Source organism: Hemiscyllium ocellatum, chromosome 12 (assembly GCF_020745735.1).
Source record: "Hemiscyllium ocellatum isolate sHemOce1 chromosome 12, sHemOce1.pat.X.cur, whole genome shotgun sequence".
Classification (NCBI taxonomy): Eukaryota; Metazoa; Chordata; class Chondrichthyes; order Orectolobiformes; family Hemiscylliidae; genus Hemiscyllium; species Hemiscyllium ocellatum.
This window is the reverse complement of record NC_083412.1, coordinates 48238578-48310666: the sequence shown is the minus strand read 5'-3', so window position 1 is coordinate 48310666 and position 72089 is coordinate 48238578. Positions and strand designations below refer to the sequence as shown.

The 72089-nt window shown below is 38.1% G+C and overlaps 1 protein-coding gene across 1 annotated transcript; it reads right to left on the bottom strand.

The window, feature by feature from the left end:
- Positions 1 to 26211: 26211 nt before the first annotated feature.
- On the bottom strand, positions 26212 to 48361 carry LOC132820739 (zinc finger and BTB domain-containing protein 20-like). The gene is made up of 3 exons (XM_060833007.1): positions 48225 to 48361; positions 34820 to 36439; positions 26212 to 26570 (listed from the first exon to the last, which is right to left on the bottom strand). Exons 2-3 carry the CDS (start codon positions 36417 to 36419, stop codon positions 26212 to 26214), a joined length of 1959 nt encoding a protein of 652 aa, XP_060688990.1. The 5' UTR covers positions 36420 to 36439; positions 48225 to 48361.
- Positions 48362 to 72089: the final 23728 nt, after the last annotated feature.

Genomic DNA, 72089 nt, shown 5'->3' with positions numbered 1-72089 from the left:
TTTAACATTTTGACAAATTTACAAAAATAAGCAGAATTTTCAAGCACAAACATTAATATAAAAATAGATCTTAAATATATAATCATCAAAATTCAACTAATCCACAATCATCCAGAGTGTATAGTTGAGTCGCTTACATCCTTCAAATAAGAGAAAATGTTCTCTAATGCACTCATAACAGTATGATTAAAAGGAAGCTATTTCCAAACAATAAGAACAAACAAAAAAAAATTAAACATGTTTGAATGGAGATCTTCCCCCTTGTTCTCAGGGGGCCTTACTACCTTTCCAACGTTCCACCATATCCTCTCCCAAACAGTGCCCCACCCTCGACCCGGGCGCTCCTTAATAGGATTTAGATATAATACCGAGCTAGAGTTAACAGTGAGCGCCGCACCCCCACCCCACCCCACCCATACCTGAGTATATCTAATAGCATCAATACCACGTACAAACACACATAACTATAAAATTACAACTCCAACAGATTACAGTTAAGTATAATAACATAGCAAGGAAGACAACCCCGCTCCCAGAGGCAAAAGTAAAGTAGAATAAAGTAACCATTTCTCCCCACGGAGTGTGGGAGAGGCAAGCCAACATAAATTGTCTCTTACGATTTATTTAACCGAGTCTAAAAGTTTCTTGGCCTCTTCCGATGATCTAAAATTATACTCGGATCCTTCGTGGGTAAAGCATAACGTCGCTGGGTAGCGTAAGGTGTATTGAATATCTAAGTCCCTTAAACATTTCTTCACCTCATCAAACGCCTTCCTTCTTCGTGCCAAAGCCGGGGAGAAGTCCTGAAATAACATAATCTTGGATCCTTCATGAATCATAGCTTTAGGATCCTTTCCAAGCTTTCTGGAGGCATCCAGGAGTATCTGCCTCTCCCTATAACTCTGCAGCCGGAACAGGACCGGGCGTGGGCGCTGGTTTGGGCCAGATCCGCGTACTGCGACCCGGTAGGCCCACTCCACCCTTACCCGGTCAGTTTCAGCCCCCAGGTTTAAAATCTGCGGCAGCCATCGCTCCAGAAATGCTACTAACTGTTCTTTCCCTTCATGCTCTTGAAGGCCCAGCAGCCGAATATTCTTTCTCCGATTTCTGTTGTCAATATCATCGATGTAAATTTCAAAGGCCCTGACTCTCTGCTCCAGAGCTCTCACCTGTTCTGCAGCTGTTTGAGCTGCAGCCTCGGAGGTCGTGGCCTTTAGTTCCACCCCCTCCACTCGGCCCTGCAGCTCTTCCATGGTTTGATTCTGTTTCTGCAGCTTTTCTTCGAATGCATTCCATCTCTGTCTGGATTCTGCGATGAAATTGACGAGTGTCGATTCCAGTCTAGCAATCATCTCTATGAGGCCTGTTTTTACATCAGCTGCAGCCAGAGGAGAGGAGGGTGGGGGAGGGGTCTTTGTTTTCTGAGAGCTGCGGGGTCCCTTTGATTTACTCATTATCCACTCAGTATTAGACTATTTAAATATAATATTCAGCAGCTAATTAAGATTAAAGAAATTTTTTGGGTGGTTTGGCAAGTGTGGTGGGGACAGGAAACCCACTTTACCCAGGTTTTGGGAAGGGCTCTGTAGACTCAGACTTGCTGAGTCGCCGCCATCTTGGATCTCCATCTTCTTGCTTTTAGTATATGGATAGAATATCTTGGGATTCTCTTTAACCCTCCCTGCCACGGTCATTTCATGGCCCCTTCTTGCTCTCCTAATTCCCTGCTTGAGCTCTTTCCTGCTTTTATATTTATCATGGGCCCTGTCCGATTTTAGTTTCCTAAACCTTACATATGCTTCTTTTTTGATTTTGACTAAATTCACAACGTCCCTCATTATCCAAGGATCCCTTCCCTTGCTAAACTTGTCCTTCCTCCTTACTGGAGCATGTCGGTCCTGAACTCTCATTCAGCAGGTCTTTAAATAACTTCTGCATGTCAAATGTGAGATTGCTGGATAACAGCACTACCTAATTAACAATTCTTAGCTCCTGCCTGATACTGACATAATTTACGTTCCCCTAGTTTAGTACTTTGCCACAAGGTCCTGACTTATCCTTATACATAGCTATCTCAAAACTTTAAGGTATTGTGATCAGTTTCCAAAGTGCTGTCCCAGTGAAAGGTCAATCACTTGACCAGGCTCATTAGCCAGTACAAGGTCACGTGTGGCCCTTCCTCTAGTTGGACCATCCACATACTGTTTCAAGAAACCTTGGATGCACTTAACAAGTTTTGTCCCATCTAAGCCTCTTGCTCTCAGGGAGTCCCAGGGAAGTTAAAGTTACTCACTATGACAACTGTTTATATTGCATCCTCCCATAATCTTTGTTCCTTCATGTCTTGGTGGCTGTTTGTGGGGGGGGGGGGGGTGGAACCTTTGGTATAATCCCATTAGAGTGATTGCACCCATCATATTGCCTCAGTGGATGACCCCTCCAGTAACATTCTTCCTGATTAGTAATACAACTCTTCCACCTGTTATACCTTCCTCTCTATCCATCAAAAACAACTAAATCCTGGAATGTTGAGCATCCAGCCTTGTCCCTCTCTCAACCAAGACTCTAATGACCATAACATCTTAGGGCCATGTACTGATCTAGAGTCTAAGCTCTCCTGCCTGACCTAAAATACTCCTTGCATTGAAATACCATTATGTTCACTTAACTGCCTCTGCCCTGTCTTTTCTTTCTGATTTATTGGTACTAACAGCTACCTTCCCCTCAATCCCTTCACTTGCTGACCTGCTGCTCTAGTTCAAAACCTCCCGTAGCACTAGTGAACTTCCTTGAGGATATTGGTTCCCCTCCAGTTTAGGTGCAACCCAACCCGCTTATACAGGTCATCTCTGCACCAGAAGAGGTCCCAATGATCCATGAACCTGAAACCATGGCCTTGCACTAGCTCCTTAGCCACATATTCATCTGTCCTACCTTTCCATTCCTCGCATCACTAGCACATATTACTAGTAGTAACCCAGAGATTACTATCCTCGAAGTCACGTTTTTCAGACGGTTTCCTAACTCCCTGTCATTGCTCTGCAGGGCCTCATCCCTCTTTCTATCTGTCATTGGTACCAATATACACAACGACCTCTGGCTACTCACGCGCCCCCTTAAGAATATCACGTAACCGCTCAGAGATGTCCTTGACCCAGACACCAGGGAGGCAACACACCATCCTGGAGACTCACTCGTGGCCACAGAAACGCCTGTCTGTGCCTCTAACTGGTGGATCTTTTCTCACCCTGCTGTACTGCAGATCCAGTTGTGGTGCTACAGGCCTGGCTACTGCTGTTATACTCCCCTGAGAGGCTATCCCCTCCCCAACAGTAAACGAAAATTGCACCAGTCAGAGAAGGGAACATAGGCATTGCCTGCCACCCATCTATTGACTGAACCTGTGGTGTGACCACCTCTCTGTAACTAGCGTCTATCTCACACTCTGGTCTTCAGTGTGTCCAACTGCTGTGCCAACCAAACAACGTGGTCTGTGAATAGCTGCAGTTCCTCACATTTCCTGCAGACATAGTCATCAGGGATACTAGATTGCTCTCTGATCTTCCAAATCTGACAGGATGGCTGCCCTAACAGCCATCCCTGCTCCTTTTACACCAATGGTGATAGAAGAATCTTGCCCTGCGCACCTTACTCATTGAAGTCCAGTATTTACCTAAGCCTGCCCTTACACCAACCAGCAGCACTAACTGGTTACTTAAATTACAATTTAATCCTTACAGACAGACCAAATACTCTCCAGGCTACAATAAACTTCCAAACAACCTTTCTTATTGCTCTCTCCTCTTTTGGTTTGGTTAGAGGAGGGGTTGATTGAGCATAAGGAACAAAATATTTGCAGGAAAAACATTTACAGAGTTTCTTCTAGGCTATTATTTTATTGTTCCCTGCTTATCATGCACAATAGGATGGTCCTCTCACCACTTATTAGCAAGATTTTCATGTCATTGTTAAAAACCTGCAGTAAAAAAAATCAGACCTTTTTTTGATATTAAGAATCTTCTTTTAATCAAAATCGCTGTATTTTCATAACTGACTTGCCATTGCCCTGTGTTGTTCAACTGCTGGGAAAAGTCAGCTGTTTGATTTCATTGCCTAAAAAAAAACTGGACAATTTTGCCTTAAAAACATTCAATGATCCTGCCTCAACTCCTTGAAGCAGATAGCTCCAAAATCACACAACCCCCTGCATAAAAACACTTGCCCTCAGCTGTATCCTAATAGGAGCAGTCCAAATTTTAAAACAGTGTTCTCACTCCTGAATATGCCCGCAAGGGGAATTTCCACTTCTTGGGCTTTGCAGTTTTCTGTGCAAAAACTTTATTTTAATTGCTCTAATATGCAGAGTTGTGTTTTAAGCCCTTCAATTAAACTTTGCCCTTACTCTTAACTCTTTGGCGGATACTGTGGCATCAACTAGAACTTAGAACATTACAACGCCCTTGATGTTGCGCCAACTTGTGAAACCAATCTGAAGCCCATCTAAACTACACTATTCCATTTTTATCAAGATGTTTATCCAATGACAATCGAAATTCCCATAAAGTTGGCGAGTCTATTACTATTGCAGGCAGGGCATTCCACGCCCCTCCTACTCTGAGTAAAGAAATTACCTCTGACTTCTGGTATCTTTCACCCCTCCCAATTTAGAACTATGTCCCCACGTGCTAGTCATCACCATCCAAAGAAAAAGGCTCTCACTATCCACCCTATCTAACCCTCTGATTATCTTATACGTTTCAAATAAGTAACCTTTCAACCTTCTCCTCTCTAAAGAAAGCAGCCTCTAAACCCTTTCAAAAGCTTCCACATCCTTCCTATAATGCAGTGACCAGAACTGTTTGCAATACAGCAAGTGCGGCCACACCAGAGTTTTATGCAGCTACAGTATGACCTCATGGCTCTGAAACTCAATCCCTCTACCAGTAAAAGCTAATGCACCGTATGCCTTCTTAACAACCCTATTAACCTGAGTGGCAACTTTCAGGGATCTATGTACATGGACACAGATCTCTTTGCTCATCTACAATGCCTAGAATCTTACCATTAGCCCAGTACTCTGTACTCCTGTTGCTCCTTCCAAAGTGAATCACCTCACACTTTTCCACATTAAACTCCATTTGCCACCTCTCAGCCCAGCTCTGTAGCTTATCCAACCTGTAACATCCTTCCGCACTATCCACAACTCCACTGACTTTAATGTCATCCGCAAATTTACTAACCCATCCTTCTACACGTTCATCTAGGTCATTTATAAAAATGACAAATAGCAGTGCCCAAAAATGATCCTTATGGTACACCATCAATAACTGAATTCCAGAATGAACATTTCCCATCAACCACCAGCCTCAGTCTTTTTTCAGCTAGCCAATTTCTGATCCAAACTATTAAATCATTCTCAATTCCATGTCTCTGTATTTTCTGCAATTCCCTATCTTGGCGAACCTTATCAAATGCCTTACTGAAATCCATATACACCACATCAATCACTTTACCCTCATCCACCTGTTTGGGCATCATATCAAAGAACTCAATAAGGTTTGTAAGACGATGCACCCTTCACAAAACCGTGTTGACTATCTCTAATCAACTTATTCCTTGCTGGGTGATTATAAATCCTATCTCTTATAACCTTTCCCAACACTTTACCCACAACCAAAGTAAGGCTCATTGGTCTACAATTATCAGGGTTGTCTCTACTCCCCTTCTTGAACAAGGGGACATTTATTATCCTCCAGCCTTCTGGTACTATTCCTGTAGACAATGATGATATAAAGATCAAAGCCAAAGTCTCTGCAATCTCCTCCCTGGCTTCCCAGGAAATCCTAGGACAAATCATATCTGTCCCAGGGGGTTTATCTATTTTCACAATTTCCAGAATTGCTAACACCTCCTCCTTGTGAACCTCAATCCCATCTAGTCTTGTAGCCTGTATCTCAGTATTCTCTTTAACAACACTGTCTTTTTCTAGCGTGAATATTGATGAAAAATATTCATTTAGCACATTTCCTATCTCCTCAGACTCCATACTCAACTTTCCACTACTGTCCTTGATTGGCCCTAATCTTACTCTAGTCATTTTTTTATTCTTGACATACCTATGGAAGGCTTTAGGATTTTCATTGATCCTATCTGCCAATGACTGCTCATGTGTACTCCTGACTTTTCTTGGCTCTCTCTTAAGGTCTTTCCTGGCTAACGTGGAACTCTTAAGCACCTTGAGCCTTCACATCTCACCCTTACATAAGCCTTCTTCTTTCTCATGACAAGAGATTCAACTTCTTCAGTAAATACACTGCAAGAAAATAATATTTGACTTCCACTAGGTGAAATGAGCTTGCTTGCTGATTTGGAGTTAGTTTAATATATGAAGTGAAATGTTCAGTTGATTAGGACCTTACTTGCATTTTACACAAATTGGCATTAACTGGTCAAGTATCATCACTTGTGCTATAAAATTGTCTGAGAGTAGTGTCCATTGGAGCCTTGAAATTTTATCCAGCCAATAACTTTCACAGCTTTTAAAACTATTTATTGTGCTGTGCCACAACCTTCAAGGTTTTCTAAAACAGTTTATTGTATTGTGTACATCATTTTCATCAGTTGAGCTGCACTCCGCCCACAGGTACTTTAAGTAGATGAGCTGAGCAATAACTGATTTAGAAGCTGCTTAGCTGTACATTTGATTCACATGGGAATTAAAAAAAAACATTTGTTTAAATAAACATTAATGATTTTGGCCTTTTTTGATATTTGTAATGTAAGTATAATTTCCAAAGGAAAACACATTTTAATTTGAAGCTTAAATGGTGGCATCAGATTTTAAAACTTGAATACAAACACAGGAGCAAACGTATTGGTTGCAATGTCATAGGTCAATAAACTTGTTTCCAAAGAACAAAAATGACAATGTCAGTAAATTAGGCTGTACAAATTCTCTTTTCGAGATTCTATCTCACTGGATCTGGGCCAGTGTATTTGGCTATTAACAGAGTCATTCACTGGTTACTAAACTATTTCATATGATTATTGACAAATCTTATTGTACTTGTAATGATTTATTTAAAGGATCGGGAATTTTTGAAGTCCCAAGAGAGAGAATAAAATGGTCAAGGTTTTTGGCAGCAGGCTAAAAGATGCACATGCAGAAAGGTAAAGTAATTAGCATGCTTTATTTGCTCCTTGCAGACAAAATATGATGAGATTAAAAACTTCAGTATCTAAAAAATAAATTTTTTTATGATTAGTCAGCGTCTATTATCCAGCAATTATGAGCCAAACAACACAACTCTGGCATTTTCTTTCTCCTGTGACTAGTGGGCAGGATACCAATATTAATTTTACTTTGCTTGGTTTTTGACCATTTGCTCTAATAAGGAAGCTCCTAGATGTTGACACTTTTCAAAGGCTGTAGAAAGAAAAAGTCTGGCAGTATGACATATGGGCAACTCATACAGTTGTAATGAAAATTCCAGAAATGTTTCTTGATTTTTGACTCTTTAGCTTTGGAGAGGATTCAGAATAATTAATATATTAAGAAGTTCCATTAAAGAAAATTCAACTGATTAAATAAGAAACTCATGTAACAGTTTCTACTTTGCAAGGATGCTTAAAACTAGAGGGATTAATTCGGCAATCTGCAGTCCAATTAGTCTAAATCAGTGACTGGAAAACTACCATTTCTTCAACAGCTTGAGAAAATGGAAGACTTTCTGGTAAATTGGGATATACAATTTGTTGTAAAGACTTAATTCACACAATCCTTTCAAAAAGGTACAAAAACTTATTATTGGGGGAAAATACAATTGAACTGACATATCAAGTGGCCAATCTGCAATTATGGAAGAACAGTGAAAGAGTTAATATTAACGTCTTCAGCTCCTGTCTAGTTGGAATATAATTCAGTCTGAAGAAAATCAAAAAGCTGGAGAATTTTATTTCAAATTTAGAGCTTGTCAATTCAATCGATGACAGCATATGAAGGGGTACAGCTTGTTGAGCAGTGTCACATTCCCTACCTTTGCGCCAGATGCATCATGTTTAAGACCTACTCCAGATTGAGCATCAACTTGTAAATCCTTCTCACAAATGAGAGATTTCCTGCTCAGCCATATGATGAAAACTTGGAGTCTGTATCAGTACTCCTAAGTTTGAAGGTGCATATAAAAGTGTATGTTACCACAGCAACCTAGACTCCTTGGAGGGTGTAGATGTACAGGGAATACAGCTGAATCAATCTGATGTCACCATTTTGAACTCCCTTTTAGCTGGGGTGGATTCAGAATCTGCCTTCTTGCCCTAGCTGCATTCGGTCAGGGAACTCATGACAAAAATAAAACTAGATTGGTATTAGGGTTGAGTTTGCAGTATGTGTTACCTTTGACACAGTGACAGGGATTATCTGGAATTTGACCGGAAACCACTGAAAGCGGTGTTCCATTCTTTTGTATAAATATAACAATCTGACATTTGTCTCACTAGGTAGCACATTAGCTCAGATGCCAGAAACTGGGAAAAAGCACACAATAACAAAAACACTTGTTTTCTTGTATACAATAGACATAACAGGTAGAGAATATAATTCCCCACAGTGCCACATTAAGTGGGGGGAAGGGGGGGGGGGGGAAAGAGGGGGAATATGGTGAGATTGGAAAATTTCAGCTTTCATCATTGATAAAACAAAAAGTACAATTTGCCACCCAAGATGTTAAAAGAAAAATTAGACACTAATTGCTAAGCTGTAAGGAGCCTATTTGCATGGATTTACATTGAATGGGTACCTAATCTTGCCTCATTTATATGCAGTTTGCTACTCTCTCAACTACAAGTAGGAAACTACAAGTTATCAATTCAAGTTATGAAAGTCTGAGCAGGACCTTGGTGGCTCTAGCTTAACCCTTGCTCCTTCAGATGACCCTCTTGACCAGAATTCTTCAAAATCTCAGAGCACGCTCCATGAGTCATGATCACCTCCATCCTTGATCTGTGGAGGTTGGCGCTTTCTCATAACAGCCTCATCAAATCGTCCAACTTATTTAGAACATAGTTATCCATTCGTTGATCACACACACTAACAGGTTCAAGAACGACTTCTTCCCTGCTGTTAATAGACTGCTGAATGGACCTCTCTAATTCCAATCTAATGTTGATCTTGCTTTTATGCACCTCCTATGCAGTCATAACTTTGCATGCCTCGCTTTGTCTAAGCACCCTATGATCTTTATGTCCTTATTTGTTATGATTTACCTGTATTGTTTGCAAAAGAAAACTTTTCGCTGTACATAGGTATATGTGACAACAATACATCAAATCAAATTAGCTGTCAGCAGTGATCAGTCAAAGATGTGGACATATTCATGTATTGCATAGTGCTTCACCAACGTCGTACATGTATTTCATGTCAACAGCTTACATGGCCCACACGCTGGACGTACTTCAACCCAATGGCCATCGATCAAAATCTAAGTAGTTAGGAGTGATTATTGCCAATCAGTGGCATCGGCACAGTAAGTTGGGCATTGTCCAACAACAGTTCATGGGTTTCGACATGGTCAGTCAGGCACTTGGTCTGATCACAGTTGGGATGTTGGGATATAGGATAGAGTACTTCTTATTTCTCATATCAAAACAGTTCAGAGAGTTGGCCACCGCCGGTTCTATAAGTTCAGTACAACCGGTCTGGGAATCAGCGAGAAGTCAGTTGGAAAGCTGCACTTTTGGTCTGAACAAGAGTCACTGGACCCAAAATGTTAACTCTGCTTCTTTTCCACAGATGCTACCAGGCTCGCAGTGTTTTTCCAGCAATTTCTGATTTGTTTTGAGCTGCACAGAGATCAGAGTCTACTCACTCGTTAGTCAAGGGTATTCTTCCAAGATGCTCAGGAGGGCAGCCTATGATCGCTCCTGGGGTGTGTTCACTGAAAGTCATGCCATTTTATCATGCAGCTGTGGAGGAGATGTTGGGAAACTCAATTGTGGGATTGGAGGCAGCTTGCTTGGATGTAGAGATGACAATAATTATGCAGGGGTATAATTCAATATATGAGGACTCAAGGAATAAGGTGAGCAGTCAAATAAATGCTGGGAACATTGGAAAGATCAAAACTAATGGGGTTGACAGGGAAAGAGAGGCAGAAACAAACTTGAAGGTTTGGAATTGTATGGATCAACTAGTTTGAAAGACTAAGCCTGAGTAACTCCATGTAGCTTTATGTGTGAGTCCTTCAATCCCCATTCAAAACTGAAAGAGCAGGCTCCACTTTTATGTGATGTAAAGCCCTTCAAGGGTCAATAGATTTAAACAGCCACTCAGACAGTACAGAATAAAGACACCTTTAATCATATAATTCGGAATGCTGTCCACATGTATTGATCAACTATGTCAACCAGAATTCCTGATCATGAGCAATCATTTAACATTATAAATTAATGCTACCACTAATAATGGCGAAACAGAAAAAATGTCCGGTAAACTGTGAAGACTCACTGGAATTGTAAAGGTCAGAATCACATTCCAAGATTTGAGATTCCATACACTAGATCTAGTTGCTCTCACTTCACATGCGGACTATAAAAATGACCACACCATTAACCTATATGAAATGCTGCTTTTTTGGTTGATGTGATGTTGGGATATAGGATAGAGTTCTTCTTATTTCTCCCACACTTATACACATTTTCTGATCAACAGTGGGTCAGTGGTTAGCACCGCTGCCTCACAGCACTAGGGTCCCAGGTTCGATTCCAGCCTCAGCTGACTGTCTGTGTGAAGTTTGCACATTCTCCCTTTGTCTGCGTGGGTTTCCTCCGGGTGCTCTGGTTTCCTCCCACAGTCCAAAGATGTGCAGGCCAGGTGAATTGGCCATGTTAAATTGCCATAGTGTTAGGTACATTAATCAGAGGGAAATGGGTCTAGGTGGGTTACTCTTTGGAGGGTCGGTGTGGACTTGGTGGGCTGAAGGGACTGTTTCCACACTGTAGGGAATCTAATCTAATCTATTATTACACACCTCTGGAGCAGGTCGTACTTGTATCTGGACCTCCTGGCTAAGAGATAGAGACATTACCATTGCATTATAAAAGTCTTAAATTCCACCTTACAATGTCATAGACCTAACCATCTTCAGTTGTTTCACCAACAACGTTCCCTCCATCATACAGTCTGAAAGGGAGATATTTGCTGCTGACTGCATGATGTTCAGCACCATTCATAATTCCTGAGATACCAAAACAGTCCAAGTCCAAATGCAGCAAGACCCAGACGATGTCTAGTTATAGGCAAGAATTGGCATGCAACATTCACAGCACACAAGTGCCAGGAAATGACCATCTCCAATTTAAGAGAATCTACCCATCACCCCTTTACATTCAATGGTTGAGATAGACAGATTTCAAATCAGTAAGGGAATCAAGGGTTGTGCGGATAAGGCAAGAAAGAGAAATGAGGATTATCAGAACAACCATGATCTCATTGAATAGCTTCTGCTCCTACATCCTACGACATTATGATTTTGTTATACAGAAGTGAGCTGAAAAGCATGAAACATTTTTGAAATTTTTATGAAGTTTTTAGTATGCAAAATTAAACCGCTCACTGTATCTCAGCACATGACAACAGATCCATCAAACTTTATGAACAACACAAAACTTGATAACATAGTACAATAGCATAAGATTTCCAAGAGAATTAGATAAGCTAGAAAATTGGGCCAGATGCTGGCAGATGCAATTTAATGTGGATACAATGTTAAAGTGTTCACATTGGGAAAGCCAACAAAAAGAGGCAGTATAAGCTGAATACTATTTTGAAGGCATGCAGAGAATCTGAGGGTATATTGTGAGAAATTTTTGAAGTTGACATGGTATGTAGCTTGGTACAGAGGGATACGGAACTCCAAAATAAGGGACTCATGATAAAATTATGCCTAACTCTAGTCAGGCCTCAGTTAAAGTGCTGTGCAGAAGTTTAAGTATCACAGTTTATGAAGAATACTAAATTCTGTATAGGATGCAGAGGGGGATAAAGGAGGAATGATGGATTCCGTTTTGGTGAGTGAACAGGAGAAACTGAAGAATAAATGGAAGCCTAATAGACATATTCAAAATCATGAGGTTTTGATCAGAGTTAGGGATAAATTATCTCATGTTGCAAGTAGGTTGGCTACCAGAAGTCATAAGTTTAAAATTATTTGCTGAAGTGGAGAAGGAAAATTAGCCAAAATCTTTTCCACAGGTGGAAGGTTAACCTCCAGAGCATACAACCTGAATACTTAGTGGAAACAGATTAAATGGGAATTTTTGAAAGACAACTAAAATATTTATGAATAGGACTACCTTGCAGGATCAAAAGGAAAAATCAAAGGTGTGGAATTATATTTAGTTTTTGAAGATCCAGCACAGATAACTAGTTAAACGGCTTCCATTTAAGATGTGTAAGATTCTAAGATGGCACGATTTGTGCTGATATGGCATGTACAAAGATATTCCAAAGAAAATCTGTTTCACAGCTAGAGAGACCTTATGAAAACAAGTTGATAATTTACATAACAATGATCAAAATAAAAAAAACAGTAAATACACATTTTCAGTACAGGAAAGTACTAGAGTTTTTATTCCTTCATGTTCAAACTTCACTACAGCGTGAACTTTACAATAACTTGGAAAGTGAAACTTACAAAAAAGTGCTGGTAACATTAAAAAAAGAAATCTTCATCCCCAGAATGTCAATTATTCTTTCACACGAACAAATTTAAGGCTTAATACTTCAGTATAAAGTAAGTATGCAGATAAAACTTCACAGTATTCAAATGTCACAATAACATAATGAAGCATACAGCTAGTTAACAATACACATGTCACAGGTAATACATGAGAAATACAGTCTAATAAATGGCAAGTTAGGATACGGTTGCTTTAATAAATCTGGCAGGATTTAAAGCACTTGAAAATTGTACTTGAATTTATACCAACATACTGTACTATAGTAAATGGGGGAAAAGTTGGAGATCACTTCAAAAATGCTAGCCTGTTGTTTGGAGGGTCAACTGAAAAGGCCAAAAAGCTACCTCAGAAGTGTTAACACCACAGTTTAGTGCTCACTAGTTTTGAACGGTTTTGTTCCAATTACTTTGAGAAGTTGGTATTTTATTTCAAACATTAAATCCAGACTTTCACCGCCAAGGATAATTTTAAATTTCCTGATTAAAACTAAGGAATAGTCAAAAATAGAATTTAATTGCAATCAAAGCCTCGTGCTATCTCTCTTTTCAAAATTTAGTTTTCAATTAGAGGCTTTTCTCCTTTGTTGCTTGCTAAACTCCCCTTCTTGTGTTAATGTACACATTTCAATTCAGAGGGAAGAATAAACAGCCTTAAACCTAATCTAAGCACTATATCCAGGGTAGTTTTGTAAATTTCTCATTTGACCCTTAATGCGAATTAACAAATCCCTTAATAGTAGATAAAGGGTTCATACACAAGGCAAAAAAGGCAGGATGCTATAAAAGGGAAAATAGGGTACGTGTTCCGTACCACAGGTAAGGTGCAGAACAGAAACAGTAAACTGTTGACCTCTACAAAATTAGTCAACAAGCATAAGGTGCTTCACAATCTAAGTTTTTGGAAATATAACAAGCCAACATTTCAAAAGTGATCCCTTACACCAAGACAAGTTTATTCAACTGTTTGAAAAAACCCAAAACGCTAGTTTTCACCTGTTGTACCAAGATGGCTCAACCATGACAAGTGAACATTGAAATGACCACTGCATGGTTTAACTAATCTCCTTCAGCACAGACTACTGCAAATTTGTACTGACATAAGAGTCTCATTTCTCATACAATGTAGCAGCACTGACACTGGAAATATTTAATAAGCATCCTCCTAGGAGACTTTGGCAGATTAAACCTACAGTGTCATACATAGCTTTGAATTAAATCATAGGTTTTCCTCAAATTTAAGACTGTTCTTTACAGATGTAGCAGACAGCGTGAGAAAATGGACCTTCTTTGATCAAATGCACTGGGCTCGCAGGATAATGCCGTACAGATCAATAAGGACTTCACAAAGTTAGCCATTATCTTATTCGGCATAAAAGTGATAGATTAAGAATCCATGTGCAAGGTACAGAATATGTAGGAGGAATGTTTATTCTTCTCAAGGAAATGATCTCAATTTTCCTTTCAAAAGTGATAAACAACATTCCATCATATATATTTTCCATCTTGAATTATTTCTACTTAAGTTGTAAAGCAGAATTGATTTGGTGCACATTTGTCTGTGATCGAATAGACATTATAGAAATATTGTAAAGTACCATATAATACACTGTTAGAATAAGTTACCACATTTACTAAATGCTCTGTCAGTACACAATTCACCTTTTGAGCTTCATCAAAAACATACATTTTAGGCCAGACTCTCTATTTCCTGTTGTTTTCTCTAAACTATTAATAAATGAGAAGATGGCTTGAAGGGTACGCACTGATGATACTTCAATCCAAGGTGCTATGATTTAAAACAAAACTATGTTCTTTTTGGGTAATAACTGATTATAGCCAAGTTGACTAGGAACATACTCAAGTAGTAAACTAGAAGCATGTGCAAAGGATGTGAAACTTGCAATTTTTGTACGATTGTACGTTTGACCTACAAATAGTTAAACTGACTAGTGCATTAAACACAATATCTATAGAATTTAGTGCTACTTGACTTCTACAGGTATTTTGTGTTTTTTAGGAAGATCAATATGATAAGGAATATAGAGCAGGCATTCTGACAAACTAAGAATATTACATTATTTGATGCCAATGCTACTCTAGTAACCTACTAGCCCAGAGAATTCCCAAATACAGTACGTTTACTACACTGTATTTACTGGTGTTGAGTTTTCAAACTGAATAGCTGCAAGTGTATACCAAAGGCAACATGGATGTTCTACTATAGAAATTCAGAAGTAAAATGCACTTTAATTCATTCAATAGAATTATCAACAAAAATAGGTTCAGCGTGTTATATCATTCCATTAAACAAGGTAATATTTATATTCATTAAAAAGCATACTTCCAATACATGAAAGAGTATAAACTATAACTTTGGACATTAAAATCACAGTGGAATCTAAATTTATATAGACTCTTTTATAAAGTTGCAGATGCAACAAAAATCTACAATTCAGTGCTCATATTATAATGATACTTTTCTAAGTCTGAATGCTTTTTGTTGGAAGAAGGCTGGGCTCTAGAACAAGACAAACCTTTATTTGGAATGGTTTGAAAGCGCATTCTGATTTTTCACCATTCAAAATGTCAATATAATAGAAATAAAAACAGAAGGCACATAGACTTAATGTATATGTTATAGAAGCAGAAAGGCATATGTGCAATACTGAATACTCAGGGAAGAACAATTATCTTGGACCAGAATTCTTAGAGAATTATAGGCACCAGTTTTATGACACAATCAAGGTCAAGCAGAAAAGGGCATATTCCATTCAGTATGGGTATCACTTTTGGACTTTTTATGTCATTACTATCTGAATTTCATCATATGATTTGACTTTATATAAATCTATATAACGTGCAATGGCATGCAGGATTGGTGATATTTTTGAAGGATGCATTTCATAAGTTATATGAATCTTTCTGATCCAAAAAGGAAAACCAACCAAAATCTTGATGTCAGTGCTCAGGTGAAACGAGTAAAACCTTAAAATAGAAGATATACCACTAACAAAGAGCATTAGTCTTCCTATATTGGGATGCATTAAATATCTCCAGTTTGTCCCTTTCAATACTCTGCCCAGTTTTAATCCATTATTTTATATCCAAGGGCATTGGCAGCCAAAAGGAACAGTTTAATACAGTGCTGCTTTTTGTATCACAAAAATAGTCCTACACATTACAAAAGACTCACAATCCAGTGTGTTTGACAAATCAAAAAACGCCCTTAAATACCCCTAATGAATCATCAGAGGAACAGCAGTAAATACAAACTGTTGTAACAATAAACAGACAAAAACCAATTAACACACATCAATAATTAGTTTCAAAACAGGTTACTGCAGCATTCTTAAGGGCAGACTTTGTTTTCATTTAATTCCTTCACCAAAACAGTCTTATACCAATAAATGTATCATTTTAAAAATATAAAATAGTACACAACAAAAAATATTTTCCTACCATTCAAAAGGATTATTCTCCACAAAACATAGAAAATGCCACCTAGAGCTTCTTTTAAGTATAGGGCACATACATGTTTTTGCATAAAATATGGAAGATGCAAAACCATCCTAGTGTTTTATAATTAGGAATAAAAAACATTCAGCAAGCAATCAAAATCATTGTACATCACCTATTATTAAAGGTGATGTCAAACTTGTCCAGTGCTTTCCATAACAAAAAAAATACACAATCTGTGATAAACTTTCATCTTAAATGGAGATAAACTGCTTACAAAAATAAAAAAAAAGCAGATTATAAAAAAAAGAAACAGTAGCTGCAAGGAAAAGAGTGAGAATGTAAGATATAGGTCAAGAAATGGTTTCACCCACTAACCTACAATAATCTGTGAGCAACCAAACCTATCTTCTTTCATATTTTTGCAACTGCAGTCTCAAAAGTTTTCACTTTTTAAAAAAAAAATATGATGCTCTCAGGTCATCTTTTAAAGTTACTTTATGCTTTTCCCAACATGAATTGTAAAATAAATTAAATGGAATAAGATTGGGTAAATAATGAAATTTTAAGTACTTTTTTGGTCTACAGTAGTGACATTAAAATAAAAAAAAAATTATCAATGACAGTGTTGGGCTAACATAGTAGAAAGAAGGTGCACAACAGTAAACTGTATGAATCTGATGTACTGTACCTAAGGAAAACTATGCTACTGTCTGATTTTCCAACATAATGGTTGGCTGTTGCTTAAGTGTCTTAAGGCAATCAGATTCTACTTTTGAAACAAATCAGATTTTGGCAAAGGCTGGAATAGACATCTGCATTTTTAAGTCACTAATACCTAATTGTTTTATTTTGTATTGGAAATGGAGATAAAACCATTCAAGTGATAGACTAATAAAGCCAGAATTAATTGTTACAAAAACTGATGCTGCCCATTGCAATACCCCCATAGTCTTATAGAGGATCAGATAAAATTTGAAGCAGGTAAGATACTGCAGAAACAAGATGCCTGCACATTTAAACCAATCAATTCCTCAATGTAAGACACAGACTGAGTTACTGAGCTAATTTATTCCAATGCGCGTGATTTCTCCATTAGCTCTTCTCTGCCAACTGAATGAGAACTGTGCACCAACAATGCAATAAATGCTGTAAGCTGAAGGTGACTTGGTCCTGGGTCACAAGTTCCAAATTTAATTACAGAGATGGGCTAATGGCTAGGAAGCTTTTAGTCATCTTAAGGTTCAATCATTATAGACATTTATGTTTAAGCCTGCTTTGTTCACAAATTCCTGATTCTCTGACTCAATTTATCTAAAGTAAAATCCAATGAAAGGTTTCACATAGAACATGTGGATAACCATGTACCTTTCTAGCAGCCTATACACAGAAGACTTTCAAACTCTGTCCCGAAGTAAAAAGTGCATGGTACCAAAGCCTAATGAAAGAAAATGAAAAGGAAAACTGATTTTGAAAAGTCTGGATACAATAGCTGCAGTTAGGTAGAACTAGATATTTTGTTATTTTTTTCCCCATAAATTCTATTTTTTTGAATCCAAGTAATTTCCAGAAACAATAAACCCAAAAATGCAGATGTCAAGGCATAATAAATTCAGTAGATTTGTCACAAATGCTAACCGATTAAATTTTTGGGTTAGTGTTCATTTACAGGGAAAGCAAAGTGCTGAATTAGTGTCATATCAAATAATGTGTTACCAGCTAGTATCCTGTACTAGTCTTCCCACCTGTGGGTTCAATTTTAGTTTAGGTGACTACTTTTGAGCATTGACTCGATGTGACACTAACACTGGTTTGGTTCTATTCAAATTCGATAACCCCCTCCCATCCCTCACCAGAAAAAAAAATAGCCCTTGTGTGTGCAAATGTTTAAGTGTGAATTCTGGTCAGTAGTGGAAACCTTACATGCAGTGCAGTTATCTCAGTGCATAACACCACCATTAACTTGCACACTAGGGTTATGCTGACTTTACAAGACAGCAACAAAATAATCTATTATCACTTGGACACTTTTAAAGTCTTACATTGGCATCCAGAGAGTAGGATCATTATGAATTTTGCAAATCAAAGTTTAGAATTGTGGTATACAACAGGAGTGTACTACTGCCGATGTTGACAAGGTTTAATTTGTTTCTGTACGAAATGAACCTTAATGCAACATGAAATTTATAAAACAAAAACAATTTGTAACACTACTGACAACCTGGTAGTGCTTCGTGTTTTTTCCAAGCTTCTAAGGTTCCAGATGTTACATTTTATTTAAAAGGATCACCTGTAGTTCTGGGCTAAAACTGAGATATAGAGACTGGTAAATTTACTTGGTACAAGTCTTTCTAATCCAAATCTGAAATTCATTCACTACATTTTAATTATGTTGAAAGAAAAATAGTTAAAATTTCAATCCAAATTGTAGCTTTAAATACGATAGTTAAAAGGCTACAAAAAGCTTTTGTTTCCTGCTCCATTAAAAAAAAAAGAACTGTACCCTCAAAAATTATACTAACAAATACTAAATGAAGCAAATCATCATAACGGAAACATGATTTCAAAGTTGAAAGAATGCACAACCACATAGGTGTACAGATTAAATGAAACAAACCCTTAAAATACAAAGTACTGGATCTTTACCAAAGTTGTTTTTATATTGACCCATATCTTCTATTTACATGTTAAGAAAAAAAAGGTGGCTAGTTGATTAAATGCAGTATCAATGCACTATTCCACCTTAATTTGTTTAATCTTCTGTGTACAACCCACTTGCTATTCAGCATTGAAAGAGGCAGTCCTACTAGTTCTTTAAACAAAATTAATGCTGTACAGGCCACTTTTTACCCTCACATCTATCTCTGTTCCTGTGTAAATCTGAAATAGGCTATATTAAAATCTTTAATTGTGTTAAGTGATAAAACTAAAAGCAAATTAAGGCAGGAATGAGTCTATGTGACCATAATTTACATACAGTAGTTGACTACTATATGATTACACACAAATTTTGCAAAGAATTAGGAAATGTGCCATTTTATTCCAACAGTCAGACTGTTAAAGCTTTAAATTTTAATACTGAATAAAATAGCTATGCATTTTATTTCCCGTAAACCAAACTTAAAATATTGCCAATGCTGGAAAACTGAAATAAAAATAATGTTCTGGAGAAACTCAACCAGTCTGGCACCATCTGTGGATCGAGAAAGAAAATTAATGCTTTGAGTACAACATGACTGTTCAGATCTGAAGAGAGAGGTCAAAATGTAATGGGTTTTACATTGTAAAAGAAAGTAAGTGAAACAGAAGGGAAGGTCAGAAGGTTTAGAGTCAAAAGGAGATTAGAAATCACAGGTGTCACAGAATGAAATGCTAAAGGAGTGGGAATAGTTATGGAGAAGACTACTAGATCCACTGAAGGTGTTAATAGCAGAATATAGAGCAGCTCTGCTGAAATCTGTGAAACCTGTGATCTTTAAACTTCCTCTAACTTTCTACTGACTTTCCCTTCTCTTCCATTTGTTGTTTCCTACCGTCTTCTGTAGTATAAAACCCATCACTTTGCCACATCTTCCGTCAGTTATGAAGAACTCATATTAGACTCAAAACATTAATACTATTTCTTTCTCCACAAATTCTGGCAGCGATTTTGAAATTTTCCAGTACCTTCAGTTTTTATTGTGAATTTTAACTTGAGAAATAGAAGTTACCAGTGTTCAATAACTTGTTTAAATGTCTCTATCTTTAGTGTTTATGATTAGTACATGCATATTTTTCATGTCATGTACTTCTTGATTAAGGGAAGTTGCTATAATACTGTAAAATAATTTAAATTGTTGCTTAAATATACTGTATCATTTCAAAGATATGCAATAAAGCATTATCCAAGGCAGCAATAGCTTACACCTGTATTCTCATCACACCCTACATTAGAATAGCAAAGTGCTAACAGCAACAGCTTAAAGTTGTTGTTTACTACTTTCTAAATAGTGAAAAAAGTCTCAATTAGACAATTTTTAAAAATAAGATTCTTCTAGTTGATATACGGTACTTTACTCAATCATGTGAATTACTGAATAGGAGCATAATTTACCTCATTTGCAAGGGGAAACAGATATCTGTATGTGTCACAATTTGATCCATTCATGATGAATTATCCTAAACTCACTATTACAACTATTGCAAAACAGCTGGCACTTTTCAGAGGCTCATCCTTTTATCATTTAGAGATGGAAACGAACAATACTTTCTTAAAACCATGAATTACATACACCCTTCATAGTCTGCTAACTATTCTGACTCAAACTATAACTGATTTGAATCACTTTGCTTTAATTACTGCCTTGCTGCCTTTTCCTGATGACAGAAGACTAAATATAATGTGTATAGTTCAGCTAGTGCCAAGTAGAGCATTTGGAAATAGCTTACTAAATTCTCATACTCATCCTAATAAACTTATTAATCAAGTAATGATATAATAGCATATTCATTTGTGTGAGGTTGCCAGTACTGTATTGAAACATCTGACAATTTGCCAATGAAAAATGTTTAGTTTAAGATAATACCTTACAGGAATAAAGGCCTATACAGGTTTACAAATCTAGAGACTATTCTATGAATGTGATTTTATAAAAACATATAAAGTATCATCAATGCATTGAGTTGCGATATTTGTATTGTGATTTTATTAGTTTAATTAATTGCTTGAATTGTACTATAAGTTACCGCTGATTAAAAAAATTAACATCACTGTGATAAAGAATTTATGCAATATCTTGATTAATTGATCAGTTGTTCAGTCAGTTCTGCAAATGATTTGTTAATCTTGTCAGTCGCTTGTATGGGAATTCAGTGTTAAATAGAATATCTAATTTACAGCTGTGAGGAGGGGGTTACTCCAAGTTGTTGACCCAGCAATGAGCTAGGGTAGGAACTACCAATTCTACTCATTATAATCACAGTTGGAGGACAGCAAAGGGCAGGAGTCCTGATTACCCGCATTGCTCATTTCTAGGGTGAACTACTGCTCATAGGTAGCATTAGTTAGGAAATTACAGAACCATAGTGCCTGGTCTTCTGTCCATTAATTTAAACAGTCAGAAAGTCAGACTCGAAAGGCCATTAACTTTCCAACTAGTGATGTGTGAGCCCTGAACAATGCCACCAACTCATCAAGCCTTATGACAAGCAGAGTCAAATGGCTGATTCAACATGAGAGTGCTAATATAGGGGGTTCGTTACCAGCCAGAAAGGTAATCAGTAAAAAAGAGATTTTGATTATTCATTAGGGAAGCCCCAATTTAAACAAAAAGTTCATTAAGAAGCACTGTGCTACATTCTACTTGATACACAGTTTATAACAGTTTGGTATTCCTATTTTTATGGAAAGAGAGCGAATATGTTACATAAATGTTTGCTGGAACATCAGTATAATATTCAAAAATAAGAAATAGCCAATTTATAAGTTGCTTATACTAAATTAATAAACAATAGTTTACATTGCATGAAACAAAGTTCATAACTAGCAATGGGAGCTTACTTGTAAAATACTCATCTATAGGAAGTTTACAATTGGCAGTGTGGTTCTAATTTCCTATAATTTTGGGGCTGAAATATTATTATGAATTCACCAGTGTTTAAAAGTATACAATGTCTATTATAAATTGCTCTCTGGTTTGTAATTATACAACAAAGTGTGCACAATTAAAGTTGCAACTGTTGAGCTATCTCTATTACACAAATCAATATGTTCAAAATGTACTTCTTTCAGCTTAAGTAACTTTAAGTTGAATATTAATCTATATATATAGAAATATATATATGTATATATATATTTCTATAAACAGGGATTTTTACATGATGTTTAAACAGCTACTGTTGTAAGTTTGAGAAGTCAAATTCTCAGACGAGTATAAAGAATCTAGTGGAATTATTTTTTGTCAATATGTTCAGGGCATTATTATTAGCTTTTAGTTCTCTCCCCTTCTTTAAAGGATGTTTGTTCTAGTTTTGTTTGATATTTCCTCAGATATTTTAATAGAGAATCCAAAAATATCACTGGGTGTGAGAATCTTTAGATGCAAACTTGAACAACATTACCCAACAACTGAGCAAGTTATAATACTACCCCACAGGACTACTTGTCTCCTTTAAAGACACCTAGATCTACCAACACCTTCAAAGAAAAGCCTATCATTTTCCTGCATAAAGTGGAGGTGCAGGATTGTTCACATTTAATACAAGCTAAAAATCATGTTCTGATGTATTATTTAAAGGCACTAATCCACATTGCTCATGACAGATCCTCAATAGGTTGTTCAAACAAACTAATAATTGTCCAGTATTTTTTTTTAAATGCGATATGTAGTTAAAAAAATTCTAAACCACATGATTCTACAAATGTTCAGGTTAGTTTCCAGAGTAAACAATGCAAAGCTATATGTCCCACCCAAAACAAGGGAGATAAATAAAATTGAGTGATGATGATACAAAATATGTCAATAAATCATGCAACAAACCATATCAACAATAAAGATGACTAATTGGTTACAGTTATTAAAATACATGTTGATTTTTTGACTTGTATTGTTGCCAAGGTTCACAATTTTAAGCCTCCAAAATATAAAGTGAAATACCCAAGAAGGTATTTTCAAGTGTGCCATAAGTACACAGTGGGTTGTGCATACAGAAGACCAAATTCTACATTTCACAATTTCTGAACTATTGAACTTCAATAATCTAATACTGTCTTGTTAGTACACATTCCTATGTCTGACTGATGGGCTCACCGATTAAAAAGGACAAATACTATGGAAACCAAGAGACACTGTGAATGCAGCGGGCTGGTGATAAGCAAGTGACTCAAAGTGATTGCATTTAATATTGCAAGGCAGATCTATTCTGTAATAAAATGTAAATGTGTACTATTGTATAAACAAATACTGCATTGCAAAGTTAAGCTTGGTTAAATATTCCTTCCACAGGACACTATTCCAGTAAAATAGCCTTATATCATTTGAGAGGCTTCCACTTATTGCGGCTAATGCCTAGCGTAAAGCCAACCACCCTTCCTTTCATATTTGCACCTTAAAATCTCAAGATCTAAATCTGTACTCCATAATGTTAAGCCAACAGGACTTCTTAAAAGACCTATTGGTCTACAAAAGGTTAACTAAGATTGTTGCCATATTTTTTGTACAGCTTAATCAGTCAGTCAGTCAAAATACTGAATTACTACATTAACAGAAAGATTTTCAAAATATATGTTGACCAATCTGTTTTCTGTTTTTTCAGAACAATTTAAGCTTGATGTCAGCACTAACTTTAAAAGAGAACAGCATATATCAGTGTACTACAGCAACCAAACAATTACTAAAATATTCATAATCACAAGCTGCGTTCATGGTTTATCTATAATCAAATGAAACATCCATTATACGTAATGAAACACTGCCTGTTTTATATTGTTAAAACATTTAGCTGTGAAGCAGCTAAAAAAAGTGCCAATTACAGAAAAACAAACAAAAGTGTACACTATTTTTTTATGTGGGCACGTGTCAAACAAAGACATTAAAAAGGAAGTGCAGTCATCACTATTAGTTTATTTCCTATATGATTAAAGAAAATCAGTTTAGCTGAAGTGTTGATAGTGTAATTGGTGGAACTGATTTGGGAGGAATAGACAACCCTATAATGACAGGGAACTAAACTGACATTAGGAAAGAGAATCATTAACCTTGGATGCACCATTCATTATTTAATTATAGTCCTATTATTTAATTCAGCTCATCTGCAGAGACAGATTTAATAACTCTGTGCCACCACAAGCGAGGTTACTTTCTAAGATTGTCCACACTCATGGACAAAGATTATTCAGAATCAACGAATCAAACAGGGATTTTAAAAAGAGATAGATGAATTGTAGACTCTCCCTCTCTCTTATTTACAGAGAGAGGGAGAAAGTAATTCCTATGGTTGGGAAATCAAACTAATGACGGGCAAAGAAAGTAAAATATGAAAATTAAGATGTAAGATTAGCAAAATGCATTATGGGAAACAAACAACTAAATGAAGGACCGTGGATATTCATCAACTAATCAAAAAAATGAAGAAATGTAGCAAGTTTTGTATGTGGACAAGTTGTGTGCATCAGTATATGAAATTGTAATAATCTGCGATTAAACAGGATTAGGATTTGTTAAACAGGCTGTATTACAGATATCAAATGTAATATGTAACACTGGACCATTCAGCAAGTGGAATGATGTTTCTGTGTGCATGGGTTATTATACAAGGGAATATAACAGGAAGTATATTTCACTGTGTAGACACAGAAGTAGTGTAATTACATGCAACAACCTGCAAGTAACACTGATGCAGTACAGACCAGATTAACATATTGCCAGCAAAATAACAGAATGGTTAATAGAAAACGTGCAATGTAAAAGTTTACAAAAATAATGCTTGCCTATAAACAAATTTGTAGTCAGATAGGTGCATATGCAAGTTGCTTTTTAGCATTTGATCCTAATACATCCCAAAAGAAGCAAGTGATATGTTCCAGGCCTGGTCAATGGCAAAATTTAAAAAGGACAAAACTAGCTTAAAAGCACTTTGTGACACATTCATTTCAGTTTTTGGGTTCTACAAAATGCTATTTTTATGGTAATGATTTAAAGCTAACATATGCAGTATATTGTATATTTTCAGCTAAAATTGTGCGCATATGAAAATTTCAAGTATTTGCATCTCTTTTGTACAGATACATAAGAAAAAAAACACAAAACCCTTCAACTGCACCATTCCTCTACAGTTGTTCAATCTTTAAAGAAAGAATAAGTAAGGACAAGCGATTTGAACAAAACATCTGAGGAAAAATGTAATTGTACTGATCAAGACCCTCTGCTCTCAAAACTTACTCATAGCGCACAACTGAAGCTGTTCTCAACTTCATATTCATTATAATGACTGACTGCCTGATTTGGAGCACTGCAATAGATGCATCATGAAACTCTAATTATGTCTATGGCAACAAAAAAAATTAATCAAAATATTGTAATATTGATTGGATTATTCATTATTGACAATCTGAAGATAAAATAAAAGACAAAAAAGGAGCAGCAATCAAAAAGACAGCAAGTCAAACAGACCACGTTGATTATATGCTAATTTTGAATGATATCAACCACACATTGTGGGGGAAAAAAAATGTTCCTTCAATTCAGCTCATCTGATGTCTGGAAGAGATCTTACAACCTTAACAGTCTTCTGAATATTAGTGGCAGTGTACGCAAAAGTTCCAAAAAGCCTCACCTCTGCTCAAATACTGTTGTAAAAAAAAATGCACATCCATGTAGTAAACTTTTTCAAAACCATCTGCAATTAGAAAAAAAACTCACTGTGCTTTTCCTCATATTTCAATAACAATGAGTTATTTGCACATCTGAGAAATAAATTTTTGTACCTAACTGCAGTTGCATGGATGCTGCATTATATATTAAACCTTTTAATATTCAAAATGAAACCCCTCTGTGTAAGTGACCTGTCCACAGCAGGTAAATAATAAATATCTGCCAGTGTCATTACAACCACTATACATACAAAGTCATCTCTGTTAAAGGCAAATTTTGTGACCATCTTAACACAGAAATGTCAATACATACCAAGTATTGTACTTCAAAAGATGTTGCATACCACAGTTTACTCGACTTCATGCTGTGTAATGATCTCAAAGAAAATTTCCACCTTAGATAATGCAACACTGGATTAGATCTGTAGAGATAGTAGGCCTTTGTAGTGTTCAACACGCTAGCAATAAACGAGAGCTGAATGAGAGGAAAAAATCTTGAGGCCTGTAGTGGTCATCCAGCCAGTGGAGCACACACAATAACAGGCATTAAGGCCACCATCCTGAAGAATTCTTGAACATCTTGCTGCTGGTTATAATGTGCCAGCTCTTTTTGTTTTAAAATTTTCTTTTTGTTTAAATTAATTCCAAATTTGTTCTTAGCATAGTTCCTTAACCATCAGAAACGTGCATTCTCATATGGTCGTTGAACTGTTCGATTTGGTCGAACTTGGCTGGGCAGACAGAGCAGACATATGTAGTCACCTCAGAGCAACCAGTGCCATGGAGTGCCATGTGCCTCTCCAGTAGGGTCTTGTGGGAGAACTTCTTTTTGCAGACGTAGCACTCATACGATTTTTCACCACGGTGAAGTCGCATGTGAACATTGAGGGAGCTCTTTTGGGTGAATCGCTTGTTGCAGATATTACACTGATAGGCTCTCACACCAGTGTGTGTTACCATGTGTTTAATCAGATAATCCTTCAGTGAAAAAGATCGCCAACAAATGCTGCACTGATGTGGCTTCTCTCCTATGGAACAGTTAACAACAAAGACAACAAACGTTAGTCGGTTCCAAAGCTAGCACAGTTTATCATATTGCACTTTAGTTACAGAAAGATCTTGCTTAACTTATGGCAGAGGAGTGGGGCTCCTGAACTGGAGCTCCTTGGCTCTGTCGGTATCTTTTCTTTCTCTTTTCATTTTTTTTTCCTTCCTACTTACCTCCTGCCCTCGGATGGCATTGGTGGTAGTGAGTTGACTCAAACTCAAGCCCAGCACGGACCCCTGGCCTTAAGATGTGGCCCAGCTTGGACTCGCAGCTTCAAACTGAGGCCCAATGTGGATCCCCAGTATTGAGTTGAGGCCCAGCGCGAACCCTCCTCTGGCTTCAGTGGGACATCCATTGTGAACTCCCCCAGCATGGATCCCCAGCCTCGAAGTGAAGCCTAGCATAAACCCCCCAGTCTCGAGGTGAAGTCCACTTCAGACTTGCCCCCGGCCTCAGTGGGATGCCCATTGTGAACTCCCCTGACCTCAGGGGGATGCCCAGCATGGACCCCCTGCCTTGAGGTGAAGCCCAGCATGGACCCCGGCCTCGAGGGAAGTCCAGCATGGACCTCTGGCCTTGAGGGGAGGCCCAGCAGAGACCCTCGGCTTCAAAGTACGCCCCAGCACAGATTCATTGTCTCTGCTTTAGAAAGACTGTATTGCTGAACTTTATTTATTTTTCTAATTTATACTTAAATTTTGTACCCAGGCACTTATGCACCTAAGATAGCACTGGATATGACAACGTTACACACTTTTCACTGTACTCATGTACTCAAGTAATGAATATATATGACAATAATCGTAATTCTAATTCTGTGTTCAAGTTACAGAAAATGAGTTTTTTTCTTTAAGCAACAAAAATAAAACTGATCTTTTCTATAATTTTCAGTCAACATTGCTGCTTTGTCTCACAAATGGCCTTCCTGGAGTATTTGAGAGTGTGGTAAAGGGAGGGTATGGAACAAGACTGTAAAATTGTTCCACTAGCCAATCCAAAAGCACTGGTATATTGGTCTCTGGTTCTAGAAAATCAAAAGAGGAAATCAAAACTAGTGCAATGAGTTTTCAATTGGCTGAACCTCTGGTCAGGTGTCTAAATTGCCAATATAACCGCTTTAGAATGTTACAGCAATTTTTATTTAAAAAGCAATTTTGCAACTGCAGATTGTGACACAGTTTTGAAACATGGGTTGGTCACCACCATTCTACGAAATTCAAATTTGTGTGACTGAATAGAATTAATATACACAGTTGAAATTGTTGAAACATCCTGAATTAATGGCTTGAACAGATATTCATTCAGCTCTCAAACACATCAAAACTGCTAAGTGCCTCAACTGCTAAGCAAAATAAGATGATTATTCATTAAATCAATAAGTATAAACAAATGAATATCAATGATGATCATAAATGAAAATAATATCATTTTACATAATTATCAAAAACTGTGCAAAAGCTAATCTAATCCATAAGCATGTAGAGAGAAAAGAAATACATTTGAATGCATCCAGAAAAATTATTCCAAAGCAACATGACCCATTAAGGAGAAAAGTCAACACAGTAAAGCCATGGCGTTGAAAGACATTAGCAGAGAAGCTGGAGATACAACAAATCTCCAATGTTGGAAACAACATTTGTGAAAAATTAGTCAAAAAGAATAATTTCCTTGTCATAATATTTAAGTTCCTGCAACAAATCTAACCTTCCTCAGGAAATGCTGATCTTAGAAAATATCAAAGACTCTGAAATTCTCTGCCCTGTTTCTGACATATGATCTTTTGTCATCCTAAAGTCTGGTCTACTTGCATCCTTCAAAATAATATGATTTGGAGATGCTGGTGTTGGACTGGGGTGTACAAAGTGAAAAATCACATAACACCAGGTTATAGTCCAACAGGTTTATTTGGAAGCACTAGCTTTCGGAGTGCTGCTTCTTCATCCACAGCCACTGAGAAAGGAGCAGCACTCCGAAAGCTAGTGCTTTCAAATAAACCTGTTGGACTATAACCCAGTATTGTGTGATCTTTAACTCAAAATAATATACCACACTTTAGCATAATGTACATTATAAAATATTCTTCTCATTTTAGTGAGTTTTTTTAAAGTTGTGTCAGCATGATTTTATGACTGTACTTTCTCCTTGTTTCACATGATCTCTAATCCACTACCACTTGTTTAAAACTCCATAATTAAAGTTGCAGGTATGGTAGATGGTTGCAGTCATCACTGCAGGTATGCTGAGAAATTGTTTGAATTACTCTCATTGACTTTGCATTCACGTGTACATAGTGGGATCACCATATCAGTAACAACTGTGTCTGCCATTTTAAATGTAGCTTAGGCTTCAATGGGGAAAACCAATGAGCTGATCCGTAATAATGAAACACAGGAGGATTACCCTCAGTGCGCACTAATCAGCCTTCAAGGTTTTACAGTTGTCATCAGTTAGGTTAATATTGATGAACAAGTGTCTTTTGATATGATAGGATGTTAAAGAACTAGAAATAAGATGTCTGCAATTATTTTAGTAAAGGGTAAGTTATTCATGTAATTTCTGACAACGAAGGTTTAAAAAAGCTCAACTACATTTTCTACATGGTGATACATAATATGTGATAAAACTGCCATGAAAATGGGTGAAGGCACATAGGTTCTTTGTTTTGAGTTATCTCTGATGAATTCAGTTAGGGCATAGGCAGCACACAAGGATAGTTAATGTATTTTTGAAAAGCAACAAAGTAACTTTGTAAGCTTCAGGTCTAATGCAGATTATAACTCCTTAGAAAAGATGTGGACTGAGGTGGACAAAGTCAGAAGTCACATGATACCAGATGAAGTCACCTGAAAAAGGAGTAGCCCTTAGAAAAGAGCTGTCTGTCTGGACCCCTAGGCATAACTTCTCCTTTCCATGAGAAGATGCAGATTTTCATCACTTACAATGGAACAACTTTCAGGATGCGTTCAAAGGAAGACTAGGGTAGGAACAGGACAAGTCAAAGACAGAAGTGGGAAGTTGAGTGTGGACACTGCGGAGATTGGAGAGGTGCTAAATGAACATTTCTCATTGGTTTACATTCAGGAAAAGGAGAATATTGTAGAGGAGAAGAATGAGATATGAGATATTAGACTAGAAAGGATCAAGGCTAGTTACGAAGAGGTGTTATCAATTCTAGGAGTGAAAGTAGACAAGTCTCCTGTACTGATAGGATTTATCAGAGGATTCTCTGGGAAGCTAGGAAGGAGATAGCAGAGGCTTTGGCTTTGATATTTGAGTCATCATTGTCTACAGGTTTAGTACCAGGGGATTGCATATGTTGTGCCCTTGTTTAAGGAGGGCAGTAAAGATGATCCAAGTAATTATAGACCAGTGAGCCTTACTTCTGTTGTAGGAAAGGTTTTGGGAAGGATTATAAGACATAGGATTTATAATCATCTAGCAAGCAACAACTTGATTTCAGATAGTCAATATGGTTTCGTCAAGGGTGGGTTGTGTCTCACAAACCTTATTGAGTTTTTTTGAGTAGGTGACCAAGCATGTGGATGAGGGTAGGGCAGTTAACGTGGTGTACTTGGACTTCAGTAAAGCCTTTGATAAGGATCCACACGGTAGGCTGTTGGAGAAAATACAGAGGTATGGGATTGAGGGTAATTTAGCAGTTTGGATTAGAAACTGGCTTTCTGAAAGAAAGCAGCGAGTGGTGGTCGATGGAAAAGATTCAGCCTGAAGTCCGATTATTAGTGGTGTGCCACAAGAATTTGTTTAGGAACCACTGCTGTTTGTCATTTTTATAACTGACTTAGACGCAGGCATAACTGGATGGATTAGTAAATTTGCAGATGACACTAAAGTCGGTGGAGTAGTGGACAGTGTGGAAGAAAGTTACAGGTTGCAGGGAGACTTGGATAAACTGCAGAATTGGGCTAAGAAGTGGCAAATTGAGATCAATGCAGCTAAATGTGAGGTGATTCACTTTAGGAAGAATAACAGGAAGGCAGAGTACTGGGTAAATGGAAAGATTCTTGGCAATGTGGATGTGCAGAGGGAACTTGGAGTCCATGTACATAGATCCCTGAAAGTTGCCACTCAGGTTGATAGTGCTGTTAAGAAGGCATACATTGTGTTAGGTATTATTGGTAGAGGGTTGAGTTCCACAGCTGCAAAGTCATGCTGCAACTATAAAAAATGCTAGTGCCGCCGCATTTGGAATATTGTGTACAGTTCTGGTCATCATGTTACAGGAAGGATGTGGAACCATTGGAAAAGGTGCAGAGGAGATTTACCAGGATATTGCCTGGTCTGGATGGAAACTCTTATGAGGAAAGGCTGAGAGACTTGGGTCTGTTCTCATTGGAAAGAAGGCGGCTAAGAGGGGATTTGATAGAGACATACAAGATGATCAGAGGATTAGATAGGGTAGATACTGAAAGTCTTTTTCCTAGGATGATAACATCAGCTTGTACAAGGCAGTATAGCTACAAATTGAGCAGTGATAGGTTTAAGACAGATGTCAGAGGCAGGTTCTTTACTCAGAGGGTGGTAAGGGTATGGAATGCCCTACCTATCAATGTAGTTAACTCAGCCACATTAAAGGGATTTAAACAATGCTTGGATGAGCACATGGATGATGCTGGGATAGTGTAGGAGGATGAGCTTAGAATAGTTCACAGGTCGGCGCAACATTGAGGGCCGAAGGGCCTGTTCTGTGCTGTATTATCCTATGTTCTATTAACAGCAGCAAGGTAAAAGTTGGGCTGTATCCTAGCTCCAAGTCTCTTTGCATATTTCTCACTGTGATGCTTTCATACTTGAGTTAATTTATTCTTGCCTTTGTGCTACAGCACAGGGTTGGCTGCACTAGTGATAGAGGAATGGGCATCACTAGTATTTTGGAGCAGAGCCCTCTAAATTGAAAATGGTGTCAGTCCATTAAAGTCTTTGTCAAAATGTTTGATTGGGAACAACCTTGACTGGGGATGCAACCCCTATACACGTTACTGAAACAAAAGTAGCTGATTCAATAACTTTGCTCTTGCTGTTTAAAGGAAAATGTTCCAGTATTCCACTGTCTTTTTTGCTGGTAGTGCGATGGTCAATATCGCAATATTACTCTGTATACTGAGATACAACATCAGCCATGTCTAGCTTCTTTAGTACTTGTTTTCCTTTTAAAATTATTTTCTGGGGTGTGGGTGTTGCTGGCAAAGTAAATATTTGTTGCACATCCCAAAATGCCTTGAGAATGATATCCTTCCTTATAATCCCATCTTGGGAAGTCATGAAATGAACTACTGAATGTGAAGTTCAGTGGACTGTACTTCTTAGACCACAGGAATTTGTATGCTTTTGGATTGACATATAACATATATTTTGATTCAACATCAATAACCAAGTTTACACAAAGATTTAGCACAAACCACAGACTAGAACGCGTTATTTGCCCAATATTTGGGTAAATATGACAAAACCAGAGGACAGAATCAGAAACTCAACCTCAGTACCTTGGGTTATTACTAAGATACATCATATCATATATATCGGAGACATAATCTCGTTTTTGGTAACTAAAAGAATTCCATTAAACATTGGCTCAAGAATATACATTAACAGAGAGATATAGTTAACAAATAGGTAAGTGAAGTGTAACTAGTTAGTTCAGGGTTAGGTTAGGTTAACCAACTGTATGCCAAGGACATTTTTGTTGTCAAAAATCATTTTCTTTGAAGCCACAGGAATCATAATCAACATCACAAGAAAGGGACAGAGATTTGTCAGCACCCTCTGTGGTCCAATGTGCAATTTTCATTCTCCCAGCTCCACATTGAAGTACACACATTTTAAAAATTTTCATAGTTGGCTGTGGTTTGCAACAGCTTCACAAAGGTTATTATTTCAATATATCAAAGGTGATCCTATCAATTTTTGGCAATACTTCTGGACACATTATTATTACTAACACCAATGCTATACGTAGCACACTTCGAAGTCATAATGAAGGCACACTGCATGGTTGAAGTTTTAGGTCACTGCATCTGAGCTAAGTCTTTTTGCATCCTAGACTGAAGTGCATTTTTCTGTAGTTTGTGAGGAAAACTAACAGAACTAATATCCTTGACTAACTAACAATCTTGACTATCCAGATAGGAGACAAACAATGAGTAAATTGTGAATTCATACAATTTATCACTTCACAAATAAGACAAATTTTACACCTATTACCCTGAGGGTTCTTCTGCAATTGCCATGGCTGAAGACATTTTTTTCGAATCAAAGATAATTTCCTCTGAAGCCACAGGAACCATAATTAAAGTAACTGGATGAATTGCTGTAATGCATCTTGGCGATGATACATACTGCAGTCGGTCTCCATCCTTATAGAGACGTACGGCATGAAAACAGATCCTTCAGTCTAGCTCATCCATGTTGATCAGATATCCGAAATAAATCTCGTCCAATTTTCCAGCACTTGGCCCGTATCCTTGTCTGTAGTTCAATTATTGCACCCGTTGAAATTCTCTATATATAAATGTCTTAAACTTCTTGCTGTTGTTACTGTTCACTGAAGCATTCTAGATCATGCATGGGCCTCTATAGATTAGGAGTGACTTACTGCAGGGTATCCAGCCTTGGCCCTCATCCTGCAGCCAGCGAGTGTGTAAGCAGTGCAGAAAATATGAAAGATTGGTGGAGTTGCAAGTTGGGGGGTGAGTTTGAGTAAGGAAAATATTGCATGCATCACTTTGAATGGATGAACGTGAACCTGAGTTTGAAGTGGTCAAGTAGCAGAGATTGAGTGGATTGATATATTGGAGCACAAAAGGTCATTGATCTTCTGGCCATTTCTCCACATGATTAAGATTGCTCTAACTTGGGTCAGGTTGGCATGGTCTGGTGTTGTCGGCCCCATTCATGGTCAAGGTGGAGGAAGCAGTCCTATCTCTGCACTATCCTGTCCAGAAGGACCTCCAGGCCCTTCACATGAAGTGGGGTGCCAATTTTCCCATCTGCCAAATATGAAAAGGAACCACCAGGGACAATGTGGGTAATTATCCTTTGGGATAACATCAGCAGCCGATGCATACAGTGAACTTTTCTTAAACTCCTGCGCATTTTGCAACATAACTTAATTGCCTGTTTGTTCCCTTGCTTCAGTTATAATGTACAGTAAGTGAAGCATACATGTATAGAATGAAAACCTGAGGCAAACTACTAATGCAAGTATTATACATTCTGGGTGAAAAGGAGTGGGACAGGTGTTGAACTATATGCCAGATATATGCAAAGGCATGAATTTTGCAGTCAGAAAAATGGGTCATCATATACACACATTTGAAGCTGTGACTTTAGCATGAGACAATGTGGAACATTGTTTCACGAGTGCTAGTTATGAAGATGTTTTCAATCTTTACTGTTCAACTGTCTTCATAATCTGTAATCTGCAAGCTTCCTTTTAAACTTGCATTGCACAACCAGCCCACTGTTGCTAATGAATGAAGATAATGCAAAAATAAATGCTATATCTGCAAGTTCTTGAAAATAAAAGGAAGGAAATTCACATCTTTTGAAACTGTGCTTTGTAAAAGCTGATAAAGGTTGTTTGCATTCATTACTTGAGAAAAAAAAATTGTAACAGGATAAAAAAATGTAACCTTTTAAAAACAAATTCAACAAAAATGAAATATTTTGACAAGAAGACATAAACAACTATATCTTGAGTGAGACAAAAAGGTGGAGATAAGACAATATTAGTAGTTTAAGCTAGCCGTTACCAGTCAGAAACAAGTAGTTCGTCAAAGGAGGTTTCTCACAGTTCACAGTAATCCCATACTACTACGGGTAGCTGAGCTGTGAGAGAGGTGACAGTTTCTCATAATACTTCTGCTTTTCACAACTCTTTGAAAATACCACCTAGAAATTCTTCCTCAATGAACCTACTTCTTTTCTAAATTATGCGGAGGATGGAGGAAAGAATTGAGAAATTTTGAGGTGAACAACATTATGCTTATTATGGCAACATATTATAGTAAAATCTTGAAAATAATGGAGCAATATAAATCTAAAGTGCCTAAAATTGCTATATTAAAAATGTAGTTACATTATACATCATAGTATAAATAATAAATGGAGAAACCCTAACATTAATGTTCCTCTTAACTTTTGTAATCTACATCATAAAAATAATTAAATGTCACTATATGATAAGCTATTGCACAATCTTTACTCACTTACCTGTATGGACAAACATGTGCTTCACATAGTTTTGTTTTGCAGTGAAGGTTTTATTACAAAGAGTGCATTCATAGGGTTTCTTTTCAGTTTGTCCACTTGTACTCTGCATTGTTGACGGAGATTGTTGGGGGTGCAACTGTGTAGTAAAATTTGTAAGATTGGGTTGAGGAACGGTTATAAATTGTGTTTGTTGGCTTGTCAGTGGTTGTGGCAAGGTGAACTGAAACAGTTTGCCACTGGTAGTGCTCTGAGTGGTAAAAAGTGTTGGTATGTACGTACTCCCAGCAGTGCCAATGACTGGAGTAGTGCTGGTTAAAGTCAGTGGCATTCTCAAATTGGTGGCTAGGGTATCTGATTGCCTCAGATAAAGCTGAGTAGTTGCCAGAGGCTGAGTGCTTTGTGTCACTGAAATCACAGAGTTGATTGCAGCTTGTTGCAATTCTTTTTCATTTGTAATGTTTCCATCACTATTTTCAGGCCCTGTGATGTCCATTTCATTTTCATAAACCTTATCTGGGGAAGAAGGATTCACACTGCTAGGCTGCTGGCTGTCTTCAGCAGGAAGTTCATTCTGCTCAGTTAATCTTGCATCTGATTGTCCCACTCTGCTTATGCCAGCAATGAACTGTTGGTCAATTGGATCTGTTTCAGTCCCATTGGAAGAGCTAACACCAGAGTCAAAGCTTTCCCCTTTTGGCTCACTCTCCGTACCTTCAGCTTGGTCAGTATCATCATTGCACTCTTCAGATTCATTTTGCTCTGAAGTGTTTCTTTTCTGTTGCCCATAGTAATCGTAATCATATTCATCTTCAGCCTCTTGCTTGATGTGGATATTGCCCGCAATAGTTTGGATGCGAACTGGTCGTGGTTGCTTGCGGCAATGTGTAGTTTCCGGAGTGGAAAGATATCTCTCCATCTGCTGCGTTCGTTCTTGTATTCTTGTTATCCAGGCTGGATCAGTTAGATTCTCTTCTCTCTGCATAACTAGCTGTGTGCTGTGATGGCTAATCACTGGAGCACTGTAGTGGGATCTCTCTCCTGTGCCATTTTGTACTGGCATTCCAGAGCAGGCATAAAGGGAGGAATAAATTCTTTCAACATTACGCTGGGAGTGGGCTTGTACATAGCCAGATTCAGTATCACTACTCTGACCTGATGAACCAGATTCTGGCGTTCCTCGTGGTGTTACTTGGTTTGAGTCCCTTGTTGTAGAGTAACCACTGCTCACCACTGTTTGAGAGACAATACGGGTGCATTCATCGATAACTGTTTTGATCTGCAGTATGCTGGCTGCTGTGAGGATTTGTAAGGCTTCGCTTTGGGATACTCGGAGGACTCCACTGTACATGAAATCAATCAACTTCTGAACAGACTGCACTGAGACTACAGATGGGATCTCAATGTCACTGTAGCCCAGAAGAAGTTTGTCTTGGAAGAAGGGACTACCAGCAGCCAACACACAGCGATGAGCTCTGAGCATGCTCCCATGGATTCTGACGGTCACATCGCAGAAATGGCCCCGGTTTCGTTGCTCATTTAGTGTCTCAAGCACAGAGTTGCTGAAGTTGTGAAGGTTGATGCTGTGAATGCGCTCTGTCATTCCCTTCCCATTGATGTTACCTAATTTTGAACAGAAAATACCTTCATTTTTACAGCCTCAGAAATGACCTGTGCAGAGATAGTATTCTACTTTGAGTTAACATCCAAACATCACAAATGCAAACAGTTTTTTAAAAAAGTAACACTGCTGCAATCAAAACATAAATATTAAAAATGCATTGATAAAATTTACTTGCCACTAAAGTTCTGAAATTAATGTAGAATATTGTTTGTCTAAAATTATCTGATAGCTAAAACATAAAATAAATATAAACTTAAATGGTTTGGAAACTCTAGACTTGAGACTGAATAAAACACAACAGAACAATTGAGAGGGTCATATGTCAAATCACAAGAACTAAAAATCAAGTACATTGTTAATCATCTGAATGAAAAGGTTAGAAGAATTGATTGATAATGCTTATAATGATTTAATAGTTATGTATACAATTCAGTTTAATCTGTTTTGGTCAGCTGATACACTAGCAGTAAATGCCAGCACTGACGTTGATTATGCATGTGCTCTAGAACCATGGTGCATATTGCAGGAGCTGTGATACCATTTCAGGTTCTCCAAAAATATGGTTAGGATATTCTATACACAGAATTTATTCAACCCTTGTAAAAAACTATCGAATACAGTGATAAGGTTAATTCTATGTAATCCCCATGAAACAATACTTCAGCATTTTCAAGGAGTCAATTTCTTTCAAAAAAAAGGCTAGGGCTTTTTCTCTAATCTCCATTTATAATGTGCAAAACATGGACTTAATTCAAGTATGTAAGAGAAAAGGACTCTTAAATATAAAGATGATGCAAATTAACTATGTACTCATTGCTGTGATTATAGTGTACACTTAATAAAGAACTATATACATGTATGAGGAAGAGGCAAGAAATAATGACATACACAAGAACAGAAAGAAAAAGGGTTGGAATGATTACAGGCATAGAAAATAATTCAGATGGCAAATGAAATTCAAGTTTAAGTGAGTTCTGATATCCAAATCTGGGGATTGAATGCTAAAACTTGAAACAAATCATTTCTGTTTATTACACCGCACAGGAAATATACTAACATTTCTGGAAGTGCACTGATCAATCTTTCTTCTCTCCCTCTTCCCTGGGGCTAAAAGAGGGGTCAATAGTCATTAAGCTCCAGGAAATTAACACATTATACAATTACAGGATTATTGAGATTTAATCTGCAACTGATTACTGGACATAAATTCCGTTAAAAAAAAGCACAATTAAGAATATTACAAGGGCAGAAGTTCCTCACCACTGCAGATGTAAGTGGCCACCATCTTGAAAATCTCCTTGTGTGAAGAAAGAAATTCATGGGCCATCTCCTCTTTTGCAATTGAGCATATTACTGAAATGATTCATGGATCTAAGATGTTTGACTGTACTGTATATGAAGACAAGAAAACAAAGTGTTCAAAATCTGCAGATCTCCAATTTTGTACAGCACTGAAGACTGATTCTACCAGATATACAAAATCACATATCTACGATCTATTTAAAATTCTTAGCCTGGCACAGAATATTTACAGTTATTCAGCCAAGGAGGCCAGGAATTTTATTGTTCACTCCTAACATGAAGATTCTCAAAATGGTGGTCAAAAACTGAGGATGAAGAAAGCTTAATGCCAAGAAAAACAGGCTAGTAGTAAACTGGGCAATAATAAATGCCTGTTCTTTATAGATACTGTGAGCATAGCATGATACATAACAAATCATAGTTATGAAAATGGGGTTCTGAAATCAAATTAAACTGACAAAGTACTTTCAGTTAGTACTTTTCAATTAAATAATATTAGCCAATAAAACAATCTGAAGTATCTAGTGGGCCACAACAATAAACACTGTATTACAAGTTATAAATTAACAACTCTGATTAGAATTCAGTCTTGCAAATTTGGCAGATTTTCAATGTTAGTTTTGATTACTTATTCATGCCAATGGGGTAATGTACATACAATTTCAACAAAATTAAGAAACATAGCAAAAGACAAATATGGTGTTTGCCTTACATAAATGTTGAAGACATCCAGCTCTACCTTACTACCACTTCTCTGACACTCCACCATTGCCAAATTATTACATTGCTCAATAAACATCCAGCATTGCATGAACAGAAACTTCCTCCAGTTAAATATTAGGCAGACTGAAGTCATTGTCTGTGTTAGCTGCTCTAAATTCTGCTTCTTAGCTACTGACTCAATCCATCAGCCTGGAAACTGACAGTAAATTTACAATCTTGGTGTTATATTTGTCTGCAAGATGAGCTTCTGATCACATATCTCTGCCTGCTTGTTCCACCTCCATTACATGGCCCCTGCCTCAGATTAACTGACATAGAAACCTTAATTTGTGCCTTTGTTACTCTGACCCATCATCGGTTACACCCCCTATATTCTGTCTTGGTAAACTTGACAGCAAAATTCTTCTGCCCATGGCCTTACTCTTCTCGGGAAGTCTCCTTCCACAAATTAACCCAATGTTCACTGCCATACAGTGGCAAAGATCAAGCAAAGCATGGATTTTGAAATGTTCATCAATCCTCTTGGAAAAAAAAACTCTCCATTTGTCTTGCCTCTTCCTATTTTCATTAATCTCTTCCAATCCCTCAGTTTGTGATATCTGTGCACTTCTAAATCTGCCTTCTTGAGAATCTGCATTTTTATAAAATTCACACACAATACAAATGGTCACGGTTTATGACAAATACATGATTTAAATACATCAGTACATATGGATTGTTGCTTTGTATTTATATGGACGTTGGAGACCATTAACACTCAACTGAAAGTAGACTCCTCTTGAAGGAGAGAAAGCAAGTCAAAACTTTATTAATAGAAAAGAAAGCAAGAAAGTTGATGTTTTTCTGTTGGACACAGAGAAAATTACAGTTCACTATGATTCATGAATTTACACATTTATAAAGAGAGAATACTGATTCAAAAAAGGAGAGAGAAGGTTGGGTATTAAGAGCAGTACTTGAGATTACTTTCGCCACTCGCTTCACCATTGGTGGCTGTGTGTTCAACTCTAAGCCCTAAGCTCTTGAATTTTCTACCTATTTAAGCTGATTGTCTATCTCACCTTCATTCTTTAAGCCCATTTCTTTGACCAGGAGTTGGTCAAATGACCTCACCTTGCTCATTTCATCCAGTATTAAACTTTACATCATGATGTTCTGATGAAGCATACTGGGACATTTCATTACATTAAAGACAAGTTGTTATGTAACTTTTCACAAGATGATAACATCACTGTCTATTCTGCATTTGTTGTCCAGCCCTAATTGTCTTTAAGAAGATGGTTCTTGAGAATCTGCCTTCTTGTGGTGCAGCTCATGTGGTGTAGGTACATCCATAGTTACATTGTGGTGAAGAACTGAATCTATCTAAATCTAAATTGCACATTGGCGAAGAGGTTATTGAAGAGCAACTCTCACTTGAGAGCACTTTGCTGAGGATTGAGAGCAGACCGATGGTGTACTAATTGGTTGGGTAGAACTTGGCTTGCGTTTTTGTGGACAGGACTTACCTTGGCAACTATTTGCATAGTAAGATAGATGCCAGTGTTCTGGCTGGACTGGAAAAGCTTGAAAAACAGCACAGCTAGTGCTGGAGATCAAGTCTCCTGTACTATTGCTGTGATGTTGTCAGAGCCCATATCCATCCTAGTATTCAGAGTCATGAACTATTTCTTGATATCACAATAGAGTCATAGAGCTGTACAGCATGGAAACAAACCCTCCGCTCCAAATCATCCTTGCCAATCGGATATCCTAAATAAATCTAGTCCCATTTGCCAGCATTTGGCCCATATCCCTCTAAACCCTTCCTATTCATATACCCATCTAGATGCCTTCCAAATGTAATTGTACTAACCTCCACCAGTTCCTCTGGCAAATCATTCCATACAAGCACTACGCTCTGCTGGAATAAAGTTGCCTCTTAGGTTTCTTTTAATTCTTTCCCCTCGCAACTTAAACCTATGCCCTCTAACTTTGGACTCCATCATCTCAGGGGAAAGACCTTGGCTTTTTAGCCAATCCATGCTCCTCATGATTTTATAGGTGTTTATAGGTTTCAAATGATAAATGCATCGATAACGTTTTCCGCAGTAGCGTGGAACAGGTAGAATGGATATAGGTGATGCAACAAATTTGGAAAATTTTTCTTGACGATGCCCTAGTATATAGGGCATAGAGCTCTACTGTTTTGGGTTGAATAATTTTCCAAAAGTTTGTCAGCAAACGAATGGAGGATGAAGAGGAGGCAAGAAAGGGTGATGTGATATCAGGAGTTCAGGAATGTTGATTTGGGACCACAATCAGGTCAGTTCTAAATGGAGTAAACAGCAGACCACACTCAAAGAGCCAAATGGCTTTCTGCTGCTCCCAATTTATATGTACGAATGATAGTCGTAGGTGCACTTAATGATTATGGATGCAAATGTCATCTCTTATAAACATTAATGAGATTTTGACATAGTAGATGACTACCTGGTGAGGGATGTCATGAGCTGGCTGAAAGGACATGAGAGAGGGAAGAGCAAATTACTGCAGATGTTGGAATCTAAATTGACGCATCATCAGAGCTGAAATTAGGATATTGGAGAGGGTAGGGTAATGATCCAGTGGTTTAATCCATGCCAAGAAACAGAAAATAATATGCTTGAGAACTTGTTTGGAAAATAACATAAACTAGGAGCTAAACTATAGGACAGGATTGTAATGGTTATAACCTCTGAATTATTATCAAAGTCACATGTAAATTGGTGTAGGGATAAGCAGATTAGGCAAATGAACATCTAGCTTAAGGAGTGGAGAAGAAGAGGGGTCCCATTTTTTGGGAAATTGACATCAATTCATGATCAAGGTTCAAGGCTACTGATGGGATGAATTATTTCTGAATCTGGCTGAGACCATATAGAATTACAGAATGGTTATAGTAAAAAAGGCCTTTGGCTCATTGGTCTATGCTGGATTTCTGCAATTTAAAAAAAAAATCATCCATGGGATGTGGGTATTACTAGCTGGAACAGCATTCATTGCTCATCCTCATTTGCCCTGAGGGTAGTTAAGAGTGAACCACATTGCTATGGGTCTGGACACACATGTAAGCCAGGGACATATGTAGGCCAGACCAGACATAGTGCTTCCCTAAAGGACATGAGTGAACCATAAGGGTTTTTCCTGACAATCAGCAATGGTTTCACGGTCATCATTACATTCTTATTTCCGGATTATTTTTGAACTCAAATTCTATCACTTGTCATGTTGGCATTCGAAGCCAGATCCCCAGAACATTACGTTGGTCTGGACTAATGGTCTAGCAATAATACCACTAGCCCATCTCAGCTGATCACTCCCAGTCTTAATTTTGAAAAAGATTTGCAGCATTACTGAAGTAAGACAATTATCGAATTCCCAGGGTCTTTGTGGAAAGAACAAATAAGGCAGTCATAGAAACTTTAGCCAAAACGGATTGAAAAAGAATGCGTGTGAGAGAGTCCAGTTATATAGGTGTGAGAGTCCGTCCGTGCGTGTGAGCATGCGGCGGGGTTACAGGGGTGTGGTGCATTCAGGTGAGAATGGTATTATAATAGATCCAAAAGAAATGAAAGAGAGTATAATTAGAGGTAGAAATTGTGCTTTAGGTGTTACATGTAAAGGAAAAGCTGAAAGATAGTAAAGCAATCAAATTAGAAGTGTGTTGCACAGGCATTGTGGTTTAAATTGTACATAGTTTGGGATACATAGATGAGCACATCAAGAAGGTGGTAAATTTCTCGAGTGCATCCAAGAGTTTTGCGCAAAAATATGTTGCAGGTATATGAAGGAGGTTTGCGATACTAAATTGCATAATAAGCAATGAAACAGATTTAGTTCACAACTGAACAATGTATGAATACTTATCTAAAACAACTTAGTCCAACATAAAGTCTGAAAGACAGAAGTGTGAAGTAGCTGCTAAGATTCTCGATTCAGGCAAGAGCTGACTTCAATGTGCTGATACAGACACTGTCCACATTATCTGGGCAAATCTGCTAGTGGATAAAACTTGAGATTACTGGGAGATGTTCAAGTGAGAATTTATGATACGTTAATTTATACCCCTAAAGGCAAGAACTCAGTTTAAAAACAAAGCCTCGAAACTAAAGAGCCAACAGACAACATAAAACAGTAAAATTACATTCCAATCCAGAAAGAAGCACAGATCCTGGTCAATGGGAAAGGTACAAAAGCACAGCAAGAAGTGACAAAACATGTAAGAGCTTGAGGGAAGGAGAGCAGGAAGGAACTTGCAAGGAATATCAAAAGTAACAATTTTCCTGACATAGGATAAAGGAGGCTGGTCAGGATCAATCTGGGCTCCTTGAAAATTAATAACAGTCATACTATCAATGAAAATAAGGAAAAGATGGACATTTAGCATGCTTGCCGTCATTGCTCAGTCCTTTGAGTATAGGAGTTGGAACATCACATTGTGGTTGTACAGGACATTGATGTCCCCTTGGAGTACTGTGTACAGTTCTGGTTGCCCTGCTATAGGAAAGGTATTATTAAACTGGATAGGGTTCAGAAAAGATTTATCAGAATGTTGCCAGGAATGGAGGGTTTGAATTATAAAAAATATGCTGGATAGGCTGGGACCTTATTCACTGGTGCATAGGAGGTTGAGGGGTGACTTTATTGAGGTTCATAAAATCGTGAGGCAAAGATCAGGTGAATAGCAAGGGTCTTTTCCCTAGGATAGGGGAGTTCAAAACTCGGGAGCATATTTTTAAGGTAAGAGGAGAAAGTTTTAAAAAGCATATGAAGAGCAACTTTTTTTTATATACAGAGTGGCTTGTGTGTGGAATGAACTGCCAGAGGAAATGGTGGATGCAAGTACAGTGACGACATTGAAAAGACATTTGGATAAGTACATGAATAGGAAAGGTTTGGAGAGATATGGGCCAAAAGTAGTTAAGTGGGATGAGTTTAGTTTGAGAACATGGTCGGCGTGGACTAGTTGGACCCAAGGGTCTGTTTCCATGCTGTATGACTTTATGACTATAATTACTTTGCACCAATGTTTACAGTACAGTACATCCCAGATATCCCAATGATATGAATATTGAATCGGAGACAGGGCAAACAAAAACAAAGTTATGAAGAAAATAGTGGCAGTTGAGTGACAACGTGCAGAACTAGATTATTTCCATTCTATTACTTCGAAGGAAGTAGGTGAGGACAACTCAGATGATATTTCATCTTTCCATCATATTTCAATGTCCTCTTGATTTGTGTATCTTTTATTTACATTAGTAAAATGCATATGCATTGTAAACAAATTGTAAACAAATAAGCAAAACATCTATTGCCAGGAAATCACTGGGGTCAAGGTTAAAAGACAAGAAGATTGAACATTTTCAGCTGATCTAAGACAGCCAGCATGAACCTGATGCAATGTTTTGAAGAGATGACAAGAGGATGGGAATGTCAGTGTATGGCACTTGTATGGTCTTCCAGATTTTCATAAAGTCCCTGCTAAGGGATTTTTTGTTAAATTTTAAGCTTTAGCAATTGAAGCCAGGAAACTGCCAAGAGAAATTATGAATTCTGGATGGACACACCAAACACAGAATTATAGCATGGCCCTTGTTACAAATTTCAGACAATCAGTTCCATACCAGTTCTTAGCAAGAACTATCCAGTGCTGTAACCTGCACTTTTGTGGCAGCTCCCTTATCTAACTTCCTGTTAAAAGCCATAACTGAACTTGTATCCATCATCTTGCATCTTGCAGAGTATTCCAGATCAAAATCACTTGTTGTGAAAACAAAATCTCTTTATTTGGTCTTTGGTCCACTCTGTTGTGACTCCACACAATTATGAACAGCTGCCTCAAATTCAAACGCAAACTAGTTATTCTCAAATGAGAATAACCTCAACTTCTCCAATCTATCCATGTAACTCAAGTCCTTCATCCCTAGTACCATTTTAGTAAATCTAGTAACTCAAAGTCTTTCACATTCTTCATCAAGAGTGATGCCAGAAATAAACAGCATATTCCAAATCTGGTAAAACCATTTTTATGTCAAGGTTCATCATTAATTCCTTACTATTGTACACTATGCTACCTACAACAATTTGAACCCATACATCCAGTTTTTCTTTTCGCTTTCTGATTTTTTTTTTCCTTGTAGATATTTTTCTACCTGCACCCATTTTATAACTGTTGATGGGAGGAAGCACAGAAGCACAGTAGAGATTTACGACATTTGATTCTCCTTTAGTCAACCCTGGTGGGAGTGAGTACACAAACTAGGGATGCTCCCTGGAATTTAGAAAGTTAAGGGCTGTTTGATTGACATTTTCAAGGCATCAAGGGGAACAGATAATCTAGATAGAAAGAAATGATTCATGCTCAGTGGAGAGTCTCGGATGAGGCGGCAAAATGTTAGTTTAAAAATTAGAGCTATACCTTTCAGGAGTGAAGTAAGTGAACCCTTCTATGCACAAAAGGGTGAAGTTTGAAAAGAAGGAATTCTTCACTGGTTGCAGTCATGCAAAGGAAGATGATTGTATCTATTGCAGGCCAATTGTGTCAAACCCAGAGCATCATTGTAAGGACTCATTTTCATCTGCTTAATAAATAAACTTCGCTCAACTATATGGTCAGAAATTGGGATTTTTTTTTGATAACTTGTAGGTCCTGACATAACAAAACAATGAAAAAGGGATACACCTGAAACATTGACTTCTACAACATGTTATGCGACCTGGCTTGCTGTGTTCTTCCAACATCCTGCCTGTCGACAAAATATTAAATATAGCAAATAACCACCTCCCCATGATATTTAATTGTTATACCATCTCCAAATCTTCCACCATTAGGTGCTAGGGTTAAACAAAAGAACAAGCTGGAGATGAGCATTGATCAGAAAATTAATTGGACTGGCAAAATAAATACTAAACCTATAATAGCAAGTCAGAGGCTAGATATTTTGCGAGGATGATTAATTGCTTGACTCCTGAAAGTTCTTCAGGAAAAGTTGCAAGTCAACAGTGTGAAAAGTATGCTCTACTCCCTGGATGAGTACAACACTGCTGAATCACACCCTTGATCTCTCTACTTAAACAACGGTGGGAAAAAAAAATTCCCTCTTGGGAAGTAGAGATGGACACTGATGGCTGGCTATATCAGCAACATCAATATCCTATGCATGGATTAAAAAAAACATTTTTGTTTGTTACATGTCTTGTTTTCAAATGTAATTCATTTCATGCTCTTTTAATACAGAAAAACAATTACTTTCAGGAAACATTTAATTTATAAATTATATGCCATGATGAAATCCTCAAAAATTATTCTACTGCCAGTGGCATGTGAGGGTTGAGCACACCAATTTATTCAATTTCCTTTCCATTGCTGTTAAGGTGTGGATTGCATTAATTTGGTCCCATTTTTATCTTTCTAGCTGTAGCTGAGATTTACTACCATGGTTTGTGCTCTCACTTCTTCACCATTACTTCCAGCATCCCTGAGAATCAATCTTCAGCATGCTCCTTTTTAATCTATGTCATCAAACTAGACCAATCGTACACTGATGACATCAAGTCTCCCTCACTATTACCACTGTGATCTTGCTACTCCCTCTAAATTGTCAAACTGTTTGTCTTACATACATTATCTTCGGATGACAAAATCCATTCGCTAAACACCAGCTGCATTCCTCTCCCCTCTGGAAATTGTCTCAAGTCGAATCAGACTGTTCATAATCTTGGTGTTAATATTTAACCCAAAGGTATCCTTCTGCCACAAATTTGTCTCATTGCTGAAACTGCTTTCGAACCCTTAACCCCAGTCCTGTCCAACTCATCCACTGCGAAACCATCACTCATGCCTTTGGTACTTGTGGCACTGACCATTTCCAATGTACTCCTTGCTAGCCTCCAATGTTAATTAGTCTCTGAAAGCTTCAGATCATCTAAAACACTGCTACCCACTTTCTAAATTGCATGAAGTCCCATTCATTCACTGTCTCTCTGCTCTTGCAACATCTTGATTTTAAAATTCTCTTCAAATCCTTCTATTGTTCTGATGTCCAGAATCTTTTCCACTGTACAACAAACCAAGATATTTCTCCATCTTCAATCCTGGCCTCCAATATTAATTATTCCACTGTTTGATGGCCAAAAACCCTGAAACTGCATCTCTAAACTTCTTTTCTCTTAAGTTATTTGCAAAATGTAATCTTTACCAACTGCGTGTTCACTTGTCCTAATACTTACTTATGTGACTTATGCCAATAATGCTCCTGTGAAATACCTGGGGCATTGCATTATGTTAAAGATGCTATATTAATACAAATAAAAACAACGTGCTGGAGAAACTCGGCATTGATAAACTCGACATGGTTGACTGCATCAGTGGAGAGGAAAAAAAAGTTATAGCTTTGAATCCAATGCAACTCTTCTTCAAACAGAACTTTGAGTTCCAAAAAAAGTCATAAAACACTCAAAACATTAACTGTGTTAATTAAGGGTACATAAATGCAAGATTATCAATAATAATTCCAATAAGAATTTCAAAGAGAATATTCTTGTCCTAGAGAGTGGCTAAAACATGGAACTTACTACCACAGTCCCGGAGTAGCACACAGGCAGCAGGTCCCAGAGCAGATAGCCCAGCAGGCCCTGGGGGAGACCGGAGTGGGGGGAGGCCAGTCCTGGAACTTACCTCAGGAGCAGCTGAGTGCCAGTATGAAGTGATCTGGAGGCATGGAGCAGAGCTGGGATGGCTGTTGGACTGGGTCTCGTGGGCAGTCAGACCATGTGCAGAGGCTCTGCACTGACCTGCTACAATGACATTTTTTTTTACCTGACTGTAATGTCAATCCTTTAACAACGTCTTATTTCTAACTATTTTTTTAACTCTAAAATAATGCAACTACTTTTTATTCCTCTTTTGTATCCAAGATTTGTACCTTGGTCCTTGCATCAAAGCAGGCACGACAAGAAGCAGACATTGTAAATGCTTTTCACTGTACTTCGACAACGGAGTACATGTGATAATAAAGCATATTCTATTCTATTCACAGACAATAGTTGAGACAACTTGCAATGATGCACTCGGGAGAAACCTACATTTAGGATATGGATCAAAGCAGAAGGATGTATTGGTTAAATTATAGGAAGAAGGCTGGGTAGGTGGTGGCCAGGGAAACAAACACTGGCATGCACCTCCTGAGCTTAACACTTGTTTCTGTGCTGCGAATATTATATAGTATGGAAATGTTTCTGGTTTTGTTAATTGCCTAATTTAATCAGTGCCAGGCTGACTGATATATATATAAAGCTTTAATACAATATGACATTTACTTGTACTTTCAGCTATTGGATGTTTTACTCATTTCAAAATACAAATACATGCAGCCAATTGAACATAAAAATCAATAACAAAACATAAATATTGTAACAAAAACAGAAATTTCTGGAAAGTCTCAGCTGATCTGGCAGCATCTATAGCGAGAAATCACAGTTAAGGTTTCAGATCCAGTGACCCTTCTTCAAAATACGAACTCTGACTTCTTTCCAGATGCTGCCAGATCAGCTGAAACTTCTGGAAAGAAATCAGAGTTCGTATTTTGAAGAAGGGTCACTGGATCTGAAACCTTAACTGTGATTTCTCGCTATAGATGCTGCCAGACCTGCTGAGATTTCCTAATTTATTTTTATTTCAGATTTCCAACATCTGCAGTTCTATCAGCTTATTATATAAAGATTGTATATACGTACAATCAGCAGAGAAGGTGGATAAAGCAGCCGTCTCTCTGAATTTCCACCTGAAGGACTACAGACTTCTGTCAGGGAAAATTAGTCCTGGAACATTGTCTGTTTCCACGATTCTCATTCTTCAAGGACTGCAGTTACTCCAACTCCTTCATTACTCAGTGGATCGTTACTTTTGCTAAAAGAAAATCAAATAGAAACCATGCACAAATCTTAAACTTTGGAATCAGTATTCAGTCTCCTCAACTAGCAGCAACTTCAGAAAATGCAAACAAAACTGAGTAATAAATAATGCGCATCTTTGCTGTTATGCATAAACTGTTCTTAACGGTTACCACACTGTGCAGAATTGTTTGCACCACTGTCTGTTAACCAATTTTATCAACTGTAATTTTCTATAAGTGGCATCACCAGGCAACACATTTTCCACTAAGGCATTAAGCTGATCCTAAAATATTCCTCACTATATGTCAAAAATAAGTGAAATTATCCATCCTACTTTTGAGCATATTCAATAGTAGATTATAATCAGCGCTGGCTACAGTTTATAATTTTGAGTTTGGGCTCAGAAATTCAAACTATAATTCCCACTCAGGAATATAGCAGATAAGCTTACTTACTCAGAGTGCTGCTTGAGCAAAGGGGCAAAGGGCCACTACACCCAGACAGTATTAACTTAAACCTGCTTCAGTGCTGTGGGAGAACAGGATGATAAGGCTAAAGCAAATCACAAACAAGATGTTTGAGAATTTCCATAATGATTCAGTGGGTCACACTGATGCATGATTGAACCATAACATGCTTTTATCCCAGGTTCTATGCTGAATGAATCTATGTAAATAAAAATGGCAATGAACTTAGCACTATTTAAATTCAACTTCTCTAAGATGGTAACTGATAACAATTGATCCATATCCTAGCATATGAATGTTAGCCAGCAACTGCTGAAGGTAGGTTGGATTTGATAGTGACTGCTTTCACTTTGGAGTTCTTTCTAAAACTTTACCCCCCAGCTGAAACCACTGTGATAGATGGGATTAAACAGCATTAATGTTTTTCTCAAACTCAAAAAGAACACTGGAAAGGAAAAGCACAGGTAATTTTATCCTTTCTCACTTCTTTACCATATCCTTTATGTAATACCCCAAAAGGTAAAATCATTGGATATTTTGAATCAAAATAGGCATTGTTATAAAAACAGAAACATTACTTCACTGTAATTTTTTAAAACAAGTCTGGAACAAAACATTAAATCAACTAAAGGTTTATTTGAAACATTTCTTTTTCTTTACACCCCATTTTGCAATTCAATGTTCAAGGCTTTATTCACATTTCTAAAACTAGATTCAACAATAAAATTTAGATCCAATCTTTTAAAATAATAGTTTAATGAAATACAAAAATGTCTTTCATTTACATTACCACACATGAAGTATTGAATTCTATAGTAAAAAAAATTGTTTACTCTAGGTGACAGTAATAAACACACGTCTTTAAGGTAACATAAGCCCTAAAATTATCTCTTAGATGATTTTTTTCCTACATCAATTGCCATTCCACTCTCTCAAGGAGAGTGTTACTTTCTTGGCAACTGATTGGCTTGATGTGAAAGAAGGGCACTGTTTTAATAGAAAATGTTTTGCAAAATATCTCTTTAGCTGTGTGCAAGCTAAATTCCAAAAAATATACATAATTAAAATGATATGAACATAATTACCAAATCCAATGCTCAGCAAATCTCAGAATTCTTGAAGGAGACAAGTCCTATAGGTTACCTCGCTATGAGCTTATAGATTCATCAACCAGGATTTATTTGATCACTTTGCTTTTGGGTGCTTCAAAAACATTTCAACTTGGTAAAGAAAATGCACCTCAAATGTTCATTTGTGGGGCCCTCCTGACAATGAAAAATGTTTTCGCAAACAAAGACATAACCTTGACAGTACATTATTGGGTTAATTTGTTAAACTATCTGATTTCTTATGTGCTTAGCATGGTGATGATCATGTTGTAAAATGGCTGGAATTTTACATCAAATCAGCGTACACAAAATAAACAGCTAACATAATTCTCAAAAAAAAATCCACCAGATGGCACTGTGCTGAATGATATTCGATGTTAATTATGCACTAGATGGCATTGCATGACATTTACTACTTCCCTCTTTATATACATGCTTAATGCTCCAGATAAACTGTTTTCAATTCAAATTCAAAATGGCAGTTGTGTAATTATTACTTGCCTACAGAAGAAGTATGTAATTTTTAAAGTAAATAATTGAAAGCAAAATACTTTGAAATATTTGGGAGACTTGGTGGGACTAAAATAATAAACACAAGCCTTTTTTCTTTCATACTGCATTTATGGTGCAATGGTAACAATGACAATATGCGGATGCATAGGATTAAATTTATGACAGTCAGAACTCTATGCTAACTGACTTTATTCGAGAAAGTTCGCCTTTTTATTAGCAGACTACCCATTATTTGGAAAGTGGTGGACAGCGTGAAGACTGCAGCTAGAATCAGAATTTGAGAGAACAGGTAGCCACAGTGGTTGGTGCAACAGACCAGACATTGAATTTGAGCCGAGAGGGGAGAAAGAAGAGTCGAAAATCAACAGACAGAGAACGCAGTAGAAATACTTCTGTTCACAATTCTCCTTTACTTCTTACAGTTCCTGTTGCCACAAATCTACAAAAACTCTTCCTCCTTCCTTTCGAATCCCACCTTAGACTTCATCTTCCACTTGAGCAACGAGTACCATTTCCAACTTGTGTGACCTTAATATACACTTTTTTCACTATTTTCTAATTACACATGACAGTTAATCATCTCCTGTTCTGCACCTCATCACAGATTATTTATTTCCTTTCTACACTTTGTTCTTTGCCTTCATCCCTCCAAATAAGCTGGTCATACGTAAACATTACTGAACTACAACACTAGCTCTACTCCTCCTTACTTCACAGATGCTCCATGACCTCCTGTTATTAGTAGTTCTGCTGAATTTCCATTTGAAGTGAAACCAATTTAACAATAAACTTTATTTGAATGTGCAATTTGTTAATTCAGAAGTGATAAATGTTGTTAAATAAGTTATAGCAGATCAGTTTAACTTGCATAATGGATAAATCATAGCAAAGCCTTCCTGGCATTTGTTTTTGCAATGTCATTGGTTTGTTGTATAAATATTAAAATAAGTGATTAGAATTGTTTTGGTATAATGTAACTGTGTCCCTCAGAATTAAGTTATAGCACCACTTTTGTAATAAAGTGATGCTGAACTTCTGCACGAGTTGGCACTGAATTACTCTATGAATCATCACACAAAGACAAAAGAAAATGATCCCATACCTTGCCTTTCAAGGCTTTACAAGTCAAATAATTTTTTTTTACATTTTAATCATTTAACTCAATTACAAAAACATAGTCTTATTCCAAGACTAACATCCTGCTGGAAAAATTGAGGACTGCAGATGCTGGAGATCAGAGTCGAGAGTGTGTTGCTGGAAAATCACAGCAGGTCAGGCAGCATCCGAGGAGCAGGAAAATTGATGTTTCGGGCATAATCCCTTGATGCTGCCTTAGCTGTTGTGCTTTTCCAGCAACGCACTCTCGATTCTTGACATCATCCTGGAGAAAGCAACAAATTTCATGAGCACCCCGTCACCATTGCAGCAATGTATGCAAAGTGTCCTGCAGCATTTCACCAAGGGTTCTGGGTGTAACTTTGCTCGCCGTGCTGGAAGGTTCATTTTCAGACGTTTTCTCACCATACTAGGTAACATCATCAGTGAGCCTATGGTGAAGCACTGGTGTGAGTGACTCGCTTTCTATTTATGTGCTTAGGTTTCCTTGGGTTGGTGATGTCATTTCCTGTTCTTTTTCTCAGAGGGTGGTAAATGGTTTCCAAGTCGATGTGTTTGTTGATAGAGTTCCGGCTGGAATGCCATGCTTCGAGGAATTCTCATACGTGTTTCCGTTTCACTTGTCCTCAGATAGATGTGTTGTCCCAGTCAAAGTGGTGCCCTTCCTTATCTGTATGTAAGGATACTAGTGAGAGAGGGTCATGTCTTTTCATGGCTAGTTGATGTTAATGTATCCTGGTGGCTATTTTTCTACCTGTTTGTCCAATGTAATGTTTGAAACAGTTCTTGCAAGGTATTTTATAAATGACATTTGTAAATGACAAATTTTCTCAAAACTCGCTTTCATCAAGGGTCACTGATCAGCAGGAGATTCCAAACAAATGGCCTCTACCACACAGATGAATAAAAGGCAGCAGGTATGTGGAAAAGCACAATTTAGTAAGTTGCCTTAAAGTTATACACCTTCCTGACTTGGAAACACAATGACTTTTCTTTCCACTAATGCTTGGTCAACCTGCTGACACTTCCTCCCATAACAGTACTGTAGATGCACCTATACCATATGAACTTCAGCAGTTCAAAAAAGTGGCTCATTACCACTTTCTCAATGACAGTTAGGGATGGGTAATAAATGTTGATGGTGTAAACAACATCCCAAAAACAAAAACAATCAACTTTTTTATTCCCATGAGGCCTTTCAGCAGCGATTCATATTTATGTTGTTATTATAGATGTTGCAGAGCTGCAGAGTCTTCTTTTCTAGCCCGACTCTTCCACGGATCATCACAAACTTTAAATTGGTAATATGAACAATTACATAAGTTGGATGTCAGGTTCAGTTTTGAAAACAAGGTTTCGTTAGTCATAAAAGCTTGTTACCAAAACCAAACTTATTCAAATAAAGATGCAAAAATTATTGATCACTTGGATCATATATGTATATAACTACCTTTCTAAAAACAACTCAAGTCTGAGAGAAATGAATAAAAAAAAAGTGAAAACTGTATAGTGTATTACCTTGAAGTTTATTTGTTGTGTAGCAGTTAAATTCATAAGTTAAAAAAAAATCATGTATAGTCTAAAACGGTATTCAGATACTGATATTATTCTGCACATACAAGCTGCTGATACTGGGTTTCTTGTTGGAATTGTTACAGCTGGCTGAATTCCCTTTCCTAGAGATGGTGGAGTAGGTTCCAGTGAATCCTTTTCCACAAATTGTCCATAAGCAATAAAGAAGAAAATTTCTACTGGATGTTCAGCTCACACATTTTGCAGAGAAGAGCTACAAATAAAGAGAAAGGGAGCAATAGGCTGTTGCTCTTCAAGCAAGTCATATTTTATCTGGTGTTCAAAAATACAACAGTCTTATCCTACTCACAAACTGGGCCATGTAACCTCCCTTTGAAAGTTCTCTAGACTGTATGACTCCATCTGAGCTCATTACTCCATATAGGTGTAATATTTTTGCGGTTTTATCAAATGCATTTTCTTTAATTAAATATATCTTGTTTAAAATTTCAATTTACATTTAAATGGGCTGACATAATCTTTTAAAATTAGTATTTGAATCACATTATTTAAGAGCAATATGTTCATAGAAGACTTTAGGTTCCTCTTTTCTTTTGCTTCTCATCTATTTTCACACTTCTATTTCTCTCACTTTATTCCCTTTTTAAAAAGAATTCTGCTCTACTTTCTGAACTCATCTTGTTGCTCAAATTGTATCAATGTTACAACCACCCTTAATCCTTTTTGTCTCATTTTACTCTCAGTTTTAGCTCCTGTATTTGAAAAAAAAATGATATACTGGCATTGCAGGCAATTAAAAAAAAAGGGTCATTAGATTAACTCTTAGGCTGAAGGGGTTGACTTATCAAGAACAGCTAAATAGGATAGGCCTTTATTCACACAAATTCTGAGGGGGCCTAACAGGGTAGATGTTGACATGATGCTTCCATTAGTGAGGGAATCTCAAACTTGGAAGCGTAGTTACTGAATAAGAGAACACTCATTTAAAATGGAGATGTGAAGGAACCTCTTTTCCCAGAGGGTAATGAATTTCTTGAACTTATCTAACCCAGTGAATTGTGGAGGTTAGATCATCAAAAGTATTTAAAGAGTCAGTGGATTTTTTTTTTGAAATATCAGGGATTGATTTATGCTGAATTGGGTTTCAAGAGAAGTTGAAGCCTGGGGCAGATCAACCATAATCATCTTGGATGGTGGGGCAGGATTGAAATGCCAAATGGCTTTCAACTGTTCCTATTTCTTGTGTTCTATTTCTCGAGGCCTCCAGGGGGCTCCAGTCATTTCTTTCTCATTTACAAAATATACCTCTACTGTAAATGACCACCTTGTCTTTGAAGGCTTTCTAAATTGCTCTGATTCCAATTCATCTGTAACATACTAATTTTCAACTCTCAGAAGTTATCCTTCCTTCTGTTAAATAATCTGATGATTATACTTTGTCCTTGTTCTTAGTTGTTTTAAACCTGATGATGTTACGATCACTATTGCTCAATCACTTGCTCACTAAAATATACTCCCTCCCCTTTCCCAGGATGAGATACAACACTCCCTTCCTTATTTGGATAGAAATCAAATAAAGCTTTTCTGTAGAAATTTTAGCAATTTCTCCAATTCTGATGGAAGATCAGAGACCTGAAACTTGAACTCTGTTTTTTCTCCATAAGGTGCCAGATTTGCTGAGTATTTCCAGAATGTTGTGTTTTATTTTAGGAATTCTTCCCTTTTATTCCTTGTTCATATAAGGATAAATGAAACCTTCCATTATCATTCTGCTGCAATTTTTTCAACTTGTAATTCACAGGTAGATTTCCACATCTATCTCTTATCTGTTATTTCATAATTTATAGTTTAAACTCTATAGTGTAACAGCTCTTCCAATGGTCCTTAAATCTAACCACAATGGACATTGTCTCTGACATACTACTACATTATTCTTTTCCAGTGCTATCTGCTTCTTTGATCAATACTGCCAGTTCCTTTTCTTTCTTCTTTATCTTCCCCAAAAGCCTTGCCGTCATAAATAGTAAGTTTCCAGTCCTTTCCCCTTTTTGATCCACTTTAACACGTCCAATGTATTTACATATAATTCAGACAAGCCCTGATTCAACTCTGCCAAATGCCATCTATTTCTGATCTATTTTCCACTCCAGAACTACTATGTTTACATCTCCCAGGCCTCTGAACACCTTGCTTGCCAAGTCTATTTAATCATGGTGCCCACCCCGATCAAAAAAAAACTAACCACTTCCCCTACAAACAAGCACTTTCTCATGAGGACATTGGTCTCAGTATTGTTGGACCATAAAATGTAGGACAGAAGTAAAACATTCAGCCCATGAGGAGACAGTGAGATCTGCAGATGCTGGAGATCAGAGTTGAGAGTGTGGTGCTGGAAAAGCACAGCAGTAAAGGCAGCATCTGAGGAGCAGGAAAATCTATGTTTCCAGCTGGAGCCTTTCATCAGCTCTGATTAAGGGCTCCGGCCTGAAACGTCTACTTTCTTGCTCCTCAGATACTGACTGACCTGTTGTGCTTTTCCAGCATTCAGCTCATGAGTCTGCCCTGACATTTAATGAAATCATGGCTGATCAGATAGCCTTCAACTTCACTTTCTTACCTTTACCTTATAATCCTCGATTCCCTTACTGGTTAAAAATCTGACTATCTTAGTCTCGAATACATTCAATGCCCAGCCTCCACAACCCTCTCCAACAAAGTATTCCATGAATTCACTGCTGAGAGAGAAATTCCTCTTCACATCTGCCTTAATTGGATAAACCCTTATTTTGAGATTATACCTTCTGTCCTAGGCTCTCACCTAATGGGAAACCATTTTTCTGCAAATGCCATGTCAAATTTCTTAATAATCCTGCATGTTTCAACACTGTCCTCTTTCATTCTTCTAAAATCTAACAAATAGAGGCCCAACCTACTCAGCCACTCCTCAAAAGACAGTCCCTTTTTACCAGAATTAGTCGAGTGATACTTTGCCGGACTGTCATCAATGCCAGTATATTGTTCCTTAGTTGGGGGACCAAAATTGTTCAGAGTATTCCAGCTGTGATCTAACAAATGCCTTGTACAGTTTTAGCAAGACATTCCTACTTTTATACTCCACTCCCTTTGAAATAAAGGTCAGCATTCCATTTGTCTCTCCTAATACCTGTTGAATATGTATAATAGTTTTTTGAGATTTATGTACAAGGACTCCAAAATCCCTCTGTGCTGCAACTTTCTGCAGGCTTTCTGCATTTGAATAATATTCAGTTCCATTATTCTTCTTATGTGTCAAATAGTGTGGTGCTTGAAAAGCACAGCAGGTCAGGCAACATCCAAGGCACAGGAGAGTTGACATTTCGGGCAAAAGCCCTTCATCAGGAATGTGGTGGGGGTGTGGGGGGCTCAAGAGGGCCAAGAGATAAATAGGAGGAGGGTGAGGCCGGGAGGATGGAAGGCGACAATTAAACCAAGATGGGGGGGTGGGGGGGGCAGGTGAAATGATAGGTGGGAAGGAGGATGGACAGGTAGAATAGTTCAAGAGGGTGGTGCCGAATTGGAGGGTTGGATCTGGGATAAGGGCGGGGGAGAGAGATAAAAATGGCAAAATCGACATTGATAGCATGTGTTGGAGGGTCCCAAAGAGGAAGATGAGGCGTTCTTCCTCCAGTCATCAGGTGGCTTGAATTTGGTGGTGGAGAAGGCCCCAGACTTGCATGACTTTGGTGGATTAGAAGGGGAAGTTGAAGTGATTCTACATTTATCAACGTCATCAACACCCTCCCCCCGACTACTCCACCAAGGGCATGCAAGTTCTGGCCTCCTCCATCACCAAATCCTAGCTACCCGAGGACTGGGAGTCGAACACCTCATCCTCCGCTTTGGGACCCTCCAACGACATGGGATCAAAGTTGATTTCACCAATTTCCTCATCTCCCCTTATCCCAGACCCAACCTTCCATCTCGGCACCAACCTCTTGAACTGTTCTACTTACCCATCTTCCTTCCTACCTATCCGCTCCACCCTCCACTCAGACCTATCAATATCACCCCCACCTTTATTTACCTATCATCTTCCAAGCTACTTGCCCCACCCTGTTATCTACCGCCCCCTTAGCCCCCCACCTCCGCAACATTCCTGATGAAGGGCATATGGCTGAAATGTCAACTCCCCTGCTCCTCGGATGCTCCCTAACCTGCTGTGTTTTTCCAGCAGCACACATTTTGACTCTGATCGCCAACATATGCAGTCCTCACTTTCTTCTAACGTGCAAAACCTCATGTTTTCCCGCATTATAATCTGTCTGCCAAGTTTTTGCTCATTCACATAACCTGTCTACATCCTTGTAAAGACTCACTGTGTCATCTTTAACATTTGCTTTCTGATTTATTTCTGACTCATCTGCAACCTTGGCTAGAGTACATTCAGTTTCCACATCCAAATCATCATTATACACGATAAATAATAGTGGCCCCAGTACTGATCTCTGTAGCTCACTACTAGTTGGTATTCTGAAAATGCACCCCTTATTCCAACTGTCTGTCTTCTATTAGTTAACAAGTTAACTATCTATGGAACATACTCCTTCCACTACTATATCCATTGCTTCTCCTTTATCTATCCTGCTTGTCACTTCCGAAAAGAATTCTAGTATATTTTTTATGCACTATTTCCCCATGCTGCCTCTGCTTGATCATTTATGTATTTCCAAATACTCTGCTTTACGTCCATTCTAACAGACTAATATTTTTCCAATATCAGATATTAAGCTAACAGATGTACAGTTATATGCTCTTTTGTCTGTCAGTTTTGAAATAAAGATTTTACACTGGCAATTTTCCAATCCTCTGAGACTTTTCCAAAGTTTAAAATTCTTGGAAGATTACTCCCAATGCATCCACTATCTGTATAGCTTTTCTTTTAATAGCCTTGTATGCATGCCTTCAGGTTGATGGGGATTATCAGTGATTTGTTTTCCAAGCATTTTTCTCTAGTAATAGTTATGGTAGTAATTTCTTCTCCTCCTCTTATCCCTTGATTATTTAATAATTTCTGAATACCATTAGTGTCTTCCAAAGTGAAGACTAATGCAAAATATTTATTCAACCTCTCTGCTGTTTCCCAGTTTCCCCGTTATTATTTCCCAAGTTGTGTTCTCCAGGAGGTTTATGTTAACTTTGGCCTTTCCCTTCCTTTTCATACATGTAAAGGAAGCTGAACAGGTCCTGCCCTGAAATTTGTTCCAATGCTCACAGAATTTTTCATGCACAATTTCTCAAGTCATAGATAACCGGATATTTACCCTGTTATTGTTATGCTTGCTTGTGCATAACACTGAGATTAATCTGAGAGTTTTAAATATTTATCAATCTTTTTAACTTCCTCCCTCACTCCTGAAGCTCTGCCTTCAGGACCTAGAAATATATAAACAAATTAACTATTTATAACTAGTGCACAGTTAATAGAAATTTATACAGGGGAAACACCAATAACCAATAAAATTCAATTTCAGTTCATTAGTAAAACTGTAAATTATGAGATTCTATAATTAATTCCAGATTTTAAGAAAAATGGTGCAAAACTTCATTGATTCATTTCATTAATGCAATGGAGATGTTACTCATGGACAAGGAAAGCCTGGGCCTTTTTATTCAAAAGGGCCCCGAACTAGGTAGAACCATGCAGTTAACGAGTCAAGTTTCAAATTTATGAGAGGGGTTCATGGATTAGCTGGTTATTTTTCCTGGCGGACATTTCTGTGCACTTGAACCTCTCTCTGTCGTAATAACCTATTTCTCTCTGTCCATCTTATCTCATCCCCTTGCACCCATCCCTTCTTTACCATTGCTCAAAAACATGAATGGAGTAATTTGGAGAAATTGGTTCCTGATTACACACCTGTCAAGTGATAAGTACCACAAAGAACAGCGTGACAACTTTGACATTGACAAAACTTGGAGTCATAGAGATGTACAGCATGGAAACAGATCCTTCGGTCCAACCCGTCCATGCCAACCAGATATCCCAACCCAATCTAGTCCTACCTGTCAGCACCCGGCCCATTTCCCTTCAAACACTTTCTATTCATACACCCACCCAAATGCCTCTTAAATGTTGCAATTGTACCAGCCTCCACCATTTCCTATGGCAATTCATTCAATACATGTACCACTCTCTGTGTGAAATATTTGTCCCTTAGGTCCCTTTTATATCTTTCCCCTCTCAACCTACACCTATGCCCTCTAGTTCTGGACTCCCCGACCCCAGGGAAAAGCCTTTGTCTATTTATCCAATCTATGCCACTCATGATTTTGTACACCTCTATAAGGTCACACCTCAATCTCCGACGCTCCAGGGAAAACAGTCCCAGTGTGTTCAGCCTCTCCCTATAGCTCAAATCCTGCAACCCTGGCAACATTCTTATAAATCTTTTCTGAACCCTTTCAAGTTCCGCAACATCTTTCTGAATTAAAACTCTATCTGCCACTTCTCAGCCCATTGGCCCATCTGGTAATCTGAGGTCTACTACACCTCCAATTTTGGTGCCATCTGCAAATTACTAACTATACTTCTTACGCTCACATCCAAATAATTTATATAAATGATGAAAAGTAGTGGACCCAGCACCAATCCTTGTGGCATTCCACTGGTCACAGGCCTCCAGGCTGAAAAACAACCCTCCACCACCACCCTCTGTCTGCTACCTTTGAGCCAGTTCTGTATCCAAATGGCTAGTTCTCCCTGCATTCTGTGAGATCTAACCTTGTTAACCAGTCTCCCATGGGGAACCTTGTCTAATGCCTTACTGAAGTCCATATAGATCACATCTCCCGCTCTGCTCTCATCAATCCTCTGTGTTACTTCTTCAAAAAACTCAATCAAGTTTGTGAGACATGATTTCTCATGCACAAAGCCATATTGACTAGCCCTAATCAGTCCTTGCCTTCCCAAATACTTGTACATCCTGTCCCTCAGGATTCCCTCCAACAGCTTGCCCACCACCGATGTCAGGCCCACTGGTCCAGTTCCCTGGCTAGTCCTTACCACACTTCTTAAACAGTGGCAGGTTAGCCAACCTCCAGCCTTCTGGCACCTCACCTGTGACCATCGATGATACAAATATCTCAGGCAGAGGCCCAGCAATCACTTCTCTAGCTTCCCACAGAGTTCTAGGGTCTACCTGATTAGGTCCTGCGGATTTATCCACCTTTACCAGTTTGAAGACATCCAGCACTTCCTCCTCTGTAATATGGACATTTTGCAAGATGTCACCATCTATTTCTCTACAGTCTATATCTTCCATATCCTTTCCCACAGTAAATACTGATGCAAAATATTCATTTAGTATCTCCCCCATTTTCTGCGGCTCCACACAATGGCTGCCTTGCTGATCTTTGAGGTGCCTTATTCTATCCCTAGTTACCCTTTTGTCCTTAATGTATTTGTAAAAACTCTTTGGATTTTCCTTAATTCTATTTGCCAAAGCTATCTCATGTCCCCTTTTTGCCCTCCTGATTTCCCCTCTTAAGTATACTCCTATTTCCTTTATATTCTTCTAAGGATTCACTCGATCTATCCTGTCTTTACCTTACATGTGCTTCCTTCTTTTTCTTAACCAAACCCTCAATTTCTTTTGTCATCCAGCATTCCCTATACTTACCAGCCTTTCCTTTCACCCTAACAGGAGTATACTTTCTCTAGAATCTTGTTATCTCATTTCTGAAGGATTCCCATTTTCCAGCCATCTCTTTACCTGCGAACATCTGCCTCCAATCAGCTTTCAAAAGTTCTTGCCTAATACCGTCAAAATTGCCTTTCTCCAATTTAGAACTTCAACTTTTAGATCTGGTCTATCCTTTTCCAACAGTATTTTAAATCTAATAGAATTATGGTCACTGGCCCCAAAGTGCTCTGCCTTATTTCCCAAGAGTAGGTCAAGTTTTGCACCTTCTCTAGTAGGTATATCCACATACTGAATCAAAAAATTGTCTTGTACACACTTAAATTCCTCTCCATCTAAACCCTTAACACTATCGCAGCCTCAGTCTATGTCTGGAAAGTTAAAATCCCCTACCATAACCACCCTATTATTCTCAGATAGCTGAGAACTCCTTGCAAGTTTGTTTCTCAATTTCCCTCTATTATGGGGTCTATAATACAATCCCAATAAGGGAATCATCCCTTTCTTATTTCTCAGTTCCACCCAAATAACTTCTCTGGATGTATTTCCGGGAATATCCTCCCTCAGCACAGTTGTAATGCTATCCCTTATCAAAAATGCCACCCACCTTCTCTCTTGCCTCCCTTTCTCTCCTTCCTGTCGCATTTGCATCCTGGAACATTAAGCTGCCAGTCCTGCCCCATCTCTGAGCCATGTTTCTGTAATTACTATGATATCCCAGTCCCATGTTCCTAACCATGCCCTGAGTTCATCTGCCTTCCCTGTTTGGCCCCTTGCATTGAATTATCATAGATTCTACTGCTAGAGGAACAGCTATTACAGGTACTTTCAATGACTTTCAATGAAACATACACCATTATCATGCTGATTTGAATACATAAGATTAATTACCTTGAAACTTTGCAATGTAGCCCTTGTATTGCACAATCTGGTCACTGGGTCCACAAGATTGTTTCATGCTTTCCAAAAATATTTTCCAACCATCTTTTTATTTCTCAGTATTCTGAAATAAAGAATTCAAAACAATGTTTAAAAAGGCCCAATTTCTCAGTTGCATGATTAAATGCATTCAAATAATCATCTTTATGCTTTTTAGTCGTATTTAGGTCTCCTCTTATTCTAACTGTCTGCACTTTGAATGCATCTATTTATTCTACAACAATTAAAATATAATAACTGTATTTCAATGCATTTTGAGTACATTTAGTTTCCAGAATTTTCCAGAACCTAATCTGTGTATCAACAGGACATGAATAGTAGAGGGTAGGTTCCTGTATTCTTTGACAATTTCAGAATTTCTTTATTTCAGAAAAAAAAACCTTGAAATAAAATCAATTTTCCAAACACTCATTTAGGCAACTTATGAAGTTAATAAAGATATCAAAAACTTGTGTTGCTGAGATATTAGATAAATAGTTAGAAAATCAAATAGTTATGATGAGATACACATCCAGCCACAAAGTTCTGTACTTTAATTTTCATAAAGGAGGAAATGTATGCTCATACATTTGAAGACCAGAACAAAAACAAATTAAACAGTTGATGATGGTGCAACTGAAGTAGTCAAGAAATAGGAGTTGGTCTGATTTGCAACTAGGGACTATTTTATCATCCAAAAGATCACAGCTAATAAGCTTTCTAATTTCATCCACTTGTTTTGGTTCCACAATCTCTTAATATTGTTGGGTAATTAACAAATCTGTTGATGTTATTTTTCTTTAAGATTTAAAATTATTTATCCACTGAGAATCTAGTTTTATTTGTGGGAGAATTCTCATTTGGTGTGAGGAAAGGTTTCTAACTTGGCTCCTGAATGGCATGGCTCTGATCTTAAGGTTATATTAGCTTATCCTAGACACCCTACTGCAGTGAACCATTTCCTTCTATTAACTCTACCTACTCCTTTAAAATCCTTAAAAAGAAAGTTTCAAAGCATCTTTCAGTTTTCAATATACGAACAACACAAGACACGTTGATGTGATTTCTGCTCACAATCTAATCCATTTGTTCTTGGCACCATTTTGGTAAATCTCTACAGCAGTCCTTTCAAGATCAACACATCTTTTCTATGGTGAGCGGACTAAATACTCAATAAATGGCTAATGGTTGGTCATGTCCTAATCACCCACCTTCATTTTTCAAAAACAGCTTTCAAAAGTACACCTAATCTCTTAACTACTTAAATTATATCCACATTTCTTGAATATTCTCTCCAATGCCTCAAAATAAGGAGCCCTCTCATAGCAATCATCTATCCCAAGCCCTGCCCCGAATATTTTAACCGTCCTTTCAAATTCTTCTGAAGATAATGACTCATTGAAAGTAATATCACAGGACATTTTTGTAACTATTAAGTATGACACTATAATAATGCCACCTAATGCAGCAATACATTCTGCAGGACTTCAAATCCATTTTCAATGGAACTTGTGTCTCAGGTGCCAAAATTAATACTTGGTGACTTCTTGTGGCATTCCTTGATTTTTCATTTGTCTTTTTCTTTTGCCTCTCTCCCTGATCGAAATTAATAGGTGGTATGGTATGTTGTAGTAGGAAAAGGTCTTAATGTTAATTCCTATTCTATTTCAGAAAACTAGCAAAGGTTAAAACTGGAGTCAAAGTGAAAACATTTATACTTGCAGAATCACACATATAAGAATGTACTTTCTAACCAGAGCCCTAACATAGGTGAAAGGAAAGGCTGGTAAGTATAGGGTATGCTGGATGACTAAAAAAATTGAGGGTTTGGTTAAGAAAAAGAAAAAAGCATATGTAAGGTATAGACAGGATAGAGCGAGTGAATCCTTAGAAGAGTATAAAGGAAGTAGGAGTATACTTAAGAGGGGAATCAGGAGGGCAAAAAGGGGACATAAGATAGCTTTGGCAAATAGAATTAAGGAAAATCCAAAGGGTTTTTAAAAATACATTAAGGACAAAAGGGTAACTAGGGATAGAATAAGGCCCCTCAAAGATCAGCAAGGTGGCCATTGTGTGGAGCCACAGAAAATGGAGGAGATACTAAGTGAGTATTTTGCATCAGTATTTACTGTGGAAAAGGATATGGAAGATATAGACTGTAGAAATGTCAATATTACAGAGGAGGAAGTGCTGGATGTCTTCAAACAGGTAGGTATACCCTAGAACTCTGTGGTAAGCTAGAGAAGTGATTGCTGGGCCTCTTGCTGAGATATTTGTATCATCGATAGTCACAGGTGAGGTGCCGGGAGGCTGGAGGTTGGCTAACATTGTGCCACTGTTTAAGAAGGGTGGTAAGGACAAGCCAGGGAACTACAGACCAGTGGGCCTGACGTTGGTGTTGGGCAAGTTGTTGGAAGGAATCCTGAGGGACAGGATGTACACGTATTTGGAAAGGAGAAAGTGAGGACTGCAGATGCTGGAGATCAGAGCTGAAAAATGTGTTGCTGGAAAATCGCAGCAGGTCAGGCAGCCTCCAAGGAGCAGGAGAATCGACGTTTTGGACATAAGCCCTTCTTCAGGAGGGCTTATGCCCGAAACATCAATTTTCCTGCTCCTTGGATGCTGCCTGACCTGCTGCGCTTTTCCAGCAACACATTGTTCAGCAAGTATTTGGAAAGGCAAGGACTGATTAGGGATAGTCAACATGGCTCTGTGCATGGGAAATCATGTCTCACAAACTTGATTGAGGTTTTTGAAGAAGTAACAAAGAGAATTGATGAGGGCAGAATGGGAGATGTGATCTATATAGACTTCAGTAAGGCATCGAAAAGTTTCCCCATGGGATACTGGTTAGCAAGGTTAGATCTCACAGAATACAGGGAGATCTAGCTATTGGATACAGAACTGGCTCAAAGGTAGTAGACAGAGGGTGGTGGTGGAGGGCTGTTTTTCAAACTGGAGGCCTGTGACCAGTGGAATGCCACAGGGATCGGTGCTGGGTCCACTTCTTTTCGTCATTTACATAAATGATTTGGATATGAGCGTAAGAGGTACAGTTAGTAAGCTTGCAGATGACACCAAAATTGGAGGTGTAGTGGACAGCGAAGATTACAACAGGATCTTGACCAGATAGGCCAATGAGATGAGAAGGGGCAGATGGAGTTTAATTCAGATAAATGTAAGGTGCTGCATTTTGGAAAAGCAAATCTTACCAGGACTTATACACTTTATGGTAAGGTCCTAGGGAGTGTTGCTGAACAAAGAGACTTGGAGTGCAGGTTCATAGCTCCTTGAAAGTGGACTCAGGTAGATAGGATAGTGAAGGAGGTGTTTGGTATGCTTTCCTTAATTGGTCAGAGTATTCAGTACAGGAGTTGGGAAGTCATGTTGCGGCTGTACAGGACATTGGTTAGGCCACTGTTGGAATATTGCGTGCAATTCTGGTCTCCTTCCTATCAGAAAGATGTTGTGAAACGTGAAAAGGTTCAGAAAAGATTTACAAGGATGTTGCCAGGGTTGGAGGATTTGAGCTATAGGGAGAGGCTGAACAGGCTGGGGCTGTTTTCCCTGGAGTGTCAGAGGTTGAAGTCTGACCTTATAGAGGTTTACAAAATCATGAAGCACATGGATCGGATAAATAGATAAAGTCTTTTCCCTGGGGTCGGGGAGTCCAGAACTAGAGGCCATAGGCTTAGTGTGAGAGGGGAAAGATATAAAAGAGACCTAAGGGGCAACTTTTTCACACAGAGGGCTGTATGTGTATAGAATGAGCTGCCAGAGAAAGTGGTGGAGGCTGGTACAATTGCAACATTTAAAAGACATTTGGATAAGTATATGAATAGGAAGGGTTTGGAGGATTATGGGCCGGGTGCTGGCAGGTCGGACTAGATTAGGTTGGCTATCTAGTTGGCATGGACGGGTTGGACCGAAGGGTCTGTTTCCGTGCTGTACATTTCTGTGACTCTATGACTCTATAGGTATATTTAGATAAGCACATGTAAAACTTCAAGTAGGGTTCAGCACACATTTAGAGACAACATTAACATTTTCAATTTTTAGAAGTTGATCATTAACATCAAACTGAATTAATCTAACCATTTGTAGAAATTTATTTTCAGCACCAGAGAGGCTGTTTGTTACTAATCAGCATTTATTACATGGTGAAAAAATTAACTTCAGTTCAATGGACATTAACTTGCTGGTTTTCAGGCTATCTAGTTGCTAAGTACTGCAACTTAATACTGTTATATGTCCTTCAATGTCAAATCTCTGGATGAGATAGCCATTAACATGCATTCTATTGGAGTTGGAAACCTCTGACAGCAATTACCTCATTTCTACATTAACTGTGTCTAAATGTTACAGTCAAATATCACCACTATTCTTTCTGAAAAACATATGCTATTACACAGTTATAAAAATAACACATGTACTGATCTCTTGTGGCATAGCATAAGAATAAATTGGTAATATCGTCTTCATTTACAGGATTTGGCAATTACTGGCTGGGCCAGTATTTGTTACTTATCTTGAACCCAAGAGAAGGTGATGGTGAGCTGTCTTCTTGACCTGCTGCAACCTCTGAGGGGTTGGTGTACCCACAGTGCTGTCAAAAAGGGAGTTCCTTGGTTTTGACTTGGTGACAGTGAAGGAATGGCAATGTAGTTCTAAATTAGCATGGTATGTAGTTTAGAGAGGACATTATAAGTATTTGCATTTCCATGTATCTGCTGCCTTTGTCCTTCTGGGCAGTAAACAGGGTTGTGGGCACAAAAGGTACTGTTAAAGTAACTGTGGTAAGTTTCTGTAGTGCTTCTTGTAAATAGTTTGCAGCGCTACTGAAGTGGAGTGATATGACGTATGTGGTGTCAATCAAGCCGGCTGCTTTGTCAGAGATGATGTATCCAGGTAACTGTCCCCCATCCCTGATGTGTCACAGTGTCCACAGCTCAGATTCCAGCTCATCAACTCTGAACCAAAGTAAATTGTGTCAAGGCAGTTCATAGGAGCACTATTAGGCTAATTACAACACCAAGAGAGATACTAGGGCCGAGGACCAAAATCTTTGTCAAAGGGATTTTTAACAATACTTTTATGGGAGCATAACATCAGCATTTGTCGCCTATTTCTAACTGCGAGTGAATTAATGGCTTGCTAGGCTGTCAGGGCAGTGTAGTTCTGGTGACACATGTAGGCCTGATCAGGCAAGGACAGCAGATTCCTTTCCTTAAAAGGACATTACTGAACTAGATGAGATTTTACAATCGATGAAAGTGCCATCGTCACAACCACTGCAACTAGTTTAAATTCCGGATTTATTAATTGAATTTAAATTCCACCAACTGCCAAGGGATTTGAATCCATGTCACCAAAGCATTACCCTAGATCTCTCAATTACTAGTGCAGTGACATGACTACTAAATTGTGTTAAAAGAAGAAAAATAAAAGAGCGAGAGAAGTAGATAAAGGAAAGAAATTCCAGAACGCAGGTCCTAAGCAGCAGAAAGCACAGTTAAACTAATGGGCTAATTAAAATCAGTGCTGCTTAAGAAGCAAGATAGTCTCTAGACATTGTAGGAATAGAGAGATTACATAGATAGGAAAAAGAAAGATCACAGAGTTTTGACAAGAAAGGTTAGAATTTTAAGATAGAGAACATTCTTAAATAGGAACCAACGTAGGCAAGTTAGCATAAGAGTATTGAGTAAATGGAAAAGTGCAGATTAGTATGCAAATAGCCGAGTTTTGGATGGCCTTACGTTAATAAAAGGCAGAATGCTGGACGTTGGCTTGGGGGAGTAGCTTGGTAAAATCATGTCTAGATAAAGAAAAATCATGTGGATAAAGGCTTTAGGAATAATTGAGTCCAGATAATGAAGAAGCTAGACAAGGTTACAAAGGAAAACATTAGCCAGTGTAGATAGGGAGAAACAATTCCTATTGGCAGACAGTCGACAGCAAAAAAGAACAAAGCTAACATGACGAACATTTTTTTTAAACGAAACAGTGAGGATCTCGAAGTGTACTGCTTGAGAAAGTGGTTGAGGCACTTCTATTGATGGCTTCCAAAGAGAATTTGGATAAATATCCAAGTAGACAAAAATTCTAGGACTGTATGGAAGAAATGTGTGAGTAGAATCAACTGAGTTGCTCTTACAAGATTTGCTACAGAAAGCAGGTCAAACGACTTCCCTTCTGAGAGCACCTTGTAAATCTGTAGCCTCTACTGTTGGTAGAAGAGAGGCCACAGATGCAATGGGAAATCCCCCACTTGCAAGTTCCTTTCTAAGCTACACAGTAGACTGACTTGAACTATGGTCACAGATCCTTCACTGTTGCTGGGTCAATATCCAGGAACTTCTTTCCTAATAGCACTACACATGTCGCTATATTCCAACAGCTGCACCAATTTAAGAAAGCAGCTCATTAGCACCTTCTCTCGGGCAATTTGGCATAAGCAATAAATGCTGACAAGCCAGCTTTGCCCATATGAATAAAAAAAATTAGGCAGGATAATAGCAGTTGAATAAAAAGAGAAAATTGACGTATAATCAGGTAACAGCTCCTGTAATGTATAATGCAGAAGACTATTCAGTTAAAGTGAAAAAAGAAATGGTCCAAAAACACTTCAGCAAGGAGTAATTATTTTTACTTGCTACCAAAAAAAAAAGCTATCAGAGCATCCATCCATTCTATCAGTCAGAAGGACTGAATGATACAGCTTACAGTTAAATTATCTCAACATGTTTACTGCTTTAACATTGCTCTGGAAGCATTGATACTTCCAGAGAAAATAAGTTCACAGCTGGAATCTGGATGAAAATTATTTAAAAGGACAATAAAAAGTTGAGACTAAAATTCCTAGCATACATATACAAATCTTGGCTTTCAAACAGTAACAGTTCTACTGGCTACGAATCAAAACACAAGACAGAAACGTTCAGATTACTCAAGGACGTGGCAACACAACTTACCGTGCCATAAACTCAAACAGAACAAAGACCACCATTTAAAACTTATGAAAACTAAAAATCCAGTTATGGAAAAATATATACCATACAAAAATATGGATTTTCTGTAAATAGGTCCATTCCTCTATTCCCTCAATTCCCCATATTTAGCTAAAAAAGTAACCTAATTCAGTTGGTGGAAAGATTAATGGTATCTTACCAAAAGTAATTTGTGCAGTTCAAATGTTAAACTGTTTGCCTGCCTTCAATTTAAGGGACCTGCTTAGAGTTGAAAAGGGCATGGCCCATCATCCCTTTATTAAGGTTAGTCAGGGAGTTTATAAAGGTTCATGACTAAAGTAAATTCTTGTCCATATTTTTAACTATCAAAAATAAAACCCGAGTAGATAGTTGCTGGATATTATCACTATTTAAATATCAGACCCCAACAATCTTTGGGAGGAGATTTTAAATTCGCCACTCCACTTAGTTAGAGCTAGAACACAGTATTCTAGAAGAAAGGCAATAATCACTGGAGTCAAAGTGTGATGGGTATAACAGTACACCTGAACAAACTCAGCGGAGTAGAGGTACTGCACCACAAATAGGTCACCTAACTGAACAATTAATGGGTTATTTATTATAAGAACATGCTGACTTCTCAGCTCTCCTGAAGTGAACTCGTCGGGAGACAAGAAGGGAAGCTGATATGACATCGTAGGTGGTAATACTTGGTTGTGTAAGGTAATATTAGGTTACGTTTGTTTGCTATGTATAGAACAGTACATCCCCAAAACAAGATGCCAGGTGGTTAATGCTTCTTGAAATTGCAAAACTTTGTAAGAGGGAGCTGGTACTTGAGTGCTTTAAATTGGAGCTGTACATTCTGTGGAAATGAGTAAGATTCTCATACCAAAGATATCTGCTCCCTTTTGTATATGCTCAAATAAAAATCTTTCTTTCTTGAATCCTGCAAACTCAAGGCTGGTCATTTCACCCTAACAAACAGAAGACCCTCAGTGACTGAACCAAGAGTTTGAGTGTGGGATGATTTTTAAGAGTTAATTTTTACCAAAAATCTAGTTTAAAAATTATGAGCAATTAAGTAAAACTACTCAAAGTCAAGAAAGTTACGTTTCATTCCAGCCTTAAGGGAGGGATCTACATGCTCTCAGAGCAGTCCCAGCTAGGTAACAATTGGTTGCTTTAAACCTAGTTTTCAGGGGATTGAATTTAGTTGTTTTTCAGAGAGCATAAAAAGAGGCCTTCACCAGTGCTGCCTCATCTACACTTTGGGTACACAGAATAAATTGGAAGTTTGATGAGTAAGGGAGTTTGGTGAGGAGGAGAAGGATTTTTTTCTTTGTCTTTTTCTTCTTTTTTCATACTTCAGTAATTGACTTTGGTGTGGGGGGAGAAGGTTTTTTAATGTCATGGTATGGCAGGTCAGCTCGATCAAGTGGAACATACATCTTGCAGCATGCGGAAGTCATGAACACGCCATGTGCCCTAGATGCACACAGCTGCTTGCATGGGGTGCATAATCGTCAGCTTCAGGTTTCAGAACTTGAGTGGGACCTGTGCATCTCTGAAACAAATAACAAAGTGGTTAGCACAGATAAAGAGGTTCTGGATGTAGGTTTGCTTGCTGAGCTGAAAGGTTCATTTTGAAACATTTCATCACCATACTAGGTAACATCTTCAGTGAGCCTCTGGCCAAAGCACTGCGGATGATTCCTGTTTTCTATTTATATGTTTGGGTGTGTTTGGATTGGTAATGTCATTTCATGATCTTTTTCTCAGGGAGTGGTAAATCAGGTCCAAGTCAACATGTTTGTTGATAAAGTTCCAGTTGGAATGCCATGCTTCTAGGAATTCTCGTGCGTGTCTCTGTTTGGCTTGTCCTAGGATGGATCTGTAGTCCCAGTCAAAATGGTGTCCTTCCTCATCTGTACGTAAGGATACTAGTGAGAGACTGTCATGCTGGGACAACACATCCATCTTAGGACAAGTCAAACAGAGATACGCCTGAGAATTCCTAGAAGCATGACATTCCAACTGAATTCTATCAACAAACACATTGACTTGGACCCAATTTACCACCCCCTGAGAAAAGAACAGGAAATGACATCACCAACCCAAAGAAACCCAAACATATAAATAAAAAGCAGGAATCATCAGCAGTGCTTCGTCCAGAGGCTCACTGAATATGTTACCTAGTATGACGACAAAATGTCTGAAAAATGAACCTTCCAGTTCAGAGAGCAAACCTACATCCAGAACCTCAATCTGAGCTACAAATCTTCTCAAAACTTGCTAATATAAAGAGGTGCTCATATTGCAAGTTAAAAGCAGAAAGGCATAGAGGGAGTAACAACAAACTGGTTAACAGAAGAAATTATTGAATTTAATTAAGTTTATTGTGACACAAACTCACAGAAGTACAGTGAAACATTTACAAGTTGCCATTTTAGGTACAAAGGGACCTAGGTACAGAATCTTTGGTACAAAGCAGGAAAACAAAGTTAAAAAGTTAAACATTACAGTCCATCTTACTAAAAGGTAGAAAAACAAAGGAACACTTAACAGTTCAACACCACAGTCCATAAATGCCTGGCCATGCTGGGCTTGCACTCCTCACAGGGTTCGACCTTGCCCCAGCACAGATTGCCTGCCCTCACCGCCTTGCAGCCTGTTTCTTCTCCCACTGCTGCCTCAGGCTGCCGCCAGCCACCCTGGGTTACACATACCTGCTCTCACTGCCAGTTTCCGTACAAGAGTCCCAAGCCTATTTTTCTTGCATGCTGGTGAAGGTGATGACTTCTCAGGAGGGTGCAGCCACAGCCAAGTTTGTGCCACTGCTGTTGACTTGGCAGTGCTGGGGTGAAGGAAGGGTGAAGAGCAATAGTGATAGAGGAATCCATTGCCAGGCCATCAGAGAGATGTTTCTGTGGCAGTAAGTAGGACTTCAGGGTGGAGTGTTTCCAGTGTCAAGAATGTCATGAAGTCACAGCAGCACATCCTTCTGGGAGAGATGCACGTAGGTACAAACATTCAGAAGAAGAGGGATAAGGTACTGATAGCAGATTTTAGCAAGTTGGGAAGGAAGCTATCACGTGTTTTTTTTAGCATTCATCGATTAAGCACATAGCTAGAGAATTGATGTAGGAGGAAAAACAATAGAGCTTTGATACTTTGGGGCCAGTCTGGTGCAGATAGGACCAATACAAGCTGAACAGGTTACTCTTCAGCAAGTCTAGGACACATAGCCTTGTCTGGAGATTTGCTAGTGCTTTGGAGGGAAGGTGGGGAATGGGGTTAAGGAGCAATAGGAAGTAAACTGGGTTGTCAGAGGAACTTGGGAGGTAGCCTTAGGATGTGGTAATGGAGATGGTTGCCATTGAATGTAAAAGGGTAGCAG

Coding starts and splice junctions, on each gene's coding strand:
- LOC132820739 (XM_060833007.1), bottom strand. CDS start 36,419: ATGACAGAGCGCATTCACAGCATCAACCTTCACAACTTCAGCAACTCT. Junction 26,571..34,819: donor GCACATGTTTGTCCATACAG/GTAAGTGAGTAA, acceptor ACTGTTCCATAG/GAGAGAAGCCACATCAGTGC.